The 69,898-nt window shown below is 41.9% G+C and overlaps 5 protein-coding genes and 1 long non-coding RNA gene across 12 annotated transcripts in view; 5 read left to right on the forward strand and 1 right to left on the reverse strand.

Annotated features, from left to right (window-relative positions):
- The first annotated feature begins 300 nt into the window (after positions 1–300).
- On the forward strand, positions 301–9,036 carry pycr1b (pyrroline-5-carboxylate reductase 1b). 2 transcript variants are annotated; one of them, XM_061830810.1, is made up of 9 exons: positions 301–457; positions 920–1,013; positions 2,057–2,127; positions 2,268–2,447; positions 2,544–2,651; positions 2,896–3,009; positions 6,691–6,783; positions 7,194–7,357; positions 8,363–9,036. In XM_061830810.1, the coding sequence occupies exons 2-9, from the start codon at positions 947–949 to the stop codon at positions 8,541–8,543; spliced, it is 978 nt and encodes a 325-aa protein (XP_061686794.1). In that variant the 5' UTR covers positions 301–457; positions 920–946; the 3' UTR covers positions 8,544–9,036. The 2 variants fall into 2 exon arrangements, with proteins under 2 accessions (XP_061686794.1, XP_061686792.1); XM_061830808.1 differs by lacking the exon at positions 301–457 and adding an exon at positions 609–659.
- A 3,463-nt stretch (positions 9,037–12,499) lies between these two features.
- mafgb (v-maf avian musculoaponeurotic fibrosarcoma oncogene homolog Gb) lies at positions 12,500–31,896 on the forward strand. Of its 3 annotated transcripts, none has more exons than XM_061831011.1 (3): positions 12,500–12,706; positions 30,438–30,503; positions 31,055–31,896. In XM_061831011.1, exons 2-3 carry the CDS (start codon positions 30,468–30,470, stop codon positions 31,532–31,534), a joined length of 516 nt encoding a protein of 171 aa, XP_061686995.1. In that variant the 5' UTR covers positions 12,500–12,706; positions 30,438–30,467; the 3' UTR covers positions 31,535–31,896. The 3 variants fall into 3 exon arrangements, with proteins under 3 accessions (XP_061686995.1, XP_061686992.1, XP_061686994.1); XM_061831008.1 differs by lacking the exon at positions 12,500–12,706 and adding an exon at positions 12,828–12,936; XM_061831010.1 differs by lacking the exon at positions 12,500–12,706 and adding an exon at positions 30,236–30,303.
- Positions 31,897–36,901: 5,005 nt separating this feature from the next.
- Positions 36,902–56,855, forward strand: cp110 (centriolar coiled-coil protein 110). Of its 3 annotated transcripts, none has more exons than XM_061830443.1 (11): positions 36,902–37,181; positions 37,378–37,555; positions 39,002–39,127; positions 43,374–45,642; positions 48,227–48,336; positions 50,983–51,084; positions 51,465–51,581; positions 52,679–52,777; positions 52,915–53,031; positions 55,663–55,745; positions 56,140–56,855. In XM_061830443.1, exons 2-11 carry the CDS (start codon positions 37,433–37,435, stop codon positions 56,294–56,296), a joined length of 3,303 nt encoding a protein of 1,100 aa, XP_061686427.1. In that variant the 5' UTR covers positions 36,902–37,181; positions 37,378–37,432; the 3' UTR covers positions 56,297–56,855. The 3 variants fall into 3 exon arrangements, with proteins under 3 accessions (XP_061686427.1, XP_061686428.1, XP_061686429.1); XM_061830444.1 differs by having other exon boundaries at positions 37,416–37,555; XM_061830445.1 differs by lacking the exons at positions 37,378–37,555; positions 39,002–39,127 and having other exon boundaries at positions 36,903–37,181.
- An 835-nt stretch (positions 56,856–57,690) lies between these two features.
- sirt7 (sirtuin 7) lies at positions 57,691–64,335 on the forward strand. Its single transcript, XM_061830448.1, has 10 exons — positions 57,691–57,908; positions 57,979–58,116; positions 58,221–58,325; positions 58,416–58,486; positions 58,586–58,658; positions 58,739–58,837; positions 60,340–60,576; positions 60,903–60,983; positions 61,101–61,207; positions 62,980–64,335. The coding sequence occupies exons 1-10, from the start codon at positions 57,804–57,806 to the stop codon at positions 63,179–63,181; spliced, it is 1,218 nt and encodes a 405-aa protein (XP_061686432.1). The 5' UTR covers positions 57,691–57,803; the 3' UTR covers positions 63,182–64,335.
- Positions 64,336–65,872: 1,537 nt separating this feature from the next.
- Positions 65,873–68,652, reverse strand: LOC133506375 (uncharacterized). The gene is made up of 3 exons (XR_009796486.1): positions 67,754–68,652; positions 66,196–66,517; positions 65,873–66,009 (listed from the first exon to the last, which is right to left on the reverse strand). It is a non-coding gene; the product is annotated as an uncharacterized LOC133506375 (long non-coding RNA).
- Positions 66,501–69,898, forward strand: part of pcyt2 (phosphate cytidylyltransferase 2, ethanolamine) — an 11,052-nt gene continuing 7,654 nt past the window's right edge. Inside the window, exons 1-4 of one of the 2 annotated variants that reach the window (XM_061830450.1) lie at positions 66,501–67,293; positions 68,660–68,748; positions 69,092–69,253; positions 69,333–69,484. In XM_061830450.1, coding sequence (XP_061686434.1) covers positions 67,166–67,293; positions 68,660–68,748; positions 69,092–69,253; positions 69,333–69,484 — 531 coding nt within the window. In that variant the 5' untranslated portion in view covers positions 66,501–67,165. The remainder of the gene's footprint in view (positions 67,294–68,659; positions 68,749–69,091; positions 69,254–69,332; positions 69,485–69,898) is intronic. The other variant, XM_061830449.1, reaches the window with a different exon arrangement.

Below are 69,898 nucleotides of genomic sequence, written 5' to 3' on the forward strand. Positions count from 1 at the left end.
TACATAAACTGCTTCTTCTGCCACTCAGTATGACTAGTTTTTACTGTGAAATGTTGTATGCTACTCTGTGGTGATTGACCAAAAACATATTACTTCTAAATCTTGACTCTTAAGCTACATTTTGTGATCAGTTGTTGATGCAAAGTAAGTTTTTCCAGAAAACAAAGGATGTCATAGCGTAACATAAACCTGACCTGTTGTCAAGTTCAACTCTTCGGTCACGTCACGCATGATGAAACTGGCTGTGACGTCATATGCCCCCGCCCAAATCCTATCAAAACTTTTTTTTATTGGCTGGTGCTCCTAAAGTCCCGAATGTGATTGGTCAGATTTGTCGAAACCCGGTTACCAAGCGGTTAAGCGCTCGGCTGCGCTTGTTGGGCGAGAGCGGCAAGCCACGTTGACAGCAAAGTGCTTCTTTCTTTTGTTTTCCTCCGGCGCGTGAGTAAGGAAGAAGGTACGTGTCACGTCGGCTGTTGCCATTTGTTAGCCGCGGGTCCTCCGTTCGTGTATCCCACCAAAAGTAAACATCCTTGTCGAAGCGCATATTCGTCGTGTTTCCTGTTCATATGAATTTTTGCTAACAGTGGCTCCTTTCTCGCAGAGCTGTTAGCAAGACGTTCTATCAGCATCTTTTCACTTAGGATCAACTAATGAAGGTTGCTAGCAACTGCGCATGTATGATGTATTTTAATGTGTATTGCAAACTGAAACCGATTAATTTTACTCAGTTTCACGAATGTCGAGAGTCTGTGGGCTCGTGAAGTTTTCCAACTTGGTGAACTTCATTTGTTTGAAAGACATTTTGACGGGACATTTTCGACAAAATAACACATCTCAATGAATGAATGGATAAATTAAAACACGTATACATTAATATCCTTTTGTAATTATACAATGGAACTTTGTTTTTCCCCAGAGCACAGAAGCCACATCATCAGTCGGAATGAGTGTGGGATTCATTGGAGCGGGCCAGCTGGCTCATGCACTGGTCAAAGGTTTCACGGCTGCAGGTGAAGCTAGTTGACGTTTGCCTGGAAATGTGTGTTAAATTCATGTTCAAGAAAACAAACAAAAAACAAACAAACAAAAAAACCTCTTGCATTTCAATGCTGTGAAATTTTCCACATTATAGTACCACTGGTACTTTGAAAGTCTACATTCATGCACACATACAGGACCTTACATTGCAAAAATATCATGGCATACTAAAACAAAAAAAGTCTCTAAAAGAATGCATATTGAAATCAGCATTGGCTTTAGTTGGTTGGTTTCAAAGCCAAATTTTTCTGTTGTATGGCTGGCAAAAGATAAGATACAGATTAATTTTGGACCTTCTGCCTACTAGTTGAAGATCATTTACTTGTTCTGCCATCACTGTACATTGCTAAGGCAGGTAGATGGATGAACAACCTTACATTACATGTAAATAAAAAGGTTTAACATCAATTGAGTGAAATTGGACGGTTTTCCGCAGCTCACCCAATGATAACTCACTGTGTTTGGGAATCACTGATCTGTACAGGTGGTGTTTGATCAAAATGCAAAAAGGGTCAACTTAGGAGATTGCTCAAAGTAGCTGCTATACATAGTCACTAGTTATCAGAGGTTCTGTTTTTATCCATTTTATATTTTGCAGCATTGTTAGAAAATTGTTTGAACTGCATCAGTTAACCGCTGATTGTGTCTTGCTCATTTGTTGTCCAAATTTAAATGTTGAAATATTTTCTTTGTAACAATACTATATTCATGGTTAATGTGTACACCTAAATAGCTAAAAAGTACTAAGTCCAAGTTATTCCTGTTAGTAAAAAATAAATAATAGTTGACCTAAACTATTGCCTTTACAGTCCCTAAAGGTTTTATGATGTTGAGTGTTTGACCCCAGACTGGATAAATTGTATTTCTATATTTTCTATTGAAAATAAATAAAATTCTAAGTGAGCTGAAAGTCGAGGTGTCCTATCGTACATGTAGTGAAATAGCTTCTGCTCTTAGTTGTCCATGTTTTGTTTCTTCAATTTATTTCTCCTCCTTTTTCCTTGTCGCTCCTCAGGTGTGATCGCTACACACAGAATCACAGCCAGCTCCCCCGACACTGACCTGCCCACTGTGACTGGCCTCAGGGTGAGAACAACAAAATATATAATCGTGTCATATATCTGGCTTCCCCTGATTCTGATTTACATGCTGTTTGGTTCTATTATTGCGTTTTGGTTTTGGTTTTTTTTGTGCCTCGTTTCAGTTTCCTCTCTTTGTTTCTGTAGAAAATGGGGGTGAGCTTGACAACAAGTAATAAAGAGACCGTCAACAAAAGCGATGTGCTCTTTTTGGCTGTCAAGCCGCACATTATTCCATTTGTGTTGGATGAGATTGGGCCAGACATTGAAGACCGTCATCTGATTGTCTCTTGTGCTGCAGGTGTCACAATCAGCTCCATTGAAAAGGTCAGGCTTCCGTCTTGTTTTTTTGGGACATAACCATACTTAAGCCATCGTGTTATTGGTTTGACCTGTCTTTGACTTATCTGTGTCAATTCTTAGAAACTCCTTCAGTATCGTACAGCGCCTAAAGTCATGAGGTGTATGACCAATACTCCAGTAGTGGTGAGAGAAGGTGCAACAGTGTATGCTACTGGCACTCATGCAGAGGTAATAATGAGAGAATGATGCAGCCACTTTGTGAGCTCAATTGCGCAAATGTTTGTTTGGTCCTATTCATTGTTTTAGCTTTAGTTGAGTTTATTTGAGTTATCCCCCATGAATAGCAAGGGTCTGCTGTATTCTTATTGTTCTGTTACTGCTGTGCTACTTGATCTACTTCAGTGTTTCTCAAATCTAATAACTTCTTGGATTTAGTTGAAAATTATATTAATAGTCTTGTTCCTCCGGTCAGGTGGAAGATGGGAAGTTGCTGGAGCAGCTGATGTCCAGTGTTGGCTTCTGTACTGAGGTGGAGGAGGACCTCATTGACGCCGTCACCGGCCTGAGCGGAAGTGGGCCTGCCTATGTAAGTCACTTGGAATTACTGTTTACTTTATATTTACTGTATTGAGGGATTTTTGATATCATAGTATTTTGTGTGCGTGCGCAAATCAACATTTCATTGGATGAGCTTTTGCCGAACCCTACGTATTCCACAGCTGCCTAAGTGTTGCTGCGTTCCCAGCAGATTTTCGCAGTAGTTTTATTCAGCAGGAAACCGCTAAGTTGATGATAAAGCAACAGGAAATTGGCACATGTTCGACAGGGCCTTTGCTTCATTTCTTACTTCAAGACACCTGGATAAAGTCAAATAAACAGCAGTGTCATTTATTTGTATGTCAACAATTCTAAATATTTGGCCTTTAAACAGGTAGGATGGCAGCACAGCTGTAATGCATTGGACTCAGAGTTCTGAGGACCGTGGTTCAATCCCGGCCCTTCCTGTGTGGAGTTTGCATGGTCTCCCTGTGTCTGGGTGGGTTTTCTCCAGGCACTCCGGTTTCCTCCCAAATCCCAAAAACATGTAACATTAATTGGACACTCTAAATTTCCCACTCGGTGTGATTGTTAGAACGACTTAAAGTTTTTCACATTTTGCCACCTTGTAACCACTTCAATATTTTTACACGAATTTCAGGTGATTGAACAGGAGAGAGTGGCATATAATTGTAAAGTGGAATGGTAATAATACTCTACATCTGCAGAATGTGGTGTCCATTCGTATTCAGCCCTCCTTCTTTAATACTTAGTAGCACCACGTTTCATTACAAGTCTTTTGGGGGTATTTCCCTACCAGTTTTGCACATCTAGAAATGTGCCCTTTTTTTCTTTGGAAAGTAGTTAAAGCTCCACCAGCTCAGATGGAGCATATGTGTGAACAGCAATTTTCTTCTTCCCACAAGTGCTCAGTGGGGATTTAGGGCAGAACTTTGTCTGGGCCATTCAAAAACATGAATATGATTTATGACTTTGATTTAAACCTTTCAATTGTATCTCTGGCTCAGTGTTTATGGTCTTGCTGGAAGATGAATCCACCTTGCCAGTCTCTGGTCTGTTGCTGCCTCCAACACGTCTTCTTCCAGGATTTCCCTGTATTTAGCTCCATCCGGCTTCCCATCAATTCTGACCACTTTCCCTGTCCTTGCTAAAGAAAAGCGTCCCCCACAGCAGAATGTGTCTCCCACCATTTTTCAGAGTGGGGATGGTGTGTTTAGAGAGATAAGCAGTGTTAGTTTTCTGCTACACAGGACTTTACATTTAGGGCCAAAAACTCAACACTGGTCTCATCTGAACAAATATTTGCGGTATCCTCTAGAATGGTTTGACGCAAACTGTAAACGGGACTTCTTATGTCTTTATTTTGACTTTTTTTTTTTCTTGCTACTCTTACAAAAAGGCCAGATTTCAGAGCGTATGATTTATACAATCTGTAGACAGATTCTTTCACCTTAGCTGTGGTTTTCTTCAGTAGATTATATTTTGGGGTATCAGAGTACTAGGAGCTGAATACAAATGCACACCACACTTTTCAGATTTATATTCACTTAAAATTTTGAAAACCGGATATCACTTTTGTTCCAGTTCACAATTACATGCTACTTTATGTTGATCTAGGACAAGGGTGGGCAACCTTAGATACTCAACTAGATCTTTGGACTATGTCAGACAGAGGGGGAAAAAAAACCACAAAAAAAACATCGGGAACCACAAAACCCTTTTGACATCTAACCTGCACATAAGACTGCATGTGTTATTTAGATTTTTACTTGTATGTACAAAAAAATATATTTTACCTTTTTGAAAGTCACCGAACCCTTGTTAGTGTTAGCCATTTACTAATTATGTTGCTTAAGTTGGTGACTTTTAGGATTCCCTCCGACTATTAAAAAAAAAAAAAAAAAGCAGCAATTCCAAAGACTTTTGCATTGTTGTTGTAGACTTTTGAAGTGCCTTTGAAAGATGTTTATCCCGTGTCTAGACCGTAAATCAAAAGCTCATTGGCTGATTTGACTGCACCACCACAAGTGTCAAAATTAAGGCCCAGAGCTATATCAAATACAGTACTTTTCAAAATAATAGCGATCCAGTGTTCTTAAACAGATTAATCCACATTTTCAGTATATTTTTCCATTGCTCCATGTCAAACAAGTTACCAGTAGGTGCATTAGATTTGAAAATCTCTCGTTCCTCTCCATAGCAGGTGCCAATACGTGTTTTTCAATGGCAAATGTCCCAATTTGACATCTGATGATGATGTTGCAGGCAATATGGCGACCACTTGGATGTCTAGTGAGACTTTCGCAACTTGGCGCATTGATGACACGCTCTCCGCTCATTTATTTTTTCGTGTAGACATTGAAGTGAAGAATGTTATATGTATTTTTCATTACAATATTTATTTTAGAATGTTTATAGGCATGTCACTGGGGCTTTAAAGGATGAAGCCAGCACCCGTTGAGTGTGCGTTTTTCCTTGAAAGCCTGTGGATAATGGGTCATTGGACACATTGTTCAGAAGAACAGTGTACTTTGATTAAAAGGTTGATTGAAGAGGGGAGACTTTAGAAAGAGGCGTAAAAAATGATGGTCTCTTCAGCTAAAATGATCTTTAATGCCTTAAAATGGAGAGCAAAACCAAAGACGTGGCAGAAAACTGAAGACAACCATCAAAATGGATCGCAGCGTGACCAGAATGGCAAAGGCTCAGCCAATGATCAGCTCCAGGATGATCAAAGACAGTCTGGACTTACCTTTAAGGGTGTGTCATGAATGCTGGGGCTTGTTTGTTTTCTGAGAATCTACGGCACCTGCTGGTACCCTGTCTGACATATAGAAATAAAAAATGTATTGAAAACGTAGATTAATCTGTTTAGTCACATTGGACGATCCATCAGATGTGGCCTGCTGAACCAACTCGTGCGTTTTTGTTTTTTTGCAAAGATTTGCAACAAATTTGGTAATTCTTCACTTTTCATAATGTTGAGACAATGCAAGCATTTCTGTGACCAAACCTCTTTTTAAGATTACATATCACCATTGTTGAACAAACTATAATTCCTTGACTTCTGATATAAAAACTAGTCATCCATCCATTTGTTGTGTATAATTATTTAATAATGAGGCGATTATACATTCAAATAGTTTGTCATAACTGCTCTGTGAGGGAAAATGACTACAAAGTGGCCTGTGGCAAAAATGAGTAACACCCCTAATTTACACTCAAACACATTTTTAGCAAATAAGAATTTATTTTCATTCACAGTTGGCGTTCAGGCATTCTTGACTGAAGACACTCCTATTAGTGTGCAAGCCATTTAAAGAAAAAAATATTCCCCCATTATATTGTTAATAGTTGTTTAATGAAAAATTGTGTTGATTAGAATTGTTTTTCTGTAACCAATCTATTTTTTTTTTCAAGAAATTTGCCTCCAAAGATCAGTTATGCCATTGTTGCAACAGGTGCAGCCATTTTCAGTGAGAGCAATCATTTCTCCTCACACAACTTCGAGCAAGTGCATATGGAGCATCACAGGTTTATCTGTAACATCTCCGAATGACAAATCCCAAATGCACAAATGTAATGTCGGACACCACCCTGATGCAAATGGAGTACAAATAGCTGTAGAGGAGTTTTTTTTTTTTTTTTTTTTTTTTTAAATGAGCAATAATGCGATCGTATCCTTGAAGGCATTTTTGTGTTTAAACAGGCATTTACAGCGCTGGACGCACTAGCAGATGGAGGAGTGAAGATGGGTCTACCCAGGAGACTCGCTGTGCGACTCGGAGCTCAGGCTCTATTGGTCAGTGCTGTTCTGCCGTCTGTGGATTTTTTTTTTTTTTCCCTTCTTCTTCTTCCCTATACAACATTTAACTCTCTCTGTCCACTAGCAGTCTGCACACAGACGTGGAATACATTATGTCTTGGCTTTCACTTTCGACTATCTCACTACTACTTAATTGTATTTCAAACTTGAGAAAATATTACGCCTGCAGGGCAGTCTGGCTCACGAAACTTTTTCTTTTAATTAAACTAATCGGACATTTGAAGGATGAATGAAGGTGTCAGTCAACATATTGATCACATTTTTTGGCTGCTTCACTGGAGTGTAAATTTATATATTAACTTTCTTTCCAGATTTTTTATTTTTTTTTTAATTCCAGGTTGTGAGATTGTATTTAAAGAAACTCCTTATTACTTACTCTTCTGCAGGGAGCAGCTAAAATGCTGTTGGACTCAGAGCAGCACCCTGGCCAGCTGAAAGATAATGTTTGCTCACCAGGTGGCGCTACCATTCACGCCCTCCATGTGATGGAGAGTGGGGGCTTCCGCAGTCTTCTGATCAACGCAGTGGAGGCCTCTTGTATTAGAACACGGTAATTTGATAGGACCTAGAAAGTCATATCCATTCCAATGTGTATTTTTTTTTTTTTTTTTTTTGGTGGGGGTTAAAATTATTTTTTTAAATCTTTATCTCAGTAAAGGAATTTAGAATTGATTTTCATTTGCAATGCCGACTTGGCTGTAGACCGGTGAGATCTGTGGCTTGCCATCCCTGAGCTCTTCAGGCAATTCCTTTGACCTCATGATTCTCATTTATTTCTGACAAGGTAGCAAGGGTGGACGACTTCAAATATTTCGGCTCAACAATCCAGAGCAATGGTGACTGTGGTAAGGAAGTGAAGAAATGGGTCAAAGCAGGTTTGAACAGCTGGTGGAAGGTTTTCTGGTGTGTTATGTGACAGAAGAGTCTCCGATAGGATGAAGGGCAAAGTTTATAAAGCAGTGGTGATGATGTACGGATTAGAGATGGTGGCACTGAAGAAACAACAGGAAGCAGAACTGGAGGTAGCAGAAATGAAGAGGCTGAGGTTCTCTCTCGGAGTGAACAGGTTGAATAGGATTAGAAACGAGCTCATTAGAGGGACAGCCAAAGTTGGATGTTTTGGAGACAAGGTTAGAGAGAGCAGACTTCAATGGTTTGGACATGTTCAGAAGCGTGAGTGAGAATATTGGTAGAAGGGTGCTGAGGATGGAGCTGCCAGGCAAAAAAGAGCAAGAGAAAGACCAAAGAAAAGGTTGATGGATGTTGTGAGGGAGGACACGAGGACAGTGGGTGTTAGAGAGGAGGATGCACGAGATAGGCTTGGATGGAAAATGATGACTGTGGCGACCCCTAATGGGACAAGCCGAAAGGATAAGAAGAGTCACTGTGAGCTTTAAGGTCCTCCATGGAGAGGTCCATGGCTTTCCTGATCAATCCTGTCAGTCTAATCAAACGCAGCTGGACTTCTCCTTTCACTTTCAACCTTGCGCCTTTAGTAGCAATTTCAGGGTCTGAGTCGAGTTTGACAGTGAGCTTTTCCTCTTTCTTTCCCCAGGGAGCTCCAATTTCTGGCTGATCAAGAACGCATATCTCCAGCAGCCATTAAGAAGACCACGCTGGACAAAGTGCTCCAGCAGCCCGGAGTCACAGTCAGCGGTGTGGCCAATGGAAACGGCAGATCAGGGCTCAGCTTGTTCAACAACAATCGCAACTCCGGAATCAAGAAAAAGAACTGAAAAGAAAGAAAAGCAGAAAGCATTTCAGATTCCCAATTTACGGATGGACATGCGTGTCATACACTTCTCAGTCGTTCAACATGCAGGTCTCGGGAGTTCTGAAAAGACCGGACCAACGATACATACTTCTGTCACCAAATTATTTATTTCAGCCCATTACGTTGAACCTCATACAGGCTTGAGTGCATCTTTGTTGCACCACAACTGTTTCATGTCCACATTCACTTAGATAAGGGGAAAGTGCCTTTTGTCTGCTCAATAGTCAATAGCGTTTTTAAATGTTATCAAGATATTAATCATTCACAACCGGTGAGCATGCATATTTGACACATATAGCTGTAAACAGCAGTGAATTATTAATTGAAACTTGTTTCTCAAAGATTTTTTTTTTTTACCTGGGGTAAAAGCTCTGGTCTAAACCAATTTTCTTTCCCTCATAGAAACATTGTGTGGAATATTATTATTTTTTTATTATAAATATATACAAACACGAGGATGAAGGAATTAGTAACATTTCTTCCTTGCAAGTGTCCTAAATATCATATGGTCCTGTTTGACCGTGGTCTGTCACTTCGGTATAATCCGTCCTTGTGAGTTTTCAAATATTCCACTTGTTTGAGGTTAACCTTGATTTTGTTAAAGTCAACCATTTACCGGCTGGTGTTCCACTTTCAAGCAACATTAAATAAGTTCAAGCAAAGCGTAGGTTGGTTTGCGTTTACTTTGTAATCACAAACAAAACGGAGTACCTTCTCTCCTGATCCACTGTCCCGAAGTGATGATTGAAGATACACCCTGGCCTGCAGATGGCGGCATTTACTGAAGTCTCTCCCTGTGGACATTTCTGTGGCGTTCGGCTTTGTCTTGTCAATGGAAGCTCAACCTAATAGGCTTAGGTTTATGCACAAATAATTGAATAGAATAGTGTTAGTAGCAGTGTCATACAGTACATGTCTCTGCATTGGACAGAACTTTGAACATCGGAAGCTCGCCGTTTTTAGGGTGGCCCAAGATACCACATTCTCCACAAATGATTCTTATAGTCAGTAATATTAACCAATTCTCTTAAAAGAGTGCATGAATGGGGAATATTTTGCTTTTCCAGGTCTGTTGCATCTTTGTCATGAAAGCTACCTGAGTGATGTTTTTCTGTCACTCCAATCCCTTTCACAACCCTCCATCCTGTAAGTAAAAAGTAACACGTTTTTTTTTTGGGGGGGGGTAAGGAGTAGAAAGGATATCCATCCGTTCACTACACCGCTTATCCTATTTAGGGTCAAAGGGCGCTAGAGCCTTATCCAGGTTACTTTGGGTGCAAGGCAAACTGCACCGTGAACTGGTCGCTCGAGGTAATCAGGGAAAGAGATCTTAATCTACTTGAGTATTTGTACTGTTTTTCTTCCCGCCATTGCACATTTTGGTCTTTCCCCTCGTTGATAGAGGTGAAAGTCAAATAGTGTTGTACACACGGGCTGTTACTTCACTGCATTAAAAATGAAGTGTAGTTGTGTGATCATGACTAGAAGTGTGGTTCTGATGACCAAGAAAGTACTTGCTTGAGATGTTTTTGGAAAGCACCTGTAAGGAAGGGTTCTTACTTATTAAATTAACCCTTGTCGATCCGTCCAACAATGCACAGGCACATTATCGTTAGGCAGGAATAACGAGGGGGAAAGTGATCATGTGTGAAGAACCACCTAAGGTATATTTTATGTTCATTATTATATTCCTTGGCTTCAACCAATACACACCTTTGTGCTTACGTTGAGGAGTCTGTCATCTTTTTTTTTTTTTGTTTGTGAAATTTTAGTCTGTGCTTGCCACTGCTGCAAAGATTAGACGTTCCCCCAGAAACATTGATTTACATTCATTTGTAACTTGGCGTACGTCAGGCACCTTTGGAAAGACTTTTTTTTTTAGCAATCATTTCAACACCAAAAAGTAGAACACCAGTAGAGTGGCAGATAACACTTTGTGGATAGTGTTGGCTGTGGAGAAGGGGATTTGGTTTGGGTGTTTATGTACATTCCACGGCCCGGTGTGGGGTTTCTATCCACATGGTAAGCCAGATGCTTCCTGTCATCTGCATCCAATCAATTTCATCGCTGACCTTTACAGGTGCATGCTTGTTTGCATACGAACGAAGTTGCCAAACACCAACATGGCTGAAATCAGTGAAGTGTTTTTTTTTTTTTTTTTTTTTTTTGCATTCATCCAACACTAGGGAACATCTAACACCTTCCACACTGAAATGAACAACTGAGGCAAGTGTGGTCAGAGGTGTTGGTTTTTCATTCAACTCACGTGATAGTGTTTGTTTCGCACTACTGTGAAAGCCGTGTTGTTACAGTATTACGTTGGTGCAGCTGTCAGATGAAACAATAACAGCGGGGAGAAAGAGGAAGGCCCTACAGGTTCTATGTCATGAATGCATGGAGTCGGGAACTTCCAAGACACCCAAACCTTCAGTCTTCATTGAACCTACCTGGAGAGATACCCGAGGAAAACCCATAGAAGCAAGATGGATCATGAAAATGCCGCATAGGAGTGGAGATTTGAACTTGGGATGTCTGGACTGTGAGGCAGATGTGCAAATCACTAGACAACTGTGCTGCCCGCCCTTCATCATTACGATGTAAAAACAAAAACTGCATCATTATGTAAAGATGCGAATGTCATTTGCCATTTTGTATCACTGTAGTTTTAAGCATTGTTGTTGGACAAAGTTTCTTAGGGGCGTGTGATAGTTTTCCACCGCTGTACTGTGTGTGTGTGTGCATAAATAGGTTTTATCTCAGAAATGTATTGTGACAAGAAGGGTTTTTGTTTTTCAATACATCATTATACTTCTCGCCGGCTGTGCGAGTTTGTGCAAACAGAGGCGACTACCTGCGATAACATCTTCCCTTATCTTCTCTGTTGATAAAATGTCTTGGATGAAAAATAGTGCCTCGAGGGGAAAATCCTACAATAGTCCTACAAATGCAACTTTGAATCAAATACTACTCTGTTAAATTCATTTCAGGGCTGTGGTATTTTTCTTTTTTTCTTGTTCTTGTTGTTGTGGTTGTGGTTGTATTAACCATTGTGTTTTTCTTAAATTGATGTGAGCTTTCTTCACGTGATAACTGTTTCTGTCTTGAAATCGCAGCTGAACAAAAATCCTCGAGCACTAAAACAGTTTCTTCCTCCAAATAACCCTGCTAAAAATTTAAAATGAAGAATTTCTAAAGAATTGTAGAACTTTAGGACCCATTTCCTATAGAAATTCTATTGTTCTGTAGAAATTCTATAGAAAATCACAGCCAACGTTCTAAAGAACAAGTTGTTCTGTACAAATTCTATAGAATATATATGATTTATATTTTTTAGCAGGGAAGTCAGCATGTGTGTGTGTGTGTGGGGGGGAGTAAAGTAAATATTATTTTTGGAAAGGTATTTTTAAGTTTAATCGGTTGAGTTGTTAACTATGTTCCACTTGACCTCTATTGATGTATTTTAAAGTCATTTTGTCATCTGCAGAGGACTGTATTGAGTCTGATTGACGAAGTAAAGGGCGGGGAGGGGGGCAGTTAAATAGGCGCTCTCGGTTTTCAAATGTGGGGACTAACAGTGAGCGTGGTCAGGAAATACTGTAATCCCTGAAAAAATGGATGCCGTTCAGTCACAAATGAATCCCGTTTGTTATTTCTCATGATTGATTTCGGTAGTTCCGGCGATTAAAGTCAGCGACTGTGACATGAAACGCGGCATAGTGGCTCGGTAACCGAATTTGCAGCAAGTAAATCCCCCGCTTAATCCTCGGCTGGAGCGACTCTTGAGAGTGTTGTTGTTGTTGTCTGTAGTAGTAGTAGTAGCGGCGCTGTAGTGGGCCGTGTGTCTTTAAATGCGGCTTACGTAGCGCCTTCATGAATGAAACCACGTGACCCAAACATCACTTGACGTCTGTCGCCTGAGCCCAGACCGAAAGAAGCAAGCGAGCGAGGAACGAGAGGGATCCATCCAGCAGACGGTGCCACAAGGCGTCGACTGAAGGGCAAGGACAGCGGCCCTCCCACCAGCTTCGCGACCGCGTCAGCACCACCAACCGTCGGCCGACGCCGTCCATCACAGGTCGGGGGCGGCGGGGCGAACGGACGGCGCCGCTCCGGTTTGCACTTCTGGTGAGTCAGCAGTCCAAAATCTCAACGTGAAATCCCCACAAAGTGCTGAATAAAAGTGGCGTTGTTTGGCTGAGTGCGTCGAGCTGTTGTTTAGAAGCCAGCCCGCCTCCCCCCGGTAGAAGTGCTGAATCATCACCAGCCAGCCCGCGGTCCGGTCGGGAGCGACCGACCGACTACCGAGCGGTGATTCCGCGATTCGGACAAAGGCGGGAGCACCGAGCGGACGGTCGGTAGGCAACCTCGGGGGCGAGGTGGGAGGGTTGGGGGGGGGGGGGGGGGGGGGACCAGAAGCCTGCGTGTGTCGGAATGACAGGGGCGAGGGCGCGTTGACAGCAAAGGTCGCCCGGCCCGGCCGGAGGTGCTGTCTGCTGTCGCAAGGCGGACGACGGGGAGGAACTCGCCTCGCCGCCCGGTGCTGAAAGCGGCCGCCTTGGCAGGTACGCGAGCAGCCGCGCGCGCTCAGCTCTTCGCTGCCCTTCTGTTGTTTGACGTGGCGGCGTATCAGCTTCTCTCCTCCCGCTTTCCCACGAAGAGCGAAATCGGCGGCGTCTGCCAGCCGCTAGCTTGTGGGAGCGCGGCTCGCTGCCTTTTGGGATGTGTGTGTTTGTGTTTTTATTTTATTTAAAAAAAATATTGTTATTATTATTATTATTATTATTGCTTCCATTGTGCCCTCCGACGGGCCTTATTTGCTCCGCCCCGGAGGAATGTTTCACGAAACCCGGTCGAGACACCTCGTCCCGTTCCCGTTCGGGTCGTGCTGATTCGTTCTTATTTGGGAGCATTAGCGGCAAGGTACGAGGGAGCCATGGCAACATGGCACCGGGCGGACAAAGGTCGGAAGCCAGGCAGAAGCCCTCGCTTAATATCGGGGGTTTTACATGACGAGAGACTTCAAGATCAGTGTTTGCCGACCTTTATCGAGCCGAGGCGCAAATATTACATTCGGAATAATCTCACGTCACGCCAGGAAAAGATCGTGGATGTGCGGTGGGAGCGCAAGAATTGTTCTGCCCGTCGCTAAACGTCGCTGGCGTAGAAAGATGGAGAAAGATAGCCTACGTTGTGTGGACGGATACAATTACACTTTTCAAATCATTTAAGCGAGTGATGTTCAAAGTGTGATGGCAGTATGGCGAAGAATTTATGAATTACAAACTGCCCAGTTACATAGGTTCAAAGCACCGTTCACTTGTACTTGACTCATGTACAATTCGTTTGTATTCAGTCTTTATCTAGTGAAAATGTTTCATTCAACTTTTGAGTACATTTCAGTTATTATTGTTATTATTATTTATTTTCTGTCAGTTAAGTGCAGCATTAATCCTCAAACAGTAGATTATGTTACACAACCTCACTTTGTAGGAAATAAAACTTTCCATGTTTTTTTCGATAAACACTTAGCCCAACTATGGTGGCAGATTGGAGGACTGGTGAGAGTGGATGCCTCAGTTCTGAGGACCGGGCCCCCAGAACCCGCCTTTGTCGAGTTTTCATGTTCTCCCCGTGCCCGTGTGGGTTTTCTCCACTTTCCTCCCACATTCCAAAAATATACATTAATTTGTGAGTCTAAACTGCCCTTAAGTGTGATTGTGAGTGCGAATGGTTGTTTGTTTACATTGTCTGCCGACCAGTCCAGGGTTTCCTCCACCTTTCGCCTCCAGGCAGCTGGGCTTCATCACCCCCCCCCCCCACACACACACACACACACAATAGCATAAACGGTTTACAGAATGGAGTGACTGATAAAGAAGTTCATTAATAGCCCACCTTGCCTAGTTCTATATTAATTATTCAAAAAGTCCAAATATAAAGCAATTATCTCTTAGGTGTTGCAACCGAGCGTCTCCTCCTCATTGACTTATTATGATATTATCTGCTGACTGGTTGCAACCTGTGCGCATTGCAACTCAGGAGTAATAGGGAAGCTCTGCGGACCTGGGAAAAGCGAAACTTCACCCCCTAATGATTCCAAATCAGCAGCTTTAGTTCGAGTCAGCACTCTGCAGAGTGTATCAAAAGTATATAGTAAGCAAGTTGGCAAGTACTGTAATAGAGGGTCATAATGATGAAATAGTTGTATCAGTATTGGATAGAAAAGCACCCCCCTTTCTAACTCTCTCTCTCTCTCTCTCTCTCTCTCTCTCTCTCTCTCTCTCTCTTACTTTCTCTTTCTCTCTGTCTCTCTCTGTCTCTCTCTCTCTCTCTCTCTCTCTTCTCTCTCTCTCTCTCTCTCTCTCTCTCACACACACACACACACACACACACCACACACACACACACACACACACAACACACACACACACACACATACAACCTAGGGGCTAAGCTTTTTATACTCTGTATCAGTATTTAATCAGTGCTTGAAGTGCATTTCTCTGTCAAGTACTTTCCCCATCCTTCCCTGGTGTTCGCAGTAATTGAACGCTGACCAATGCTTATGTGTGCAAGTTTGCTGATGGTGGCGGCGCGGCGGCAAAGGCGCGTGGAGCAAGGGGGGGATGAAGGAAGAATGAGAGATGGGATTTGCGCAGAGATTGAGAACAAGGACCTTTTTGTCTTCAAGGCATTCCCCCGAAAATGCTGAGGCGAAGCAAATGCTCCCTCGCTTGACAGATGGCGTTTTCACTTGTTACTTACCACAGCGAGTTTCTTTGACTTGTCCTGTATGTGTGCACGTACGTGCGCGTACGAATGCGAGAGAGTGTGAACAGAGTATGCAGGAAATGCACTCAGATACTAAGATCTAACTGTGTGTGAGTTGTGTGTATGAGAGTCAAGCAAGCTCACGCCTCCGTGGGGCCCTAAGCAAAATCAGATTTTTGGGGTCCTCAATTTCTGCCAATAATATTGATTCTTGATCATTCATATACCTGCTATCAACTTATTTCAGTAGTAGTATCCTACAAGAGAGGACTGGAGTTGATCTACACAACAAATATATCATCTAGATCTAGTTTATACTATTTATTTATTGTAAAAAAAAAAAAAAAAGAATTTGAATTGGGAGGACAAAGGTAAAGTGCAAAAATAAATTCTGCAAAGTGAGGACATAAACCACTTTCACTTTCTCTCCGTACCTGCGTGGGTTTTCTCCGGGCACTCCAGTTTCCTCCCACATTCCCAATATATGCAACATTAATTGCACACTCTAAATTGCCCCTCGGTGTGATTGTGAGTGCGGCTGTTTGTCTCAATGTGCCCTGCGATTGGCTGGCAACCAGTTCAGGGTGTACCCCGCCTCCTGCCCGATGACAGCTGGGCTTGGGTCCAGCACTCCCGCGACCCTCGTGAGGATAAGCGGCAAAGAAAATGGATGGATGGTTATCACTATACTTTCCCTTTGCAATTGCTGGTAGCCATCTGTGGTGATGTTTTTTTTTTTTTACCAAGATGTTGTTTTTTTTTTTTGTACTAAGCATCCCCACTCGACTGGATTTCAGGAAAGAAGAAAGAACTTGAAGGAAATAAATAGAATATATTCCAAACGCGTCTTACTGGATTTCTCCTGATATCATGTCCACCTGGGACAACAGGATATCTAAATTTCTTCTTCTTCTTCTTCTTCTTTTTTTTTGCTTCTCTAAGCTCCATTTCAAAAAATGTCTGCTCTGAGTGAGATGGAAGTAAAAGAAGAAGAATAAAAGACAGAAGCGGAGGGAGTTTGTGAGGGTAAAGCAGTTGGGCAGATCAATAGTTGAGTTTTTTTTCCCTCCCCTCAACGGTAATGATGAAATATGGTGTAAGCAGATCTGGTGCATAATCATCTCGATGCTCCTTAGTCTTTTTGTATCAGTGTCAGCTCCTTCTGCTTGCTATGTGTTAGATCGGCAAGGTGTTTACCTCCCCGAGAAGACAAAAAATTATGAAATAAAAAAAAATCCAACATAAACCAAAAGGGCTTGAGAAATGAAAGTTTAAGCCACTTGTTTCACTGATCCAACCTCCAGTGCTGAAATTGCTGTGGTCAGTTCAAGTACCAAATTGTACAAAACAGCCTGTATTTATCAGTAATTACACTACGATCTGTGCTCATGCCTTTGACTTCTCCTGTTTTTTTTTTCCCCCAAGGCCGCAAAGGTTCATTTTGGAGCCTTTTGCGCACATAGAAGCGAAAGAAACCACATTCGTCTCGTGAGTTTGCCTCCCGCGCCACGTTGAAGTATTAACGATGTCGTGTAGCGTTTGAAATGCAAGGTGCTGGTCACAGGAACATCTGTTGGAGTAGTTTTCTACCAGTTGCATCATCTTGCGCATTTCTGACTGCAGTGTGACGACGCCGGAATTGTGGTTGGGATTTTGTTATTTGGAAACTATTGCAATCATCGCATCAAGATTAGAGAGCGGCGAAAACATAAGCAGGCGGATCAAGTGAAGCATCTCATCATTGTCACCTTCTGTTTACCAACAGCTCCTGGGGGTTTTGTTGAAAACAGATGTGAGCTTGCAGCAGCGGGTTTTCTTAATTGCGCAATTTAATTGTTACGATGGGTATTTGACATCTGCAGTTAGTAAGTTTTGTTACTGTTAAATGTTTAACTACGTCAGTTGTTTACATCAATTTGTGGTGCTCAAAAATGCTTTAGTATAGCAGATCATGCCAAGGTCGAATTGCTAAGAAATGTAACACACACACACACACACACACAAAACTTTTGGAGAGCAATATTTGTGTTTGTTTGGAAATAGTTTAGTTTTGCAGGCAACTTCTGGGTTCATTAAAGATGACCATGGTGGCAGGGTGAACAAGCAGTTGGCACAGCTGCATCAAAGTACTGAATCTGCGGGTTTGAATTCCGGTTCCTGCCTTCCTGTTTAGAGTCTGAATGTTTTCCCGTGGTTGCGTGGTCCGGCTTCCTCCCACTTAATTGAAGACTCTAAATTGCCCATAGCCGTGAATGTTAGTGTGAATGGTTGTTTGTCTATTTGTGGATTGAGTGGCGTCCAGTCCTTGCCGTTCACCCAAATTCAGAAGTAGGTTCCAACTCAACTTTGACCCCAATGAGGATAATTGCTTTGGAAATGGACAGTCAGATGTTTTATATACAGTAGTTGAGGACAAATAAAGATCCATCCATCCATCCATCCATCCATCCATCCATCCATCCATCCAGACTCCGTCGCAAGAGTGCTGGAGCCTATCCCAGCTGTCAGGCAGGAGGCGGGGTACATCCTGAAGTTGTTGCCAGCCAATCACAGGGCACATAGAGACAAACAGCCGCACTCACAGTCACACCTAGGGGCAATTTAGAGTGTCAAATTAATGTTTTGCAAGTTTATGGTATGTGGGAGGAAACCAGAGTGCCTGGAGAAAACCCACGCAGGCACTGGGAGAACATGCAAACTCCACACAGCCAGAGCCTGAATCTGGACCCCGGTCCTCAGGACTGTGAGGCCAATGCTCTAACCAGTTGCTCCACCGTGCCGTCACAAATAAGGATCCAACTCCAAAACATTGTATGCATTATGTGTGGGAATATCTTTGAAAATATACATAGTAAAAACACTAAACCACAAATTGTCTTAATGCAAATAAAAAAAAATGCTTTTCATCTTGTAACATTCTGTGCTTTTTTTGCATTCATGCTCATTATTATGTAATTTAATATAACGGACGAGACACATGCAATGCCGCATGCTTAGTAATTGAAATGACTCAAGTAAAGTTGTTCACATTATAGTATGGTAATTGGTTTGAGTGCACCAGCACAGTGGAATAATGGTCTGTGTGTGCCCTGCATTCGACTGGTGTCCAGTCCAAATTGTCCCCCCAGGGTGCCTGGGAGGGACTCAAGTATATAGCACTATAGAAAATGTATGGATAGATATTTTTTATTGATATTGTTTTTTTTACTCTGCTTATAAGCCTCACTGGGAAAAAAATATAGATGCATCTGTTGCATAGGCAGCACGGTGGACGACCAGTTAGTACATCGGACTCACAGTTCTGAGGAAAGGGTTTAAATCCCGGCTCCACCTGTGGGGACTTTGCATGTTTTGCATGTTCTCCCTGTCCCTGCTTAGGTTTTCTCCGGGTACTCCAGTTTTCTTCCACATCCTAAAGACATCCTTGGTATGTTGATTGAGGTGTGAATGTCTGCGCCAATGGTTGTGTTTATATGCCATGAGCGATAGCTGGGATAGGCTCCAGCACACCCACGACCCTTGTTAGGAGGAGATGGTACTGAAAATGAATGGATGTAGAGCTGTTGCACATGATTAAAATGTGTTTAAAGATAGCTGATGATTTTGGAGGAAAGAGTGACATTTGTTTACAACATTTTAATCATATGCAACCAAAAATGAAGTACCTTTTTCCAGTGAATGTATTGGTAAACCAAAGATATGCAAAAGACTTTACTATCCGCAGACTGTGGGTCAGGACAGCGGCCTCCTGGTGCCAATGAAGCTCAGAGCTAAAGGGGAACTATGCCAGCAATAAGCTCTACGCTCATGTGTGTACTTTCAGAGATGAGCATGTGCTCGATTTCAGATTACTGTGTGGCTGCTTGTTAACAGAGAGCACAGAGTGACAGATGCACTTCAAATCTCTACTGGGAACTCTGTAATACAGCAGTGTAATAATGGGATGTCATTATTGCTCATAAGAGGGCATGCCTAAGCTGATAGTACTAATGCGATCTGAGTAGCCACAGTTTTACGTATGATGTCAAACCTTCTTTCTGTGTGTGTATGCAATAAGAGTAGATATCATAAACCAATATCCAACAAGGAGAAAATCCTAAACTTTTCCATTTGAATGCTATGAGTGACAGCAGATGGTACCCTTTAATTAGGATTTGCAGAATACTGTGTGTTATTGGGGCGGCACGGTGGATCAGCTGGTAAAGCGTTGCCCCACAGTTCTGAGGACCCGGGTTCGATCCCAGCTCTGCCTGTGTAGAGTTTGCATATTCTCCCCGTGCCTGCGTGAGTTTTCTCTGGTCACTCCGGTTTCCTCTCATATCCCAAAAACATATGCAACATTAATTGGACACTCTAAATTACCCCTAGGTTTGATTGTGAGTGCAACTGTTGTTTGTCTCTATGTGCCCTGCGATTGGCTATCAGTTCCAGTTCTACTAGGTCAAGGTGTACCCCACCTCCTGCCCGTTGACAGCTGGGATAGGCTCCAGCACTCCCCGCAACCCTTGTGAGGATAAGCAGCAAAGAAAATGATTGGATACTGTACTGCAGGGGTGTCAAACTCATTTTTAGCGCAGGCCACATTGTAGTTAAGCTTTCAGTCAGAAAGGAAGTTCCTAAATTTCATGTGTGAAAATGATGGTTCAATTCAAGCACTCATTTTGACCGTGAAGCCATCAAAAGCTTGAATTGACCCATCATATTTACACATGAAATTTAGGAACTAGTTTTGGAATCAGAAATCAAGGGTAATCAATGGGGCTTTCAACTTTTATTGACGTTTGGTAACACAAAAATGCTTGCAATCTCTCGTTATAATTTATGACATGTCAATTGGAGATTTTGGTACAGATTTGAACAAAAATCATGGAAGTTGATACACGTGATTTGCCTTCACATAAAATCTTGCGGCGGGCCGGATCTGGCCCACGGGCCTTGAGTTTGACACCTGTGCTGTACAGTATACTTTTTTGTTAGTATTGCAAAATGTTACCGAGAGATTTCTGGTGATCCTCTCAGAATACATATTACCGCATTGCTGTAGTGAATTGTTTGCATCTGGACCCACAGAGTCATAAGAGTGACACTTGATGTGGTTTTACTTCCTACTAATGTTTTCCTTGTCACCCTCTGATTTTACATGCCAAATGAGAACAAGTTTGACAGAGGATTTTTTCCCCCCTCTTATTAAAAAAAAAAAAAAAGCAGAGCCAGGGCTCAACAGTCTGACGATGCAAATTTTTTTGCTTGTGTTGGGAAAATAGTCATCACATTCCGACTTACTACCTGGAATGGGAAAAACGTGTTGACGCCAGGACTTTTCCCTCACTTTTAATAACTCACTTTGCACAAACACAAGCTCGTGCACACTTAACCATCATGCTCGTGCACGTAACCCTATTTAAACTCTCAGGAAAGTCATTATACCTTATTAAAGACTGAATTGTCCAAATGCGTAAATGTGAGTTTGAATGCTTGTTTGTCTACATGACCTGCGATTGCGATAGTGACCACCCAAAGTCGTCTGGGATAAGATGCAGTTCACCTGTGACCCTAATAAGGATAAGGGGCATATCCTCTGGAGCGCCACCCCCACAGGATTCCCTGAGGGACACGGTCGAATGCCTTCTCCAAGTCTACAAAGTACATGTACACTGGTTGGCCGAATTCCCATGAACCCTCCAGGACTCCACTGAAGGTGTTAGAATGCATCCACTGTTGTGCGACCAGGATGAAAACCCCAACAGCTTCTCCTGAATCTGTGATTTGTTTTCAAAACAGACCTTCCTCTACACAACTGCTGAATTGACCTTAGTATTAAGTCTGAGAAGTGTGAGCTCGCTGTAGTTGGAATGCACCATATGGTCCTCCTTGTTCTTGTCTCACAATGTATAGACACTGTCCTTGAGGTCCATGTGATGAGGCTGAGGGTTGTCAACCAATATGGCCCTACAACCTCCAGAGCTCTTAGGAACTCTGTCAAATGTTATCCACCTGTGGGGCTCTGCCATTCAGGAGCTTTTTAACCATCTAGTGGTCCTCAACCCCAGAGATGGAGAAGCCCAACACAGACTCCCCAGACTCTGCTTCCTCTCACGGAGGCATGACAGTGGAATTGAGATCTTTAAGGTATTCTCTCCACTGACTTCCACTGCTCCGAGTCTACGTCATCAGCATCCCATCCTGACTTTACGCTGTTCATAGTGTATTCCATCCCCCTCCGGAGATGCTGGATGGTGGATCAGAATTTCCTTAAACCCGTCTATTTTTTTTGCCTAGGTGACCACCAACGCTCCATTCTTCTTGGCCTGCAAGTTACCCATCAGCTGCTTTCTGAGTTGCACAGGGTAAATAAGGCCCAATAGGAGTCCATCAGCGTAATTGCATTTCTCATTGCCAGTGTCCACTAACTGGTTGGGGATGAGTACCACAACAGGCAGAAACCACCTTAGAGCTCCAGTTGGCTGCCTCAACAATGGAGGCACAGAACATGGCTCACTATCCCCCGGGACACGGTAGGATTTCTGTCTGAGGTGGGATCTGAAGCTCCTTCTGACAGGCAACCCGAGCAGATATTCCCACCAGACTCATGCGTTTGGATCTGCCAGCTCAGACTTGGCATCTTCCCCGTCATCGGAGGCAACACACCACTAGGTGGTCCAAGATGTGCGCCCGGAAGTCAGATGACACAAGAACAAAGTCCTTAATCAGACTGCGGCCTAGAGTGTCCTGGTTTCAACATGGTGTTTGTTATGGACAATTCATATTGACCATAGAAGTCCAATAAGAGAGCACTGCTCGGGTTCTGGTTGGGGGGGGGCTTCCAAATCTCACGGCTATTTCCTACATGAGCATTGGAGTCCCACGGCCCATTTTCTGCCTGGGAGATGATATTTTGTGGCCCCCACCTTAATATAAAAGTTTAATGTTTGCGTGACTCTCGAGATTTATATGAATGGCACTTTTAAGTGTTGAGCGGAGCTGGTGATCCAACCAATCACAGAGGAGTATATGGTTCTCGGCCGTGACATTAACCGGGATTGATGCAAACAGAAACATTTTTCTATGAGTAAAAATTACAACAGCGCTACCATGAAACGTTTTATTAGTAGTTTTACACACAACATGACACCAGCGTCCTTGTTTATCTTATTTTGTTTTGGAAAAACAAAGACATTTGAGAAGATTCATTCATTCATTTTCCGAGCCGCTTATCAACACAAAGGTCACGGGAGCATTGAAGCCTATCCCATGTGTCATCCGGCAGGAGGCATGGTACACCATGAACTGGTTGCCAGCCAATCGCAGGGAACATGGAGACAAACAACAGTTGCACTCACAATCACACCTAGGGGCAATTTAGAGTCTCAAATTCATGCATGTTTTTGGAATGTGGGAGGAAACCGGAATGTCCGGAGAAAACCCACGCAGGGACAGGGAGAACATGCAAATTCCCCATAGGCAGGTCTGGGATTTGTACACTGGTCCTCAGAAATGTGAGGCCAATGCTCTAATCAGTTGTCCCACCGTACCGTTTGAGAAGATTGGGTTTTTCCCAAAAAAAAAAACATTCAAATTGAAATTGACCGCACGTGCATGTGCGCCAAGGCTGCGGCTCAGGCTCAGCTGAATGCTGCCTCAGCTGCCCCAAGGTAAATTGAGTTTGAGACCCCTGCACTTGGCAATCGCCCATGACCATCACCTCTAGAGGAGGGTCCTGGGGACTTGTGTCCTGGAGGGGGAAAATGAGGTCCAATAATTGTATTCATCAGAGCGGATTCCTGAACTGAGCTTTGTCTGGTCCCTCCACAACGACTTCTTTGCCATGGGTGTGAGGAGGATGAAACTCCAGATTCTTTAGCTCCTGGGATCATCTGAACACACAATCCAAGCATATTGTGAAAAAAAATCGTTTTCTGACTGTGTCAATTGATCCAAAATCAAGCTTTAGGCAAATTCTTTGAAACACCATTACTATTGTGTCTCTTTTGGTTATGCATGTGTTCGTAATATTGTAGAAGGTTTATGGGATCAGACTTTTACTTTTTCTTCTTTGCCCCAATATATTCCCCATATCTTCTGCTTCCCTCTCAATGTTATTGTGTTTGTTTCACACACTGCAAACTTCCCATTTAATAGCTTCCGGCTTTGTCTTACACATACCCCCCCCCCACACACACACACACACGCGCACTCATTCAAACACACTTGCAGAGAAATTGCACTCCCTCGTGTTCCCATCTTCGCTCGCTTCATGATCTCTGCTGTGATGCCACTCCCCTGTTCACAGATTTCCATTATCGCTGATCTGATTCCTAAATCTCAATTAGCCTCCCCACAGAACTTGGTGTTAATTATTGACCAACGCTCGCGGCCTACGTAAATCACGGAGACCCTCTTAACATGAGCAAGGTGAGCTCGAGAAGTTTAAATTCTCTTCATTACTCTTTTGTCATGTGACTGTTCTACCCAGTTTAATGTTGTGCCTGTTTTTAGTGATTGCGCTGTCACTCGCGGGCACGGTTAAACTTGTTGTTATGCTCGGATTACTCACTAAATATAGACTTGCCACTGCATGACTTAAACAATCTAGTCTTAATCTTTTTCTTGTTGTTGACTGGTTTGTGCTTGCGTACATCCCCGCTCACAAGGTTTTCATCAGTGTGCACAAGCACCACCTTGATGGAAGTCGCTTTCTAAGAAATTCCTCTCTTGGTGTTGTTATTGGCGCGCCGTAAAAGGTTTTTCCTCAAAGAAGATTAATTAGGCTGCAGTCTAAAGAAGATGTATACACACGCATGCAAACAAACGTACGTACACACCAATGCACACAGTGCTTTTTAGTCCCGTCTCCATGAAGAGTGTCTGCTCCTCTGACGCTCAATCTTTGACGATCACAGTTTCACCTGGTCCACGACTGTTTTCATCTGCGTGTCAGACGGTTCGTAGTACTTTTGATGCACCGGGTCATCTTGAAAACTTTTCTAATTGGAGGTTTTAGCCATGGTCATTGCTGAGCTCAGTTCTTTTCTCACCGACCCCAATCCCCCACCGCTGCCCCTCTCCTCCCTGGAGTTCTCTCTATCCTCCCTCCACCCACCTCCGTGCCCAACAGCTAAGCTTTTACAAATGTGTTGAGGATGCATTTTCACCTAAACACCCAACCATCCCCTCTGCCTCCCTACTTTCCTCCCTTGCCGTCCCATCCCTCCATCCCCACCTATGCCCCCCCCCTCACTCCCCGCTGAAGTTCTTTTCAGTCTCCCTTGTCATTTGCACCCCCCAGCCCATCCTCCCTCCATACTCAGCATTTTCCTCAGCTGTGGGTGTGATGTCTCCGCTGTAGCGCTAATCAGCTCTGGAGACGTCAGCATTCTTTCCGTCCTCCTTCGCCACCTCCTCCAGCATTACCTCCTGTCTTACCTCTTTTCCTCCTTACAGTCTTATCACTGCTTGTGTTTTAACCATCTTCACAGCTTGTCATCTGTTTGGTTGTGTGTGTGTGCGCGCGCGTGCGTGTGCATATTTGTGTTTGTGTGTGCTGTTTTTCCAGCAGTAACCATAAGCAGCTCCGCTCTTGAGTCGTCAGCGTTCTTTGTGGCTACATAAAAATACAGCCTAGCGCAGCAGAAAAGCTGTCTGTTGTAAGCGAGAGTGGCCGTGGCATTGACCACAGGACTGCGACCACCCCGCATGCACTGTGGGAAGGACACCACTGGCGAGCTCAAGATGAATGGCAATGCTTTACTCAGCAGATGATCCCTAACCCGGGTGACTTACACATGACCTGTGCTGTTCAAGAGCACAATTGGGCCAACCATTTATTACACTTTTGTTCTGCAGTACACTTTTTTTTTTGTCTAGGAAAAACAGAGCTTCTCATTATGTGTGTAGTACGTACTAAAAATGATTCAGCAACACGGATGAATTTGAATTAATCTAGAAAAAAAATCTCTGAAATACAGCTGAGAGATGCAGGTTCATTTACTGGTGAATTGCACAATGTTTGTTTCCTCACCTTCTAGACATACTAAATGATAAGATTTCTATCTAGAAGACTGCTATTATTTGCATTTCTGCCCTGATTTTCCATCTATCCATCCATCCAACCATTTTCTTAGCTGCTTATCCTCACAAGGGTCTAACCCAGCTGTCAACGGGCAGGACGTGGGGTACACCCTGAACTGGTTGCCAGACAATCGCAGGGCATATCGAGACAAACAGCCGCACTCACAATCCGACCTAGGGGGCAATTTAGAGTGTCCAATTAATGTTGCATGTTTTTGGGATGTTGGAGGAAGGCGGAGTGCCCGGAGAAAACCCACGCAGACACGGGGAGAACATGCAAACTTCCACACAGGCATGGCCAGGATTGAACCCGGGACCTCATAACTGTGAGGCCAATGCTTTACAAGTGCACCACCGTGCTGCGTGCCCTGAATGTTTTCCTTTATAATTCCCTAATCCTGGAGTGGGTGTGGGGAAAATAAAACACATACTGGTAGATGCAGGAAAAGACACAAATAATATAGTTCCGTGTGTATGAGCACACATGTTCACTTGCAGATATGCTGTAATGAAATATGATATCGATACTGCTATTTTGCAGTATATGGACTGCAGTGTCACCTAAAACAAAAAATCATATTGCAAGGAATGTCACATATGAGAATTATATACAGAATCACCAAAATTTTTACGTTTTTTTTTTTTTTTTTTTTTTACATTGTACAAAATTATTTATAGTGAAATACATCTGGCGGCACGGTGGTTCAGCTGATAAAGCGTTGGCCTCACAGTTCTGAGGTCCTGGGTTCAATCCCGGACCCGCCTGTGTGGAGTTTGCATGTTCTCCCCTGTGCCTGCTTGGGTTTCCTCCGGGCACTCCGGTTTCCTCCCACGTTCCAAAAACATGCACGTTAATTGGACAGTCTAAATTTCCCCTAGGCGTGTTTGTTAGTACAGCTGTTTGTATCTATGTGCCCTGCGATTGACTGGCAACCAGTTCAGGGTGTACCCCGCCTCCTACCCGTTGACAGCTGGGATAGGCTCCAGCACTTCCCACGACCCTCGTGAGGATAAACGTTGAATAAGATGGATGAAATACATCTCCCTTTTATTTATTATATGCATTTTTGTCAATAATATTCTTAAACTCATTGGGCGAAAGTTTTTTTTTCTACTCTCTCGATTGATTGAATTTGGTTCACAGTCTAACTAACTAACAACATGTCAATGAAAAGCTAACCTCTTGGTTAGGAGTTGTATGTTTGCTGAAATACAGAATCGTATTCAACATTGTGGCCCAGTTAAGCGCTAGGTGAGACACACCTCAAATAGCATTGCAGGGTGCTATATTTACCTTTTCAAATATTATTTGATACCACCATGTTCAGCGGCAGATGTCTGCCACAACGTATGCCACCTACAGACCAGAGATGGCATCTGTAAAGCTGGCAATTGTAGGGGAAAGTCATCTTAGGGGAAGGCAAAAAGCTTGAGTGGATTCTTTCAATATGAGACCAACACAGTAATGTCCATAAAATGAAAAGACAATTGAATTGTATATTTTGACAAATGTGTTAGAATGAAATATGTATAATATTGTTAGAAAATGGCCTCATTCCTACAAAAAAAAAACCTTTACCCCCCTAGTAGGTACTCTGTTCAGTTAAGTAAATGGGTTTCCGTGGCCACTATACGAGGAAATGATCCTCGTTACTGTATTGATAGGGACATTGCAGTGCTAATCGCTTCATTATATTGATAATTTTATGACCCTTTTATAATTTTATACGGCTCATTGTAAGACACTGATGTCAAGAGCAAGTATGGATGGTCAGCTTTTTTTTTTTTTGTTTCCTTGAACTTGAAATTTGACTGCATTTGCACGTTCAGGTACTTGCAGTGGAACATGTGGATATTATTCAGCCCCCCTAGCATGGTGGCAGGGGAATGTGTTGGCATGCTTTTTGTTTGTATGTAGATGGGGGTTGGGGAGTTGGGCACGGGGGAAATAAACCTGTTCCTGGCAGTAAGAACGCTTCTTTTTTTTCCTTTTTTTTTTTGCTTCTCTGTTTTCACTTCCCCCACCATCTCTCCCCTCCGCCCCCAAAGGCACCCTTAGTCTTCATGTCTTTGATCCATCTATTGTGTGATGATGCTGCACCTCCAGCTACGGGCGCCAACAATGCGTCCCAGAACACTCCATGCACAATTCAAGAAAGCTTTATCAAAAATTCTGACTTGACAAACATAATCGTTCTCAGTTTTGATTAACCGTGACAGCGAGATGTGGTCTTTATTCTTGTGCTTGTAGTTTGCCGTCTTGCGGAACTGCATTATATGCTGCTGGGTGTTGCCGTTCAAAATGTCGACACTTTTATGTGCTCTAGTTAATGAGGTAACCAAGATATTGGAATCATTCTCCAAGTGGTCATAATGTTAGATACAGTATATTGATGATCGATGCATTGGAGGGAGCAATTCTAACTATGATAGGCGTAATGGTTGCAGTGCAATTGCACTTTTCTCCGTGCCAGCAATATTAAGTATGTGCTTGTAATGTACATTTTCTCTGATCTACTGCTATTTTTAACTGTTGTATCTTCAGCACCCTCACAGACCTATTGAGCTGCACTGTGGGGGAAGGTTGACTACTCAGTGTTGCCAGGCCAAGCTGATGATAATTTGAATAAGAATACTAATGTATGACACCAATAGTGATTTTGAGTATACGCAAAGATCCTTAAAAAAAAAAAAACGCATCTTCAAGATTACCAACCATTTTTCTTCAATGCGTGATGCTGTTCCTGGCAGCCCCACATTTTTAAAGATACACTAAAAAGGGGCCCTTCCTTCAACGTTATATAAAGTTAGAGCAACAAGCCTAAAAAGATTCTCAACGCATGCAAATACTTTAGAACTACCGATTTTTGGTCAGAAAATAGTAGAATTACTCCTGCCAAAGGAAACAAACAAAAAACTCCTTTCAAAAGCACACAAATGAATCTGAATTACTAATTTGGTACACTTACCAGTTACAAAATGGGAAAAAGACCTCTCAGTGTCCACAAACAATGATGACTGGGCACAAATCTGGCGCCAGTGTCCCTCCCTTTGGGAGTGGTCAGGGCACTTTGGCATGGGTCGGAACTTCCCTGGGTTCTGAGGGTCATGCGTATCCTCTTGGTTGGGTCACCTAGTGGACGGGCTCGCCAACCTCGCACTTTATGAGTGGAGGGGGCTGGGCCCACCCGCTCAGCAAGTCCATACACCAGTTGACTAACATGCATGTTATATGGTGTTCATTCACTCATTAGTTTGCCTTTAATTGCGTGTCCTGGGACCGGTAATAACAGCACAGGTTATACTAATATCAATCACAGGTTCTTACAGGTGTTTCAGCACTAAAAAAAGAATCCCACCGCAACACTCGTCAGTCGCACTGCCTTGCTCATTTCCCACATCCTGTTTCTGCCCTTTCCTGTCCCCTCTCGTCTTGTTCACTTGGTTACTTATTGCTTGTCCTCACCGGGTTTTTCCGCCACCCTCGAAAAAAAATGTATAATAAAACAATGCGATTTGACTGTTGTAATGTTACTTCTTTTCAAATATCTAGACTGTCTCGCTATTGTTGTGCTGTGGTTATCACCTGTAGTCCACTTGTCCACGCTGTCCCTCTGTATGGTATCCATTTTCAATAAATCCATCCATTTTCTTTGCCGTTTATTCTCACAAGGGTCGCGGGGAGTGCCTTAGCCTATCTCAGCTGTCAACAGGCAGGAGGGGGTGTACACCCTGAACTAGTTGCCAGCTAATTGCAGGGCACATGGTGACGGACAACAGTCGCACTCACAATCACACCTAGGGGCAATTTAGAGTGTCCAATTAATGTTGCATGTTTTTGGGATGTGGGAGGAAACCGGAGTGCCCGGAGAAAACCCACACAGGCACGGAGAGAACATGCAAACTCCCAACAGGCGGGGCCGGGATCGAACCTGCGTCCTCAGAACTGTTAGGCCGTTTTACCAGCTGTTCCACCGTGCCGCCCATTTTCAATAAATATCAGAAAAAATTCAAAAACAATCAGAGTGAATATTTCAAATATACACATACCCCGTTGCACATTTGGACTGTTCTAGTACAAAGGCATACGTGTCCAGTATTCTGCAAGGCCACGCAGCTGAACAGGACAGGTTTAAAAGGAAAAAAAGTGGCCCAATAGAAAGTGACAGAAGCGAGATAAAATTTGTGCAGCAGGGGATGAGAGAGCGTGTGTTGGGGGGGGGGGAGGCCAGGAATCTGCTGAGTCATCGTGACTGCTCTCATGATGATCGCTTAGGTCAGAGAAGCAACAAGAGACACCCTTTAACGACCAACCACACAAACACACACAAAGACAGAGGCCTGAAACAGACCAGCACCCCCGGACACAAAGCATCCCTTGTGGAGATGTGCACTCTGAGGACTGATGTCATCTTTTGCACTCCTGTGTTGACTTGTCTCTGTCCACCCTTTTGTCTGTTGTTTCTCCATTTGACCAACTACATGTAATATGTGTTTCTGCCCCCGTTACTATTTATATTCCCGTCGGTTGTCGTTCTTTTTTTTTTTTTTCTCCGATGCTGCTTGCAGGTTTGCAGAAGGCGTATGCATGTGTATAAACATGTAAGAGCTGAAACTGTTGGTTTTCCCCTGGAGTCCTTCCCACAAATTCTATCGCTTCCTCTTCTCGCGGTTCACTTCATAGCGATTGGCCTGAAGCGAACCAATAACGCTTCAACTAGACAAAAGCGCTGGGCGCTATCACTGTAACTGTCAAGAAACAGGAAGTCAGGAAATTCTGAGAAATATTGCATGTCACTTTCACTCATACAACCTGATAATGATGTGCAGCATTTGACCTGTTCAAAGGTGCAATTGGATTTGGTTTGTATGTGCTTGACCTGGTGGGTAGTCATCTGCAAGCAGCAATCCTCAATACTACTATGTTGTACTTAATACCCTCTACAATTGCAAATGTCTTTTTGTCAAGCTTTTACTTAGCCTAACTGTGTTATATTTTTGTTGCACATTTGTTTAGGTCTCTTCAGAAGAACACGGCTCCTGTGGCATGACGACGACAAACAAAGGAAATAAAGCCTTAAAGGTGAGGGAGAGCAGCGAGCAAATTGTACAGCTCAGTCAGATTCACCACAGTACATACAGTACACTTTGAATCAAGTAAACCTCAATTAGGATGGAATTTGCGCTACTAGATGTGTGGGTTACATGGTAATACATGTTAGCTAAATGCAGTAAGGCATTCATTTGAAAATGTATTTAACATAAAATGGCTATGCGTGGTGCAGTATGTTGAAAATTGTTTTTCAATGGCCACTTTTTAGTTTCTTCCTATTCAAGACATTCATTGTAACAGGAAAGAAGGTGCACGCTTCTCAGTCAGCACCAAAAACACACTTCACAATCCGAGGGCTGAAACAGAGGAGAAAAGGGGAACAACTGTTCCAGGGCCCCGAGCAGTTAGAGTGCACCTGTCTGTCCCGCAGTGGGCCCCAACGCCCCGTCGCTAAATCATGTTTGACAGAAAAATTCGGACTGATCAACCACGATAGGGTAGCGGTTTGATGTATGCCAGTCAGTTGGTTGTTTTTGATTGACCGAACTGTATTGGATGTGATTCCTTCTTATTCTATGAAGGTGAAGCGAGAGCCAGGAGAGAATGGCACCAGCTTGACAGATGATGAGCTGGTGACCATGTCAGTGCGGGAGCTTAACCAACACCTCCGGGGGCTCACTAAGGAGGAGATCCTGCAACTGAAGCAGCGGCGACGCACCCTGAAGAATCGGGGCTATGCCGCCAGCTGCCGAGTGAAGAGAGTTACCCAGAAGGAAGAGCTGGAAAAGCAGAAGGCCCAACTGCAACAGGAAGTGGACAAACTGGCCAATGAGAATGCTTCCATGCGCCTAGAGCTAGACGCTCTCAGGTCCAAGTATGAGGCCTTACAGACCTTTGCCAGGACTGTGGCGAGGAGCCCCACCGTGGGAGTCGGAGTCAGGGCCGGAGGGGGAGGAGGAGGGGTAGCGTCACCGGTCATTGGTCCACTCATTCCCGGGAAGGCGGCAACGGCGACGAGTGTCATCACAATAGTGAAGTCCAAAACGGATGCACGGTCTTGAGGGAGGTTTAGATTGAGAAAAGGTGTTTCCGGATGGAATTCAGCTACGTCTAAGAAGTTCTTCTCTGCTTGCCACGCCTTCTTCACCTGCTCTCTACACCTGTGTCAAGTCACTCCGCTGACCTGACACAGGTCTCGAGTGAGGTCCAGGACTAGATGGAACCAGAGGACTCGACCCTCGATCCCAACGGACCCGGCAATTTCAAGTCGACCATTGTAATGAAAATGCTGTCGAAGTGAGGACGCTCCAATGTTCCCATTTCATGGCTACACAAACAGATGGTAATGGAGATCATTTCTGTGATGGATTTAGAGAAAGAACAGTTTGATGGTAGATCATCTCATGTGACCCGATAATTTCATTGGCTGCAGATGAGTCCCATCTTTCTCCAACCTTTTCATATCACTCTATATATATATATATATATATATATATATATATATATATAATATATATATATATATGTGAGTGTGTGTGTGGTGTGTGTGTGTGTGTGTGTGTGTGTGTAAAAACACAATTGTGTTATCTGTATTTTTACTGTTTTGTACTGTGTTGTCATTCACATGAGGTTCAATAATGTATTCTCTGTGTGTGAATTATGTATCAGGAATTCTGTGAAATTCGTGATTGTTTTGGTATTGTTATTGTTTGTTAGTTATCTTATTTTATACAGCTTCTTTATTTTTCGCTCACATTTGCCCTTCTCTCTTATCAACTCCGATTAGCTTCTACGACCGCATCGGTAGCCGAATGATGAAGGAATTCAAAACAAAGGAGAATAACATACTGTAACTGCGGAAAAAAAAATCTTGACATCTTTTATATGATTCGCAACAAGTAGTCTTTATGTTTGAAAAATTTGAAAGGGCAAGTTCATTGTGCTGCTAATTGAAATGTTGGGAGAAGTCAAGATCATAATAATAATTTGGTCGTACCTGTGATCAGTGTGATACACGGATTATTCTGGATGTCTATGACAACATTTAACTCGCCATTGTTCCGTGAGCTGTGTAGTAGCCACTAATAATAACGATAATAATACCCATTTATGAGACTTTGCACTTGTACATGTGTTGTATTCTATCCCCTAATTTATTTTAAATATTTCCCCAATTTTTCAAGTTCTTCAAGAAAGTCTCAATATAAAGTCTCCTACTATTGGAGTAGTTTAACCAATAATTGACCGAACAGATTTTTTTTTAACATACATTCACATAGATGGGGAATCATTGACAAAAGCTTTACAATAAAAGTAATCCTACTGTATGTGGTGTTCTCTTGAAAAACCTTGAAAAAAAACAACATTGTCTATGTACGGTAGCATCTCAAATTTTATAAAGACAGTTAGCTTTGCATTGTTTGTATTTACCTGTGCAAAAAAATGAGGTCAACAAAATCACTTTGATATACAGTATGTCTATTTTGCAATTGTACCAAAAGTGGCTTAACTACCGAATAGCTTTGTTCTTTCTGTAGTGACTAGGCACGTACGTGTATGTACCGTGAACTAGAGTGTGGTGTGCTGTGCAACTACGTGATGGGGTAAGTATTACTTTCACTATATTTGATGGCTACAACTTCGATCCTTGTTTGGTTTCAGGGCGCGTGACGACACAGCGGGTAACCGTGCTTGTTCTCTCATCATTAATTCTGAACATGTGAGCTCATTTGCCCATAATCCGCATTTATGGCTTTTATAAAGAAAGCTCTTTTTCTTTGAAGTTGTATGTCGTACAATTCAGATAAAAGTCTGTGCTGTGGTTCTTGTTATGTTCTGGACTCATACCTGCAGACCAAGTGACCAATCTTGGTACGCGAGGTTCACATGAGTTAAAGTAACAATGATGTGAAGCCATTTTAAGTTTATTTTTAATGTTACATTTTTAATTTTATTCACCTCTTTCTTTGATTAAAGTCAGGGAGGTGACAAACAATGTCTTACAGAGTGCATGATCAGCCCTCTGCTATTTAATAGCTCATCTATCAAAGAATGATTTTCAAACTTTGGAAAAATGCTCATTACCCTTTTAAGGAAGAAAAGCTTCTTTTAATTGATTACTTTATTGAAATCGATATAAACTACAGGGATGAAAATAGAGGTTTATGAAGCTGGATACTGACTTGTTTTGCTGAAAATCATTTTTTCAAGTTTTCAAAAACTTGGAAGTCCAGAAAACTAGTAGGTTGTAGCCTCTGAAGATAAAATATAAATGTTTCCCATTTAAGGCAGTGGCTCAGCTGGTAAAGTGTTAGCCTCACAGTTCTGAGGTCCCAGGCTCAATCCCTTACCTGCCTGTGTTGAGTTTGCATGTTCTCCCTGTGGCTGCGTGGGTTTTCTCCAGGCACTCCAGTTTCCTCCCACATCCCAAAAATATGCAACATTAATTGGACACTCTAAATTGCTCCGAGGTGTGACTGTGAGTGTGGCTGTTTGTCTCAATGTGCCCTGTGATTGGCTAGCAACCAGTTCAAGGTGTACCCCGCCTCCTGCCCGTTGACAGCTAGGATAGGCTCCAGCACTCCCCGCGACCCTCATGAGGATAAGCGGTAAAAGAAAATGGATGGATACTATTTAAGGGATGGATCATTTCTCCAGAAAACGTGCGCCAACAACGACACCTCAGATAACATAAATGAAGCAAATGATGGTATTAATTTGCAAAAAAATCATGTCCACCATACCAACAACCTTGTTTTTTTTCTTTATATTTGATATGATATTGTTTGTCTGTAATTGTATGCTTTCCTCCCTGTCGAGCCACTTATTGAATTCCTTCATTGATTTTGCGCACTTGGTTCTGTTTTCAAAAAAAGGAAGAAAAGATTTTGCTTCAATTCTCGACGTCGAACACACCTCGGGGATGAATTCCATATGTTGTGATTGTAACAGTGTCAAGATGGTGTTTAGTTGTCTTTTAATATGCAAACTGTGTCAGGCATAAGTAGAACTCCTGTCACAGAGAAGCCGTACTGCTGTTGTCGCTTGTGTCAAATTGTTCAGGTCCAGTTTGATGTGACAAAGTTGAAGAGTTTATATTCACAATGTTTAGCAATACGTGAAATGGGTATCAAATGTTTTGGCGATTTCTTTGTTTATATATGGAATATGTGTTGTGATTTGCCTGGCTCTACCCCAGCATATTATTGCACTTATTAATGTGCATAGACCAGAAAAATCAAATATTTTTCTAGCTATTTCAGTTTGACAGTTTCTCGCTTCTTGTAGTTGTTGTGTTTTTCCTCCTGTGTGAAGCTTTTGGTCTTGAACGTCGTTTATTCAAACATGAAGTCAGCAAAAATCAGTGACCTTTCTCCATTATCAAACAGGGTTTCTGTAACACATTTTATGAGCTTGACGTGTTTTACTGCTTCTTGCGCTGATATTTTACCTTCCTAATGAAAAAGACGCTACATCACCAGACCGAGCGGCCGCTCCTAAATCATATATTCATAAATCTTTTACGGCACGGGAAAAGAAATGGTGGAGACAAATTTGATAGAAGTGAACAAATTTTTGAATTAGCTGGACCCTTGTTCAAAGCATCTTATGATTGTATGGAAAATGCTCATGATGAACTTCTTATCATGCTGCCGGGCCTATTGGTGTGCAGCCACTCAGTTATTTCCGTGTAGTCAATCACACATTCAGACTCCAAAGCCGATCAATGAGAGCAGATGAACCAAACATTCCTTTGATCGTTTGTTTGACGCGCGGATCAATAACAATGTTTGCTTTGCTTCTGCTGGCCCTGCACTGGCATCAAATCAGTTCGACACATTTTTGCTCTTTTCTTTTCTTTTTCATCCCACTGTTGTCTGTTTGCCCTCCAAACAATGTGCGTGTCTAATGGTGATCATTCTGTCCGATTATGCATTAAAGTTGGGATATTTTTGTCTCTGAAAGTAAATAATAGTGGAATTCAAGTTATAGAGAAGTAGTGAGTTTGTGTGAATATGACGCAGCCTGTTCGGAAAAGGAAATTCTGTGTTTTGTACTATTTCTGTATGAGGTGTAATAAATTATTATACTGTTCTTTCTATGGGAAAATACTGAAAATGTGACAGTCTTTCTAACTATTTATCTTTCAACTAAATTATTGTTGTTGTTTTTTTTTTGTTTTCTTTTGTTTTGTTTTTGTAGCTACATTGGTAATGATGGCAAGGTACTGGTAACTATGGAATTAACTGTTTCATCATCAGTCTCTTTTAATTTATTGATGTATATACTGTATGTTTGTCAATAAACAGTTTATTTTGTATATCACCAATAAACATGGTGTAAAATAAATTGTTTTGTTTACTCATCTGCTATTGTAGCAGGTAACATGGGATTCAATTTTGATAGCCTAATTCTGTTGCCAGCACAAAAAAAAGTGATGAGGCTAAAAAATTACCTATTTTACAACAAAGTGAGATAATGAGAGTTGCATATCAACACAGAATATTGAAAATGAAAAAAAGAATTTTCGTCATGTGATTGAAAAGTGAAATTATATAAAATACGGCACGACACAGTGTAATACTCTACCTATTGATGATTGGTTTCATAGTTCTAATAATAGCTTCCATCTTATGAAACAAAACATTAACCATCTAAAGAAATTAAAATATACTATTACATAAGAAAAACAAAAGCATTATTTTTAAACACTGGAATAGGTAATAGGCCTTCTAAAAAAATATTTACCCAAGTGTTTAATGAATCTAATGAGTTTTACATTTTTAATTGAACCTCTGAAAAAAATATTCCAAGTGAGATAATGAGAGTTGCATATCAACACAGAATATTGAAAATGAAAAAAAGAATTTTTGTCATGTGATTGAAAAGTGAAATTATATAAAATACGGCACTACACAGTGTAATACTGTACCTATTGATGATTGGTTTTAAAGTTGTAATAATAGCTTCCATCTTATGAAACAAAACATTAACCATCTAAAGAAATTAAAAGATACTATTACATAAGAAAAACAAAAGCATTATTTTTAAACACTGGAATAGGTGATAGGCCTTCTAAAGAAATATTTACCCAAGTGTTTAATGAATCTAATGAGTTTTACATTTTTAATTGAACCTCTGAAAAAAATATTCCAATGTATTGCAAATAAAACCAGTAGTACTGAAATATGTATTAAATAGAACAATAGTTAATTTTATTAGTGCGTTCATTTAAAATTAGCTAATTTGTTATTAAGATAGTAAAACGTATTCAGGAAATATTTTTGCGTGATGCTTGGTCGTTGGTGTGTGAGTGTAAGAAAAAAAGTGTCTTCAATTCGTAAAATTGTGTATTTTCCAAGTGAAATGAAATTCCCCCGTTATACCTGTAGGGGGCAATAGCTTGCTTGCATTAGCCGCGCTCTTCTTCGCGCCCTCTCGTCCGAACTGGAATGTATGGAAATGTGGACTTTAAATACAACGTTAAAAAAAATGATCCTGTAAGTTTATAGCGAATTTACGTGGCGGTGAGCGTTAAACGTTTGAAACCAATACACAAACTGGTTATGTTTCTATGCATGTCGCTTTTTTGTGTCATTTTTGTTCGTTTGTGCTCATAAATCCATGAGCGTTGAGAGATCCACGCCTGGTTTTGTGACTCTCCAAACTATCGCCGGTAGTTTCTCCGGGAACAGAGGCGGGTAAAAGGTAAACACTTCATTTGTTAATTGACTTGTGCGGTGAATTGTATTTGACTTTTCCCTTAATTTTAGTTTAGACGTGATAGACCTACTTATCTTCAAGATACTTTTCAAGGAAATAGCGCACCGCTTTACTATTTAGCAAGCCCGCTCAGTCGCAAGCTAGCTAGCTTCGTAACGTCCAAACTACCGTTATAAAAAAGAAAAACTAGCACCGGACCCCAATGTGATCCACGGCCAGCTGTCGGAAAGACCCAAATGGAGGACTACGAAGTATTTGTGGGGAGTCGTTTGTCACATCTGCGCAACAAAGAGGAGGAACTGAAAAAGCCCTCCTCTTCTGCCATTCGATTCTATGGAGCGCCCATCCTGCCTCCGTTGGTAAGAGCATTTGTTTCTACCTAGTTGTCATTCTATTATTCGAAGTCAAATTCTTACAAAGTTACTGTCGTATTTGACGCTCGAGTTTTATAGCTAACTGGTACACTTTTTTGTTGTTGTAAACGATGCACTTCTCACAAAAAGATACGGGTGTTCTGCTCTTGGCTGAGCCTTCAGTATTGACAAAAAAATGTTTTTGCAAGTGAAAGTATCCAAACACACTTATCCCCTGAGCGCTGTGATGGCTGAACATTGGCGTGTGCGAGCAAGGCAACTGACAGGCCTGACTCAGACCACTTCTGCTAGGATTCCAGGGGAGTAACTGTCCGAAGTTTACCTATACCTTTGACCCAACTCATGCAGGGCAAAGGAAAGGCCATTCGGCGCTAAGGAAATGGATGTAAAATCTTGACCTCGAAGAAAATAAAAATAACATTTTTTAAGAAATTCTCTCATTATTGTGGCATTTAAGAAAATTAAATACATTTGGTGGTCCTGATTGACCTGAATGTAAACTTGTGGAAGTGTGGTCTGAGGCTGTTTATGAATTTTGAAACGCATCTCAGGTACGCTCATTCTTCCTTTTTTTTCCTTTCGGCTTGTCCCGTTAGGGGTTGCCACAGCGTCATCTTTTTCCATCTAAGCCTGTCTCGTGCATCCTCCTCTCTAACACCCACTGCCCTCATGTCTTCCCTCACAACATCCATCAACTTTTTCTCTGGTCTTCCTCTCGCTCTTTTGCTTGGCTCCATCCTCAGCACCCTTCTACCAATATACTCACTCGCTCGCCTCTGAACATGTCCAAACCATCGAAGTCTGCTCTCTCTAACCTTGTCTCGAAAACATCGAATTTTGGCTGTCCGTCTAATGAGTTCATTTCTAATCCTATCCAACCTGTTCACTCCAAGCGAGAACCTCAGCATCTTCATTTCTGCTTCCTCCAGTATTGCTTCCTGTTATTTCTTCAGTGTCGTCTCTAATCCATACATCATGGCCGGCCTCACCACTGTTTTATAAACATTGCAGAACCCTAGTATATACGCAATGTTGGGGGAGATCCCCAAGTAATGCCTGTATGGAGAACAAACAGTAGTGTGCGCAAACTTGGCTCTTTGCACAAACATGGTTCTGGCGGATTTTTGACCCAAAGATTTCATGTCAACCAATTTTTGTGATTGACTCAACCAAGTTAGTTGACTTTTTTTTCGCAGCCCTAGTTAAAGGTAAATATTATAATGCATTTTAGGTTTATTCGGAAATTTAACTATAGACCAGAGTATCCTTAATCTTTTGTGAGTAGTGTACAATTGAGAGCATATTTTGGTACCTATTAGCTCATTTACAACACCATCTATGACTAAATTCATACTTCACTTGTGACAATGTCAATAATTGTTTGCCATGGGCATTTTCTTGTCACTTTTGTTTATTTTCTGTTTATAACAGCTCACGGATACGCAGAGAGAAGAAATGCAGCAGCACAGAGACGCAGCTCAAAAAGATGCGATCACCCGAAAGTTGAAGGGCAATGGAAGACTGGCATATGTGCAAACAATTCTACACAGTGTACAGGTTCTTGAAATTCGTTATGTCCCTTCTACTAAACAGTATTGTCCAATTTATATTGTGGCACTTGACACTGTGGCCTTCATTTACTTTATTTATATGATCAGGAGTGCACATAAGCAGGTGTGAATGTATTCTGAAAATATTAGCACCAGTTTGAAGTGAGTTGCTGCTCATTTATGTACCAAGCATTTAACGTTTTCTAAGCTTTTTGTGTGTGTGTGTATAATTTATATAATATATTCACGTACACACAGTGGGTACAGAATGTATTCAGACACCTTAAATTTTTCACTCTGTTATGTTGCAGCCATTTACTAAAATAATTCCCCCCCGCTCCCCCTAATAATGCCAAATGCATCAAATTTGATACAAGCATTTCTAATTCCTAATTGGATCACTTTATGGTAAAACTTCACTCAAAGCCCTGCTGTATCCAGTCTGATGCATGCCTCCCACCCCCTGGTGGATACCTTTATCGCTTCAAGAACTCAGACACAGTACATGGGACAATCCAAGATGGCACCCTTCTGAATGTTCACAACTTCTTGGATCAAGGTAAACAAAATTGCAATTTTTTTTTCTAATTTTGAGTGGCATTTTTCGATTATATTTTTAGTAGTACGTATTCTAACGAGAACTTAATTTCTTGAATTACATCATAATTACTTGTTTTGGGTTTTTTTTTTGCATTTTAGTATTTTGTAAAATTGTGCATTTGTGTTAAAATTTGATGCTACAGGTAAAAAGTGAAGTTTGGTAGTAATTCCCTCAATTGCCTATTTTCTTCTTGGTGCAATATCCTTTATAATTACCATTAGGTACCAAATATATTTTGATTCATACAAATTACAAATTGAAATGTGATTTACAAAATATAATTGCAGCTAAAATTTCTGAAACTTTTTTTTCTGTACTTTAGATGGCTAAATGGTACCCTGATGAAGATGTAGTACGTTTATTTGATAGCAATTTAAGTGACAGAGGAGTTGATGTCTGCAGATGATGAAGTTCTGGACACCTAATGCAGACCATAATGAAGAGAATTCTCGTACTGGTAGTGGCAATGAGGAAGACATGTCTTGATGATAGGCTGTTAAAAGGAAGGAGAATATCTAACAATTTCACAGACAACAAAACAGTGATGGGATCAAAGTGGAAAGAAAATATGAGAGAGGCACATCCATCCGCTGAGTTTGATTAAACTAGTGACCACATGAGTACAGGAGAAGAGAGTCCAACAACATCACAAGCAACCAAGCAGCTTGGAACAAACAAAGAGAAGAGGAGAGAGGCACATACTGGTGCTGCTTGGTCCTTGTACCAAAGAGACCTGAAAGCACTGGATCCAGAGAAAAACACCATACCCCTGAGAAGATTTCAGGTTGCAGTTGGCTTTGGCTGTGAAAGGAAAAGTCAGTTTGGCAGACCACTCTCCTCTCCACCACACTCCTCACCAGCACAATCACCAAAACCACCATAGAGGAGGTGGCGATCTACCAGCATGCCTCCAGATGTGAAGAGGGATACAGTCAACCACTTCCCATCTTGGGAAATGTGACAACGGTGCAAGAAGTGCACAGGACACTTGTGTGCGCTGTGGAAAATGCAACACCCAACTCTGCCTGAACAAGGACACGAACAGTTTCCATGATTACCACTTGGCATAATAAAAGAAAAAGTCACTGCAAACAGTTTTTAAAAATGCAGAGGCAGATGATCTTGTTATATCCTGAACTGTTGTTTTCGTGGTTACTACTGTTCAGAAGATAAGAAAAAGGTACCGGAAAAAGTAACAGCCCAGTGTTCTTGCTGGAACGCCATAACTGTTTTCATGTTTACTCTGCTTCATAATAAAAGACAAATGTAGAAAGAGGCATGTGTAAGATATAAATGAAAAAACATCCATGCAAATATATTTTCGGTTTTTTTTTCCCTTCAAATTTTGTGAAAGGGCCAAATAAAGGTTCCAGATTAAAGATAACAGAATTTTTCTGTCCATTATTTTCGGGGTTTCGTTTACAGGGTTAATGTAATGCACCCTATATTGACAGAAAAAAACAGAATTGTTGAAATGTTTGCAGATGTATTAAAAAAGAGAAGTGAAATATCACACACCCATAAGTATTCAGACCCTTTGCCATGACACTGCTGTCATGATCATCCTTGAGATGGTTCTATACCTTCATTGGTGTCCAGCTGTGTCTGCTTGTACTGATTGGACTTGAAAAGGAAAGTCACACAACTGAGACCTTTCAGCTAACAGTGCATGTCAGAGCAGATGAGACTCATGAGGTCATAGTAACTGGCTCAAGAGCTCTGAGACAGAATTGTGGCGAGGCTCAGATCTGGCCAAGGTTACAAGAAGACTTATGCTATACTTAAGGTTCCTAGGAGCACCGTGCCCTCCGCAATCCTTAATTGGATGATGTTTAGGATGACTAGAACCCTTTCTAGAGCTGTTGTCCAAACTGTTGCAGTCGAAGTAAAGATGGGTGCAGCAAAGTACAGGGAAATCCTGGAGGAAAACTTTCTTTAGAGTGCTCACGACCTCTGACTGGGCCAAAGGTTCACCTTTTAACAAGACAATGACCCGAAGCACACAACTAAAATAATGGTAGCTTCAGAACTACTCTAACTATTCCAGAGTTCTGACTTAAACCCAAAAAAAAAAAAAAACACTCAAGGGTGAATTTGCTTGCTATATCCTTACGGAGCCACTCCTTGGTTTTCCTGGCTGTGTGCTTCGGGTCATCGTTATGTTGAAAGACCCAGCCACGACCCATCTTCAATGCTCTGACTGAGGGAAAGAGGTTGTTCCCCAAAATCTCACAATACATGGCCATGGTCATCCTCTCCTTAATACAGTGTAGTCGTCCTGTCCCATGTGCAGAAAAACACCCCTAAAGCATGATGCTACTACCCCCATGCTTTATAGTAGGATGATGTTCTTGGGATGAAACCATCATTCGTCTTCCTCCAAACATGGTTTGTAGAATTATGACCAAAAAGTTCCATTTTGGTCTCATCTGACCACAAAACCTTCTCCCATGACTCCTCTTCATCATCCTTGATATGTGCTAGTTTAAGCAGGGGAACCTTCCGTGCCTTGCATGATTTCAAACCATGACGTCTGAGTGTATTACAAACAGTCACCTTGGAAACGGTGGTCCCAGCTCTTTTCAGGTCATTGACCAAGTCCTGTCGTGTAGTCCTGGGCTAATTCCTCACCTTTCTATGGATGATTGAGACTCACGAGGCGATATCTTGCATGGGGCTCCACTCCAATTGAGATTGACCGTCATGTTTAGCTTCTTCCATTTTCTCATGATGGCTCCAACAGTGGACATTTTTTCACCAAGCTGTTGGCAATTTCTCCGTAGCCCTTTCCAGCCGTGTGGAGTTGTACAATTTTGTCTCTGGTGTGTTTGGACAGCTCTTTGGTCTTAGCCATGTTACAAGTTTGAGTCTTACTGATTGTATAGTGTGGACAGGTGTCTATATGCAGCTAACGACCCCTCACACAGGTGCATGTGATTCAGGATAATGCATGGAGTGGAGGTGAAGTTTTAAAGGCGGACTAACTGGTCTTTGGGGGTCAGAATTGTAGCTGATAGGTGTTCAAATACTTATTTGCAGCTGTATCACAGAAATAAATCATTAAAAAAATCATACATTGTGATTTCTGGATATTTCTTTTTAGATTATCTCTCTCACAGTGGACATACACCTATGATGAAAATGTTAGACCCCTCTGTGATTTCTAAGTGGGAGAACTTTCAATATATAGGGTGTTCAAATAATTATTTTCTTCACTCTATAAAGAGAGCGCTTACCCATTCGCGGTTCACTGTTATAGCAAAGAATTTGTGAAACACTTTTATATTTCAAGAAACAAATGAACAAAACTGATACACTACATTCTGTTTACAGTTGGTGGTTTGTCTTTGTCTCTCTCCGCTCTCTAGAAATTCTATTCTGTTCGAGTGATTGACCCTGATCCGCAATAAACTTAAATTAAAATCCTGTATAAATCACAGAGGAAGCTTAAAAACTCCACTGTGACACAGTAAAACTGTTCCAGCGTAAAGGGTACGCAGATTCTCCATTCTGCATGATCTTACAGACGAACAGGACACCAAAAAAAGAAAAAAAAAAGAGAACCAGGCTAACATTATGTGCACCCTTGGATATTATACTTTTCATTGGCCATACTTAAAATGTTAAGTTAATTTTTTTTTTTTAATTACAGATGAGGAATTCACCAACATTCGAGGACTTGCTTCAGGAATTGAAAGTTGCCCCAAAATCTTTGGATTCCTCAAACTCCAGTGACTCTAGTCAGCAAAGTGTAAACACAGTGGCAGAAATGAATAGTCCGCTCGTTAGTCCATTATCATCAACATCACACAATGCCTTTTTCACCTCTCCTGTAATGCCTCAACCAAATAACAAGGCAGGGTGCCTTGTTGAGCATCATGAAAACCAACAACCCTCTCAACTGAGCTCCTTTAATAGTGCAAATCCCTGCTCTGTATCCTCCAGCTATGTGACTCATACCATTATAGAAAACACCACTGGTCTTTCAGAAAGTCATGATATAAGGAGTGTTAGCCATTGCCCACAAGGAACTCCTAATACAACTGACTTTTTCCTTCATAAGACCTCAAAGCCAATGGCCAAAATGGCAGATATCATTAGCTACCCTCCCATCGATGGAGAGGAATTGGAGAGAAGTGGACAAGAGTCATCCTTTCCTCATGATTTTCTCCCAAAAAATGACAGTAGTTGTACCGTATTACCAGAGGATTCAATTGAAAGTAATTTCCCTGAATGCGAAAGTCAAAATAGTGAAATGGACATTACTGAGAGTCAAGAACATCGTCCCCCCTCTGCTGTACTTAGCATAAAGGAATGCCACAAAATTAGGCAAACGATTGTCCCTGTCCCCTTTTTGGACAGCTGTCGCTCTCCAAACATTCTCGAGTTACCTAAAACACCAAGTATCGATTGTTCTGGTTCTGATCAGTGTACTGAAATATATCCGGGAAATACAGACTCTGTGAACCCGCAAGTACCCAATATACAGTCAAAGTCTCCCAATCGGCCGAGCCTCCAGGACCTGTTGAGAAAATCTCAGGAGTATCGCCGGCAACAGCGCCTGCTTAGAAACCAGGCAAAAAATGCTAGAATCCAGGAGCAAGCACAAGAACAACCAAAACTGGAGGAGAAGAGCCTCTCTGATAAGGAGAACGAGTCTCAGTGTAAAAGTGCAGAGAGGATAAAAACTAAGGAGAGAGGTTTTCTCAAAACAATGAGTACTACCACCAAAAAATCTGATGACAATAAACCAATGTTTTTGGATGAGTTGGTCAGCAAAAAGGCAAACTGTGATTCTGATGGAATACCTGCTCTGACACTTCCTCACCAACAGCTTTTAAAATCTCAGACTCAAGAAGTGACCAGTGATCAGACAACCACAGACCCATTTACTTCTGTGGAAGAGCGGGGAATCTTTCACTCAATCCCAATGCCTAATTTCTGCCAGAGTCCTGTTTACAGTAATGGCTCCAGTAGTTTACAAGATGTAGCAGATAACTTCAGTGGGAAGGTTTTGCTTGGTTCCAGCCCCAATCAAAGCCACAAGGCTGATGAAAAACTCAACATTGGACTGAAAAGTGATGGACCAAACACGATAGTCGAGAGTTCACAGCACATAAACCAGCTAGAATCCTGCCTCTCCAACTTAAAAGAACTGATCTCTGATCTAGGGTCATCACTTGTTCAGCTTGAAGGAAAATGGGAGGATGGGCCTGATGATGGCAGTGTGGTGAAACAATATCAAAGGAACAATGAGGGTACAAAAGGACAATCACTTGACTCTTGCAGAAGCACGATCGGAAACACAGATGATCAAAATAGCGAAATAGACAATATTCTGTCAATCCTGCAGGATAAAGGAAAAGAATTTAATTCGGCAAAGGTCAGTTTGGTCAACACCTTTACATTTCAGGGCAAAAGCAATGACAAGGCATGCAACATGAGTTCTGGACAGCTCGATGAAAGCAGAAAGCAACAGCCATCAGGTGAATGTGTGCTCACTGTGTCACAGTGGATGCCAATTCCTGATGTTTTCAGAAATGTTCTATCAGAACCCACAGTTCCTCATGATGTTCCAGTACTGTTGGAAAGCAGTTTACCACATCATACAGATAGAAACAGTGAATTGACTGAGGATTGTCATAAATCCACCAACAAGCTCTCTGTCAACCAATCCTATAATGTGGACATGCCCCCTGAGGTGCAGCTTGAAGGTTCAGGATCTGAGCTGGACCCAAGCAACCAGTCGGTTCAAGGGAAGGGATTGACCCCCGTGAGTGAGGCAGGTATCGAGAGCATGTCATCCAAGAAGGTCAAACGGAGACTGCTCATGCATGTGACCGACAATAATCCTGATAGGACTTCAACACCCTGGAGTGAGGACCTGTCAGTGGTCAATCCCGGCTGCAGTACTTCCAAAGGTAAGACCCACGTGTCATGGCATATCAAATATTAAATGTTAGCTATCTCAGTAAGGTACCATGTTTTTTGACCGGGCAAATTATATTGTGGCACAGATATAAACACTTGTCTCCCTCGGGCTTCTGTGACAAAGCCCTCATATGAAGGATTTAAAAAAAAAAAAAAATCTGGCATTTCACAGGTTTGATCATATTGTTTGTGGTGTGCTCCGATAATCTCAACAGAACACACACAAAGAATCGGTGAGCGGCTCCGCTGTGAATTGGTGCCATTCTCTTCTGCACGTACGAGGGGAAAAATGTACTGAACTCTGAGGATTTTCTGACTAGTTTAAGTCTCTTATTTAAAGGTCTCAGGACAAAGATGTTAATTTTTTTGTTTAATTCTAGAATACCTTTACAAACCACATTTGCCATTTCAAAGTGATTCTATAGCAGATATACAGTACTTGAATTGTTATGCAGAATGCACCTTCTGTGTTTTTGCAACTTTTGCGCCTTCCAGTCTTTGGCTCTATCTGCCTTTGTGACATAAATAGCCAAACAGCATGTTTATCCTGCTTTGTGTGCGATGGTTCCATGCTGTTATTGTCGTACTTGTATATTTGTTGTCATATGATATAACGATTTTGCAATGGTGTCTTGTGTGGAATTTGGCTGTACAAATAGTTCAGGCTTTGGCAAGAGCTTCTTTGGCTTTCTAAGTTAGTCATCTAGGCAAAGAAACATGGTCAGGTATGGGAGCCTACCAAACATTCTGAATTCTGTACTGTGCCATCAATGTCGTCATGGCTGTTTCTTACTCTTTGAATGGTGACAGTTTGCGGTAATGGTACTTTTACTCCGTTATAATGATCTAAATGTCGGTTCTCACTTTTTCTTTAGCAATCATTATTTATCAACCATTTCGTGCGCAAGACTATGACTTTGACTTCTGCATTGGGTGCTGTTTGTGCCAATCTAATTTAAGCGCAAGTGACATTTGAGTCTAGTTCACCAATCAAACGACAAAAGAAAGTCACATGACCTCAGACGTCTTTTATTGAGCTTCCCATGCATATGAATTAAGATTAGATAAACCAGCCTGGGTGATTGTCGTGCCTAAATGGCCACCATACTGGGAAGGTGATGGTTACCATGAAGGCAATGGCGGCGTACTGTTGATTTAAACTTGGATGAACAAAAACAACAGCTTTCATGTATCGTAGTATTTGAATGGCAAGGTCTGCCCAAACGGGGATATTTCAGCTCACTTATGACTTTAGAAAACCTTGCAGCCAATTGCAAATGCTCATCAGATCAGCCAGTCTTGTATTTGTTGCACTCGTCTTTTGTAGTTTTGCGTTGAGGTAGTGCGAGTCGTAGCCCTGGTTGTGGTCACACCGGACGCTCGATCCACACCTAGCATTGACAACAAATATGATTCGCTAGTATCGGCTGTCATCTTGTCAGGATACTTGTTAGGAAACCCACCTACCATTAAGTAAATAGTTTGCAGATGTCACAGCACGGAATTAATGAACTTAAAATTCAGAAATGGCTGATAAAAACTGAAAAATATTGAACTTAATATTTTCTTGGACTTTCAAGCTGGTGATAGTGAAAAATGAAGAGAAACAATGATTTTAGTTTGTTCTTTTCCAGAGTGAAAGTAGTATTTTTCTGGCACGGCTTGAAGCAGGCATAAAAAATGAGGCAAATTTAATTTCTCATAAATTTGTACATCAATGTGTGTACTTGAGCGGTATGAATGTTTTTCTGTTTAAAAAAAAAATGTTGATTTTTGCTTAATTGCATGTTTGAGTCTTCCAGATTGCTTAATTTGAGGTTAAAATGAAAATTCTCTGCGGGGTCGCTGGGTATCCTGACCCCTCCTACGTTGTTTTTTTTTTTCTTGTCACGTTTTTATGCCTTAATTGTTTGCATGCTTTAATTATGACTGAAAATAAGTATTAGAATTTGTATTTGATCAATAGCGAAAGTTAATCTCAATACTTTGTTATATACCGTAGAGCAGGGATCATCACGGTTCATGGCATGGTGACCCCCAAGGACCACTTAAGGCATCTGTGATGCATTTTCTAAATGCATGTGTGCTTTGCTTTAAATTTGTGCTTTAAAATTTGAATCTGACTTGCTTACATCCATGAAATGTTTCAAATAATATACAATATAAACTTTTTTTTATATTTGTAAAGTATAAGGAGTTTTGTGATTTTGGAAGTTTGCCGCAATGAGGTCATGTAGCCATTCATACGATTGGTGCTCACGAATTAGCCCTCGACCTCAAAAAGGTTGGTGACCCCTGCTGTAGAGCTAGTTTTATATTGGTCTGCATACATTTCTGCTTAATGACAAAAGTAGAAAAAAAATTGGTTATGGTAGTTTTTAGGGGAGGGGGCGGTTTGTAGAAAAGTATCCAAATCTCTAGTAAATTTTCATTAATTCCCTTCAAAGTTTTGCTGAACTTTTTTGCTCCATTTGCTTACAAGTTTTTGAACAAAGTGGAGTGTTATAGGAAATGGATGGATGATGTTGTTCTAATGATTTTTTTTTCATCCCTTTATCATTTTTGCATGCTCAGTGGCTTCACCGGGCAGTGACAGTCTTGTAGAGGAACTGAAACAGGTCCATGCTGCTCAAGTCAGAGCCCTCCAAGAACAGCACAGGAAGCAGCAGGAAGAACTTTGCCAAGTGAGACTTAAGATATGTAGAGGGATTGATTTTGGTGTGTGTGTGTGTGTGTGTGTGTGTGTGTGTGTGTGTGTGTGTGTGTGTGTGTGTGTGTGTGTGTTGGGGGTGGGACTTCAACTGCATCTGGTTGTGCTAGTTAAAAATGTTGTGACTGTCGGGTTGTATAATCAACAAGCTAGACAGTTCAGAAGGGTAATAATGTTATTTCTCTGTGATAAACCAGCGTTCCCCAACCTTTTTTTCACTGTCGACTGGTTTATAGTATGTATTTGTTCTTACAATTAGGTCTTGAACCCAAATGAGCCAACAACTCACTATAACGCAGAAGCAGTGAGGGGCTTACGTCCTATGTCAATTCTGCTCTGTAATTTTGTCTTCATTACTTTCACTCGTGGAAAGCCCGCTTCAAAGAGATAGGATGTTGGAAATACTAGCAGGGTATTAAGTTGATCTCTTTTTATTTTAAAAGGTCATCTTTTAGTCCAGGCTCTCTGCGTCTCGTTGGCGAGCTTGTCTCCCCATACAGTAGTCGCCACAAGCATTATGGCAGTGAATTCCCTTGGTAAATAAAATGGCCGGCACTTCAAAGCCCATAACTCCAGGAGTGATGAGCAGTGTTGACTAACCAAGACAGTGTCCCCAGCACCAGGCAGCATTGATTTAAACACAGAGCCTGCCGCCATGGGGAATTCGTCCTTCGACGAGAGCTCTGTCCGCTTAGTAGCATGCTTGCCCGGTCGAGATGAATGCCGCCATTTGGAACACTGCTATTAAGCCACGTTTCCACAAATACAGCACTTTCCCGCAGTTATACGGATGGAGCAGAGTAGTTGAAAGTAATCAATTTATTTTTTTGTTCACAGAACGTTTGTTGGTTAACACGATGGTGAGAAAAGCCAGTATGTGTGGTTTTTGCCACTAGTCTTGCTCAGATACCTTGCCATGCTTGTGCTTCCTACTTCGCCTACACTGTGGGCACGATGTAGGAGTGAGAGTCACAGTTGTTGTAGGGAGCTGCAGCAGACAGCAGTTCCGTACCTCCTCAGTGAGAGTACACTTTGAACTCGGAAAAACTAATTCTGCCTGTGTCGAGGAGAACCCTATGGCACAGTCCTTCATTTTAAGTTGGATACATGATATAGTGTTGGTTCATTCGCTAACGTTTCTTTCAAAGGAAGAAATCTTTTCAGTAAACGTAATGAAGTGAATCAATTAATGAAATGATTTTGTTCTTTGAGCTTGGCCGTCCTTACCCAGCCCTTACAGACCAGAACCCAAATGTTTGACTGGGACTGGAATCGAAAGTGTTTCGTGCAGTCTTGACGATGTCAATTGAGACGTGCAGCCGATTCGGTGGCGAAGAGTTTCTTAATTTTCAAAATAAAACCCACTGACGTGAAACGCAATACAACAGAAATTACAAAAATTGACCATTCTTTCTCTGCAGCCTGATAACAATTGCCTCACGAGGTCATCTTTTTTTAACTACCCAACATTTATTACAGTATGATATACAGTCGTCATACAAAGCTCATCCTTCCTAATGTGCCACTTATTGGATTACATCACTTCTTCTCAATTGGTCTAACAGTAATTCTTGTTGGGCCGCCATAATTCACTTAAACTAGTTTTGCGACTTCACCCAAAGTCTCCTATACAAGACATTTGGAGTTAACGTTCGGCTCGTATTTTACAGATTAGATTAGATCAAGAGTTTGCTTTTGAGAGTTTTTTTTCTGCTCTATCACAGTAACACCGAACCTACATTTGAAACATCGCCATGGTTTGATATGTGCCCAGTGACATGCACTCAAAATGTTGCATTAGCCGAAAATCTTTTGGGGAGAAGTGGGTTGTGGGCAGACTGCAGACATCTGCTCATTACAAGAGACCTTCAAACTCACTGTTTCAGTTTTCATTTTATTTTTTTAACTCTGGGATTCTGACATAAATGTTTTATCACCTCACTAATCGTGTGTGTGTGTGTCCGCGTGCACGCACTTGAAGGGCGCCGGCTGTTCTTTGGCATCCACTTTTTCCATCTCCAACTTGCATTAATACATGTTATTGGTCAATCTTTTTGCCCTCTTAATATCTGATTGTTTAATTGATAAATCCTTAACAACAATATAATAAACTCAAGCCATTAAAAATGCTTCTTTTGGTCTCACCACCCTGTGATTTGTGATTAGATGGGAGCCCAAGCTGGCTGCAGCCTTTGCTTAGTGGGAGGAAGGGAGCCAGGGAATTGACAGAAAAGAAAAGGATAATTTGTTTAATTCATGAGTGTCCGTTGTTAAGTGCCAGATCGTCCTGCCATGTGCCACTACTAATGGTCTCTTTTTCTTTTTGTCTCACCCTTGTCTTTGTTTTGTCTCTGTCCTTTTTGCTCTTTGGCTGTATCATTTTTACATTCTCTCCTGTCTCATTATCGCCATTGTCCCTTTCCTATGCTCCACACCTGCTCTTCTGCCTTTCTGCCTACCCTCAATTAATTTCTTCCTCCTGCCTCATTTGCTGTCCTTTCCACCTCAATTTTTGTCAACCTTGTCTGCTCCCAAATGATGCTCGTGCTCATACATTCACACACGCCTGGTCCTGTTTTACTATACTGCCACCTCATGTCTGCCTGACTTCCCTTCTTAGGCACTCACAGTGCGTTACTGCTTGCTCCAGAGCTCGTCCTTCCCGTGCTCTCTGTCAGGCTCTCGTCTTGGGGACACAGTGACATTCTCAAAGCTCTCTCAGGTATTACTATTGTATTTGTCAGTGATATGAAACCTGCTGTTTATCTTTGTTTCTGTTCATCACCAATTGGGCTGCCCTTTCAAGGAAACAAATAGTAAGTTCTCCTAACCTGTCTTATCTCAGCTCTTTATATTATCCTCCCAAAAAATATTAGCCTCTAAGGCTTAACTTATCAACAAGTAAGCGACCACATCCTATCAGTTCTTTATGATTCTGTTATAACAGCACGCCTGCACAGATGCACTAAATGTACGGCAACCAAAAGACCTTGAGAGTCTGTGTGAAATTAATTGGTTGTCACTGATAGAATTAGCATTCTCCTCTCTTCCTCCCTTATTTTCATTATTCACCCGGCTCATCACTCGTTCCCCTTTCATTAGCCCCCCAGCTTTCAACTAGAGCACTGCCGCCCCCTGCTGTTAGCTGCTGTCAAAGGCTATCTGACACGCAGGCTGCTCAGGACTGCGAGAGTGGCACAGCTTGTGGGAACCATCAGGGTGAGTGAAGCGCGTCATTGTGATATCTGCTGTATTTGTTGTAAGAATGGTGCAACGCATTATTTTGTACATCTTAGATGATTTTTACAATGTGAAACACATAATGAGGAAAATACCAGCAAGTGTGTGCTTGCTTCTGTTCCAGTGTGTGCCGTACTAGTGATGTCCGATTCAAGACACCATACACATCACAATGTCTCAACTGACGATTGTCAGTCCCCTTTCCCAATCCAGATGTCTTGTTTGTGTATCAAGACTAGCCTGAGAGAGGCAGCATGTTGCCACATGGTATTCTGTCTGGTGGAAAATATAAATAAGAAAGATTACAATGGTTTAGCATTTCATAAATTCGTCATTTTTATTTGCTTATTTTAAATTTTTAAACCTATCTTGCAAGATTTATTGAAAAACAACATTTGGCTAATATAGAGAATCGTTGATCCACCCCATTTTGTGGTAACTATAAGACTTCTAGCCTCTTTTTTTTTTTTTTCTCTCCCCAACAAGCTTATATCAATTTGTCGTAGATTTTAACTGTTTGACAGGGCAGAGTCCCGATCCTTTGTGGCTAGTGGGGAAGACAAAAAGAAGAAAAGTCTAAATGTCACATTACCTAATAACTACATTATGGTGACAAACTTTTCTCCTTGTCGTTTTTACTTTGGTGAATGACATTCCTGCGACCCTTGTGACAGTAGGCGGCTCAGAAAATGGGTGACTGGATGGAATGACTTGGGAGATGTGTAATAAAAACACTTACCACTGGATGCTGTTATTTTTGTCCAGTGATAGGGTGAGCTAAAGGTTGCTTTCTAATTGGCTACTATCCCGTTATATCATCATGGATATCTTCTTGAATCATGGAGTCCTCTGTGTTGACCACACTAAATTTTACATTGAACTGATAGTTTTATAGTCCTTGGCTGAGTGTTTCTATGTGGTTGAAAATGCTCAAATTCAATCTAGTTATTGGTCTGTGTGTGCTTCTTTAAATATTTGGCCTTCGATTGAATTCCTTTATAATGAATACGGTATTATAATATAAATGTGTTGTAAATGTCTTCTCCCACGTGATTGTGATGGTGTTTTTCTGGCAGGAGACACAACAATTCCTGCAGGCTTTGCAGCTGCCTAGTCCCAGAGGTGAAATCTGTAGCAAAAATGATCGTATATTCCTGCAGCAAGTCTCTCGGCAGGTATTACATCACCCACGTTGAACTCATCTGTTAAGCTGCCTCCATTCAATGTGCATTTTTCCCTTAAATAGTAAATTACCCACACCAGATAACTGAGATTTCACAGTGTCTGAAGTATGATTGTTTTCCTCCTACAGCTGCGAGCGTCTCGTTACGAAATTTACGACATCTTCTTCTGCTTGTCAGTGGCTGAGAGGATGCAGCTGATTAGTTTGGACAGAGAACAGGCAAGAAAGAGAGCGCTCAGACGACAGGTAACTTACAGGTTTCAAACCATGTGTGAAGCATACTGCTAAAGTTACTTTGCGAGCTTCCAAAGAGTGGTACCTTGGCTTACGAGGCCCCCAACTTACAGTGGAAATGGAAAGTACTCTGACGCCGTTAAATTAAACATTGCAGCCATTTACTAAAATCATTTTTCACTTTTTTCCACAATGTACACAAAGCACCCCATATCGACAGGAAAAAAAAACGGAATTCTTGATTTAATTTTTTTTTCATCCATCCATTTTCTACCGCTTTTCTGGGTCAGGTCGCGGTGGAAGTAGCTTCAGCAGGGTTACCCAGGCTTCCCTTTCCCCAGTCACTTCTTCCAGCTCTTCCGGAGGGAGCCCAGGGCGTTCCCAAGCCAGCCGAGAGACATAGTCTCTCCAGCGTGTCCTGGGTCATCCCCGGGGGGGGTCTCTTTCTGGTGGGTAATGCCTGGAACACCTCACCAGGGAGGCGTCTGGGAGGCATCCGAATCAGATGCCCCAGCCACCTCATCTGGCTCCTCTCAATGCGGAGGAGCAGTGGCTCGACACTGAGCCCCTCCCGGATGGATGACCGAGCTTCTCACCCTATCGCTAAGGAAGAGCCCGGACACCCTGCGGAGGAAACTCATTTCGGCATGATGATGAGCACAGAAGTCCAGTAACAGAACACCACTCGGGTTCTGATCAGGGGGGGGCCGTTTTTCCCAATCACGCCCTTCCAGGTCTCACCCTCATTGCCCACGTGGGCATTAAAGTCCCCCAGCAGAATGATGGAGTCCCCAGAGGGCCCCCAGCACTCCCTCTAAAGGACTCCAAAAAGGGTGGTTACTGAACTGCCTTTATGGTGCATAAGCACAAACAACAGTCAGGACCCACCCCCTACCTGAATGCGCAGGGAGGCTACCCTCTCATCAACTGGAGTGAACCCCAGCGTACAGGCCCCGAGCTAGGGGGCAATAAGTATACCCACACCTGTTCGACATCTCTCACCTTGGGCAACACCAGAGTGGAACAGAGTCCAACCCCTCTCAAGAGGAGTGGTGCCAGAGCCCAAGCGGTGCGTATAGGCGAGTCCGACTATTATCTAGTCGGAACTTCTCGATCTCACACACCAACTTGGGTCCTTCCCTGCCAAAGAGTTGACATTCCATGTCCGTAGAGCAAGTTTCTGTAGCTGGGGATCGGATTGCCAAGGTTCCTTTGGCCCCCGCCCAGCTCATATCGCACCCGACCCCAATGGCCTCTCTCAGAGGTGGTGAACCCATGGGAAAGGGGACCCATGGTACCCTCTCGTGCTGTGGCCAGCCGAGCCCCATGGGTGCAGGGCCGACAACCAGGCGCTCGCCTTCAAGCCCAACCTCCAGGCCTGGCTCCAGAGTGGGGCCCCGATGACCCGCGTCCGGGCAAGGGAAACCAAGGTCGAATTTTTGTACTCGTTATTGGCGTTTTGGAGTCTTACTTTGTCTGGTCCCTCACCTAGGACCTTTTTGCCATGGGTGACCAGCCTTTTTTTTTTTTTTTTTGTTCGCTAAATTCGATTATAATATAAATGCGGGATATCCTGGATGAAAACCTTCTCCAGAGTACTCAGGACCTGAATTTTTACCTTCCAATGAGACTGACCCTAAGCACACAGCTAAAATAATGGTGTGGCTTCAGAAGGAGCCTGTGACTGTTTTTGGCCTAGCCAAATCCCTGACTTAAACCCAATTGAGCATCGCTGGAGAGACGTGAAAATGTTAGTCCACCAATGTTCACCACCCAATTTGACAGAACTGGGGATTATCTGCAAGGAGGAATGGCAGAGGATTGATCCCCAAATCCCAGTCTGAAAAACATTGCATCATTCCCAAATAGACTGGCTGTATTAGCTCAAGAGGGTGCTTCCCCTAAATACTGTACAAAGGGTCTGAATATTTATGGCTATGATATTTCAGATTTTCATTTTTAATAAATCAGCAAAAATTAAAGGATAACAATGAACTTAAGTCATTTTGCCCAAGTCATGTTAGCAAATGGCTAAGAGCAATGAGCAGACATTAGTTCAGTCATTGGCAACGGTCTCACACACACACCAATGCACTTTCAGCCATTTATTGAACAGGATAAACTGCAAAATACGCAAACCGATCAGAGAGCAGATATGGAAAATCAGCTCCTGATTGTTACTTAATAGACCATGTTAATTAAAGGCACACTAACAAAAGTGTATGTACGTGTGTCTTTCAGCTGAGTTACACATTATTAAAGTGAGTTATTTATATTTGTATTTTATATTGTACAATAAATTCCAAATGTTGTTTACTAAAAACCTGAAACCAAACTCTTTTTGGGGGAACAAAATGGTGGAATTCAGTTCATTTCAGTCAGGATAACTAATTTGATCAAGTAATTTAGTGTGTAGATATATTTAGATTAATTAGGATTTCAGTATTTGATCCAGTTCTATTGAAACATGACATCGGCTTGTCTGCATCATTATACAATCGAAAAAAGATTTAATGTATTTGTCAGTACAGTTTATGGTTATGTACTGTATTGGGCAAAGATTCAAATGTGAGAGTATGAGCATTTCTGCGCTGCATTTGCGGGAAATACACAGACAAATCTGACGTGTTTTTGCTTCTTTAGATGGGCCACTCAAACTGTCCAAAAGGAAAAACTTTTTTGTCTGCTGGAACACAAAAGTCTCTCCAGACTAAAAGAGGCATCTTGTAAGTATTCAGTTGTTGAGACAGAGCCATCTCATTTCCTGACACCTCTCAGCCTAGCATACAAAAACAATGGCCACATGAAATATGTGGGTACACTATCTCACAAAAGTCTCACATTTATGTAAAAATTTTGTAATAGCTAGAACACCAAATTTAACACCCGAGGGGCCTTGTCACACTAACGAGTCCCATAGCAAAGGACGGAAACTGGCTAACGAGGGCCCAATTTGGTTCAGAAAAGGGAGTAGGCATTCTTGCATTGCTGGGTTTTGGGTCTGCATTTGAAGTGAGTCAAAGTTGCAGATGGCAGGTGGCTTTTATTAAATTCAACATTTTGTTCCACAGATGAAACCTTATGTCAGCAGCTAAACCATTGTCTCGTTTGACCCTCCAGGATCCAGAAAAAGGTGTCAGAAAGACGCACAGGAGTTGTGATGACTAAACATAAGACAGGATTTCCTAACGAGCAGGCGCTAGAAACCAAGCGTGGGCAGTCGAGAACAAAGCCTGCAGCGATCTCTCAGAGATGCTACTCCAGCAGACCCCGATGACACTTGCTCATTTGGCCCGACTAAAAACTTTTTGCTTTATTCACATTTAGCAGATCTGGTCTTGCTTTGAACTACTATAGTGTCCGAATTCTTGTGTAAATTGGCGAATACTTTCAAATGAAAGCACTCAACTAGCCGAAACTGGCTTGTAATGGCCTGCAAATGGACATTTTGTGTGGGGCTCAATACATGTAAACATCATCACTTCAACAACTGCCTTTGGTTTATCAAATATTTGCTCTCGTGAGATAATTTATGAAGCATGTTTTTGTTGTCATTGTTGTTTTTTACTCGCCCAGTGTTTCCTCATTCCTCACTATTGTCTTTGCAGAATGTGTACACCTCACTGATTCAATCATATCTTACAGTATTTCAAGGATCTTATTTGGACTTCTGTCCACCCTCCCTGAATCCTGCCTTAATTATCTGGCCTGTTATTGGTTTGCTTTATATATATATCTACCTAAAATTCCTCTAGTTATATTTTATCCAGAGTTAAGTTTGTGTTATTTATATTTCTACGTTATGTATTATTTGAAAATAAACATTTTTAAATATCTGTGAGTCCTGTGAAATGTACAAGTTCTCCTCAGTAGTGACGCAACATTTTGACATTACGAATGGCATTCAGTGAAATACATTTTGCACAGCGCTGTAAAAATATGGTGTCATGTAACACAAGAAGGCATGCTCAGTTACATGCATATTTTTATTCATTTTTCTTTTTTTGTATTTATGACCAATTTTTTTTTTTTTTTATCAAAGGACCATATTTCCCACCCATGCCTTATTAAAGACATTTTTCAGTAATTGTTTGGTCCAAAAATAATTCGCGGCCATTACCTTCTGGCTTTCAGGAACTCTCTAACTAATATATATATATATATATATATATATATATATATATATAAAATATGGTTTTTTTTTATTTTTATTCTGGTCATCACGTTTTTGTTTTTTTAAACTTAGTTTACAATGTTAGCATCGCTATGGGCAGGTGTCCTTTTGATAGCATAAAACCCTGAAACAAGGCTAGCTAATGTTAACTCACTTCCATATACTGTACAGTACAGTACTGCACTGCAGTAATGGGTAAGTAACCATTTTGTGGCTTTATAAGGCAGTATCGAAGTTTAGGCCAGCTGGTGCCAAGCAAAGCTGTACAACAGCAGCCACCAGAAAATGAAAAAAAAAATTTTTTTTTCTTTTTCAACCCCGAAAAGGTAGTGAATTATAGCTTTAAGAGTATTTCTGAGTCTATCCTTTTTTTAATTGTAGAACTATGCAAGTGCGGCGTGTGAATATCTTTGCCCCCTCTTTTTACTTTAGTACTGCATTAGCGTATGAGTACGTCACCACTGTAAACGGAAGCCTTTATAAAGCAACTTGTCAGCATGTGCGCACTCCGAGCTGCAGGGGGCGCTATCGGCTTTGGCGTCAGTTTACATAAACATCCGTCCGGCTGTCGGTAAAAGAAGCTTTGTTTTGAAAACGCAACCGCATCGTAATGCCAAACGAGACCGACCGCCGTGTCTCTTCCCGGACGGAGAGAAAGGCTTTAGAAAAGGCCAGGATACTCCAACGAGAAAACGAGAGGGAGATCATTAAACTGGTAAGATAAAAGAGAAAAATGAGTCGGCGGTAGTCCAGTTGTAAATGACTGTGGCTTGTGTACACTTCAGGTTGGACGTATCCTGAAAAAAACCGAGTCTGAGAGGTCTGAGGAGGAGATTTCCGTGCTTTTGCTCAACAGAGACACGGTTGAGGAGCTCTGCAAGAGGAAGAGCCGCAGGAATGAACTCAAGAGGAAGCAAGAGGAGGTAAGACTGATTCACACACACGCTTGCCTCAAAGCAAGTAAGAAGCTCGTTACTTGAAGAACCTGAAATTCTCGGTGGGTGTCAAAATAGTGTATTTCTTACAGGTATTTGATACAGCTGATGACCTGCAGAGCAAAGTGTGGCAGCTGGCTGTGGCAGTCAAACAAGCAAACCACTTGGTGGTTTACACTGGAGCTGGAATAAGCACAGTAAGATCAACACAGCTGTTTTTTTTTTTTTGTCTTTTTGCCTCGTTATTTCTGCTTAACTTACTGTTTTGTTTTGTTTTTCAATTCTAGGCAGCGTCCATCCCTGACTACCGAGGGCCCAACGGTGTTTGGACACAACTTCAGAAGGGTCATGCAGTCAGGTGACATGCTCATTCTCAGCTATCATGTGATTTGAATTGTTTGCTCTTATTTGTGCAGTGGGACCAGTCACCATTTTCATTCTTTCTCTTTATACACAGCTCATCCGACCTGAGCAGAGCAGAACCGACGCTCACACACATGTGCATTAGGATGCTTCATAAGGAAATGCTGGTATGTTGGCAGCGTATGTGTAGAAATATACGTTCATATAGGAGTATGTCACCACTGTTCAAATATGTCCGTTTATAAAGGTCAAGCATGTGGTGTCTCAAAACTGTGATGGACTTCATCTACGTAGTGGTCTTCCCAGACACGCCTTGTCTGAACTTCATGGAAACATGTTCATTGAGGTGATGCGTACAAACACATACACTAGGGCTTAACCAATCTACTCACTTTCAACCTTGGGGTGTCACAATGACGTGTCTAATGTGAGACTGCCTCATTCTTTCATTAAGTTACACGACAATGCAGGACATAATTATCGTCACAGTCAACTAAAGGTGCAGCTGTTATTTGATTAGCCAACAAATTGGAATGTGATTGGGGAAAAAGTCTATTATTAAGAATAATAGTAATTTCCTGTCTACAGAGCGCACCGGATTATAAACCTTACCCGGTACATTTGTAAAGGAAATACGATTTGGTTCATACATAAGCCACACCTGTGTAAAAGCCGCAAGTGCCCACATTGAAACACGAGATATTTACAAAGAAAGCTGGCACACAGAGTTTTCAGTTTTAATACCTTAGCTTAGCTTAACATAGCAACAACACGGTAGCACGAACAGGGCTGGAAAAAAAATAAACCAGCCACGGCAGCTACACAGTAGCAACATGTTAGCACAACACTAACAGCTGGTTAAAAAAAATACCTCAATCACTGAGACACGGCAGTAAAACACACTAGCGCGGTGCTAATGCTAGGGCGGTGGTGACACGGCCGGTTAAAAAAAAAAAAACATACCGGTAAAAATCACTGAGATGCGGCAGCAACATGCTAGCACAGTGCTAACAAGGCTGGTTTAAAAAAAACAAAAACATTCCAGTAAAAATCACAGACACAGCAGCAACACACGAGCGCGGCGGTAACAGGGTTGGGGAAAAAAAAAAACATCCTGGTAAAAATCACTTCCTCGTCACATATATTCCAGCGGTCTCACTCTTACCATTTCTGCTCGAGTGCCCTCTTGCGGCCGTTAGAAAAAATGCACAAATTAGCCGCATCACCACATAGGCCGCAGGGTTGAAAGCGTATGAAAAAAGTTGTGCTTTATTGGCCGGAAATTACGGAATATCACAACTTGGAGTCAAAAAAATTCCTACAAAGATTTACTGAGTTGAGACGATGTGGGAGGTTAGAGAGTTTGTGCTTCCTTCAGGGTGGAGTGTTGGATGTCGGTGCCGTTAGTTTGTTTCTGGTTGTTTAGAAAATAAATCTCGACGAGTTGGCCTGTAGTCCTTTTCTTGATGGCAGGTTACTGCCTCCCTGAGCGAAGCCTGCTGAAGAGGCGTTACCCACGATGGGAGGGATCAACAGCGATTTTCTTATTGCTCTTCTTTCCCCTGGTTTCATACAGGTGAAACTGATTGAAAGCTGCCGTTCTGTAGTCACTTTCTGACCTGCATGTAATGCCCTGGAAAGGGCAGATGATGAGGCAAACCACACAGCTCTGCACTGTCAATTTAAAATAATGTCCCGTTTTATGTTATCGTTGTATTTTGTTATTGTTCTGCTTTTTTTGTGTGTTCATTTTTCTTACAATTGCAATAAAAAGTGACATGTTCTTGAAAAGGACATACTTTCATTATTCTGCCCTTTTTACATGCTACTTTTGCCTCCCTCTTTCAGGTGTGTACGTCCTGTTCTCCAGTCAGGGAATATGTGCGTTTGTTCGATGTGACAGAGCGAACATCCCTCCATCACCACGGCACGGGCCGCAGGTGCTGCCACTGCGCCAGCGAACTCAGGGACACAATCGTGCACTTTGGGGAAAGAGGAACCCTGGAGCGACCTCTAAACTGGAAGGGAGCTGCTGAGGCGGCCAAGGCGGCTGATGTTATCCTCTGCTTGGGTTCCAGTTTGAAGGTAGCACATCCCATCAACCTGTTTGGGCCATGTTTTTCTTAATTTTAATTTCTGGGCCTTATTATTATTATTACGTTGTACCATTAGTTAGCTAAAGGTTCACTATACATGTAGTCTTCCATGGAATCAAAGTTTCCAATGAGGATCAAGTCCAAAACCCAATTGTTTCTTCTTTGGCCCACTAAAGATATAATTATCTTTGCTATTTAAAATCATTTTTAATTATACGTTTTTCATATATAATGAGAGGAGGTCCTCTATGGCCGTTGTAGTTTTGCTATGTATTTCCCATATCTGTGTTTAAGCGTCTGTGTCTTTCTGTTCAGGTGCTGAAGAAATATGCTTGTCTGTGGTGCATGAACAGACCACCAAGCAAAAGACCCAAATTGTACATCATTAACCTCCAGGTAGAGTATTGTGAATACTGTAATTAGTATGAGCTGACTAAAGATGCTGTGTTAGTCTATTGACCAGTATCTAATAGCACAAATGAGCTCTTGTTTTTGTTTTTTTTTTTTCTTTAGTGGACCCCAAAAGATGACTTTGCCGCACTAAAAATCAACGCCAAGTGTGATGATGTCATGAGGCTTCTCATGGAAGAGCTTAATATCCAGATTCCCGTTTATGACAGGTATCCCGATACGTGTTAAAGTGCTTCCGTTATATTGTTCAACCAAAATCCATGGGAGGTCACATTGTGTCAGCTCAGCCAGCATCAGAGGATTGTTTGTTTGTTTGTTTGGATAAGGGTGTAGTTTTTGCAACACTTGAAAAAAAAAAACTACCTCAATACCAAGGACCTCATTTATCAAAGAGTGCGTACAGCAGGTTCTACATTTGTTTGTAGGGCTGAAATTTAGAATGTGTGTACGTACACAACAAATCATTGACGACAGGAGTGGTTTTGGTGACTGTTCTATGTGTAGTTTCAATATTCTACCTCAAGGTGTTGTGTGTACACTACTCCCAGTGAGAGCTATGTGTAAATGTACGCCTTCCAACATGAGAAAACTTTGTCATGGGCAGATAAGGCCTCATGAAGGGTTGTGGCTTATTGGGAAAACTATTAATGCTGTGCTGGTATTTGGTCCTGCTGGATCTCAAATATCATACCTCTACAATATTATTTAGGTTAGTAACTAACTTTCTTTCGGCTTGTCCCATAAGGGGTCGCCACAGCGTAACATCTCAGATGAACGTTCATATTTGTTTGGCACAGTTTTTACGCTGGATGCCCCACCTGACACAACCCCTCTTGGGGAGTGGAGGCCCCAGTGAGATACAAACTCACGACCCCTGGTTGACCAAACCAATGCTCTAACCACTGAGGTAAGGGGTTATTCTGTCATATTGTCTTGCCTCTAAACTTAAAATATCTTTAAAATGTACAGTAAAATGGTGGTGTGATAACATGAAAAGCTCAAAGAGAAAGTGTAATACTAAGTATCATGTTACTCATCCCGTTGTGTCAGAGGCAGAAAGTTTTAAAATTGTTTTTCCACACGTTTAAAATAAAAAATGATTGCAAGTTACGGTTGAATATGTAGACTTGACATTCAAAGCAGTGAGACTATTCCAACACTTCTGATCAGTTTGACCCAGAGACTTGGTCAATCGAGTTGTTATCGAAATGAAGTATTTTGTTTTTATCATTTTAACTGCATGGCATGGTGGAACAGCTTAGAGCGTTGGCCTCACAGTTCTGAGGACTGGGGTTCAAATCCCAGCCCTGCCTGTGTGGATCTTGCATGTTCTCCCCATGCTTGTGTGGGTTTTCTCCGGGCACTCTGGTTTGCTCCCACACCCCAAAAACATGCAACGTTAATTGGACACTCTAAATTGCCCCCTAGGTGTGATTATGAGTGCGACTGTTGTCTGTTTCCATGTGCCCGACGATTGACTGGCAACCAGTTCAGGGTGTACGCCGCCTCCTGCCCGATGACAGCTGGGATAGACTCCGGCACTCCCACGACCCTCCTGAGGATAAGCGGCTCAGAAAATGGATGGCTGGATATATTTTACAGTCGTTAACTTAATTAAACCTCACGTAACAGCTTTGCCTTTGAAATTAAGATGTTAGTATTTTGTTTTTAACATATTACAGTAGTGTCCTCATTTTTATACGAGTATGACAATTAAATGTTGCTTCAAACCTTTCATAATACAGTTTTTATTTTACGGCAGTGACCGTTTGAGTCCAGAAGAGATTTATCCATAGCGTTATTTCCCATGATAATAATTGTTTGGAAATGCAGACAAATCTGAGGACATTTTAGCGTGTGTGAGACCGAGTAATGTCTGCGTAGATAGAAATTGGCTTATTATTGTTATCCTTATAGTGCTTAAGTCCCAAGAAGTCAGAAAGAAAAGGCCCCTATGAAATGAAATGTTTTGTCTCTTCAGGGCGGAAGACCCTATCTTCAGCCTTGCTGCACCTCTGCAGCCCGAGGACGAGAACAGCCACACCCGCACCGTCATCGTTCCCCAGGCTGGTCCCGGGGACTCCTTGAATGAACCTGACAACACTGCAAAACCCACGACGGTGCAGGGCGGGTGGTTTGGAAGAGGCTATGGCAAAGGAAGGAAAAAGAAAAAAGCAGCCTAGAGGTGAATCGTGGACAAAAACATTGCAGACTGCCGTTGGTTTATCGATCAGTGTACAAGCTCGTATTGAGGTGGTCGTGTCTTTCTCCTTCATTAATGATTGACAACGTGTGTGATGCAATATTTTAGGATTTGGGGTCTGAACATATAACTGCCTTGACATGGTTATTTATTTATGAAACAAAACAACGGTTTCATTTTTGTCGTCTTTGGATCAAAGAACGGGGTAACTGAATAATATGTGTCAAAAGCTGCTTCCAGCATGTTTACACAGCAGGTCGGTAAGTTTTTGTTAGCCCAGTGGGACCTCTAGTGGGACCAAATGTTTAAATGGTGCCATGAACTGCTTTGTTGAAATATGATTGGGACTTTCCAGGTGTTGTCATGGGGTGTTGCACAATATCGTATTATTGCCACGGTCAGTGGGTGTTAATGGGGTTGGTTGTACGCGCATACAACCGTTCTGCAAACGTACAAGTAAATGACTCCTTGAAAAGTTGACTTTTTCCTGAAATTGAATATTGGAGTGTTAGTATGTTACTAAATGATAATGGCTTCATTACAGTAAGCATAATTCATACACATTAGCCATCTCAGTGGTTCTTTGTACCGGTAAGGCAGGTTGTTTCCATGCCGTAAATTACTGCAACAAGTTTTGGCAGCTAGTCTAATGATGTGTTTTCCAACTATTGTATTGTGTAAATTCCATTTTTTTTTCTCCATTCCTGAATGTACCAACTTCCATTTAACTTTATACTGATGTACCTGATGTCAATTGATTTTGTTTACTTATTGCCTGACCTCACAGACCTTCCTGAAGGTCTGGGTCTGTACTGTTTACAAAGTATTTTTAATGTAAATCACACGATGAGTAAGGCGGTGGTATTTTTTTTTTATTATTATTATGATAATTACAGTTTACAGTGTTTGGGTCGAGGTCCATTATGCCCTTTCCTTCGTCTCAGGAAGTGGACATGATGCATAGTTTGTCTCAAAGGTTTGAAGGGACCAAAGGAACCATATCAAGTGATGGACCACAGTTGCTAACACTCATGCCAGAGTTATATATGAAGTCGAATAAATTCCCTCTCCATATTGCAAAAAAAAAAGAATGGAAATGTTCTTTGGGTGAGTAAATAAACCATTTTATTTTGACAGGACTTTGTATGATTCGTTACAAATTGATCGTTTCTCATGTTCAAGAAACATCCCAACTTGATGAACTTGTTTTGTAAGCAACCTTGTTGATTAAGTAAATGTTTTTCCTTGCCAAAGAGTCATTCATTCAAGATTTAAATTTTTATTTCGCAGGACAGGTAATCGTAGCACCCATCCATCCTTTTTCTTTGTCCTCATTTCGGGAGGTGGGTGAGCTTGCGAGAGCGAGTGAGTGCATCCTCGACTGGTCACTGGTCAATCGCAGTCCGCATATAGACAAACAGCCCCTCCTTTTCACAAGTGTGAACTACATAAAGTCAATTAACTTGATACTGAATGCATATTTTGGGAAAGTGGGAGAAATCTGGACAAAAATCAAACCAGTAACTAATCACTAAACCATTGTGAAGTGGTGCCATATACAGGTACTATCATAATGGACATTGTATGTGATTGTTCTTTTTTCAGAATTTAAACTTTTATTATTATTAGTTTTTCTCTGGGCACTCCAGTTTCCTCCCACATTCCAAAAACATGCAACAGTAATTGGACACTCTAAGTTGCCCCTAGGTGTGATTGTGAGTGCGACTGTCTCCATGTGCCCTGTGATTAGCTGGCAATCTATTCAGAGTGAACTCCACCTCCTGCCCCTTGACAGCTGGGATAGGCTCCAACACTCCCCGTGACCCTTGTGAGGATAAGCGGCTAAGAAAATGGATGGATGTATAAACTTTTCTTACATGGCATTTACACCTGGATGTGTGAAACATCTTAAGATAGAACACCTTTTGTGAGCAAAAGTATTAGCACAGGCATGAAATTAACTTCCAGTGAATAATGTAATATTTGGTGGCATAACCCTTACTTGGAACATCAAGCCTGCGACTCATTGAATTCACAAGACTCGTGTATTCTTCATTTGAAATGCTTTTCCAGGCTTTTACTGCAACCTCTATCAGCTCTTTGTTTCTGTCGATTCCACGCTTCAGTCTCTTCAGGAAGTAAAATGTATGCTTTAATGGATTAAGGTCCGGCAATTGGCCATTTGAAGACCTTCCACTTTTTTTCACGCCGCCCATGAAGCCCATTGTTGTGTTGGCAGTGTGTTTTGGATCATTGCCTTGTTACATGAGCAAGCATCCTTCGACTACTTTGGATGCATTTTTTTTTAGCCTGTAAACAGCCAGACAAAATGGTTTTATTGACTTCATAATTCATTTTACTTCTAATATTATGAATTACATCAATAAAGATTAGTGAGGTCGTTCCTGGAGCAGCCATGCAAGCCCAAATGATGACATCACCCTAACCATGCTTTACACATGAGCTTGTGTTTTTCAACTCGTTTTCTGCACTGCTTATCCTCACTAGAGTCACGATCATGCCTGAACCTATCCCAGCTATCTTTGGGTGAGAGCCAGGGTACACCCAGACCTGGTTGACAGATAATCGCAGGACACTTACATAAAAAACAGTTTGCAGTCAGATACACGCCCATGGGAAATTTAGTCTTCAGTCAACTTACCTGCCGGCACGGTGGTTCACCTGGTAAAGCGTTGGCCTCAGAGTTCTGAGGTCCCGGGTTCAGACCAGGACCTGCCTGTGTGGAGTTTGCATGTTCTCCCCGTGCCTGTGTGGGTTTTCTCCGGCCACTCCGGTTTCCTCCCACATCTCAAAAACATGCAACATTAATTGGACACTCTAATTTTCCCCTAAGTGTGATTGTGAGCGCAACTGCTATTTGTCTCTATGTGCCATGCGATTTGCTGGCAACCAGTTCTGTCCCGTTGACAGCTGGGATAGATTCCGGCACTGAGGATAAGTGGCAAAGAAAATGGATGGATGACATCAACTTACCTTGCATGTTTTGGAAAAAACCCATGCAGGCACAGGGCGAATATGGTAACTTCACACAGGCGGTACTTGGACTTGAACTCCTGGTCCACGGAACTGTGAGGCAGATGTGCTAATCAGTCTTCCACTCACTTTCCCACCTCAATCTAGCGTCCCCTTAGTCTTGGCAGATGAGTGTTTTTCATCTTCAAAAATGGTAATACCTTTACCCCTGGATTCCAGAAGGAAGCATCCCAGATGTAAATGCGATGAAATTAAAAGGTGGCATTAGGAACCTTTGTCTCATATTCATCTTTAGAGCTGAAGCTCAAATGTATTCAGTAATCTGTACAACAAAAATAAAGGCATTAACCTTGGCGTTCCAATGCTTTTGGAGGGGACTGTTTACAGTGTGGACACCTAAACAACCATTCACATTTGTGGACAGTTTGGTCTTCAATAAACCTAACGGGAATATTTTCAAACTTCAGAGGACCCAACGAAAACCCACAGAAGAAAGGGAGAACACGCCAACCTCACACAAGGAGTTCGGAACCTGGATTCAAACCCCCAACCTCAGAAAAGCGATGCCGATTTGCTAACCGCTCTTTCACCGTGCCGCCGCGACAGAATTCTTAAATAATTTGGTACAACAGATTAAAAAAAAAAAAAAGTAAATCGTGTGTTTGTCCGAGAAAATTAAACGTGTTAAAACAAATCTAAAAAATAAACACCACTGTCGTTCTTGTCATGTGAGTCGACGCGGGGTGCGCGACATTCCTGTAAGCTACTTTGGTCACGTGCTCCGTGTGGCGTGGTTGGAGGCGTCGGCCTGTTCAGTAACGTTACGTCACTCCGTCAGTGTTGACGGGCGGAGGGCGTACCGTACGTTGCATAATCTTTCGTTTAAAGAAACCCTACCGTGGGTGACCGGACTAGCTGCTTTCATTTGTACTCCAGTCTTGTTGTGTGTGTGTATAAAGACGGACTAAAAATGATTAAAAACGGCCACCACGACACGAAGGAGCAACTTGGGGAAGGCGGTCGTAGTAGCGAAGCGGCTGCTTCAGGGTGCAGCCCGGAGAAAAGGAAGCGCGTTGTTCGCCTTTGGTGTGACGGCTGGTAAGGCTGCATTTCACCTTACCGCTGTGTTTTACTGTGTTGAATTAGCACACCGGGTATTGCGGGGTCGTCACGACACAGGGTCACACTATTCTATCATGCTATGAATGTATACACGAGCTTGTTAGCATGCTAAACCTAGCCGCTTGGGTATGTTACCTGTTTTGAAGATGAAGCCAATAATCGTGTTTTGGGAATGTGGGAGGAAGACAGACTACCAATGTGCAAACTTCACACTGCGTCTCTGCAGAGATTCGAACCTTGAACCTCTCGACTGTGATAATGACTTTTCACTGTCCATCCATCCATCCATTCGATTCCATAGGAGCTCCATGCATTTGACCTAACCCGTGTCCTTATTGGCTTGGTCATTTTTTTCGGTAAGATGACATTAAAAAAAAATCACTACAGTACAAGCATAGTAAGCAAGCAAGCAAGCAAACAAATAAAATCAACCTACCACTCATTTTATCAAAGGGCAACCCTTCATTGTTGGATTTGAAAAGATCGGTATTCCTAACGAAGTGGCTCGTGAGGGGTTTTCATGAGTCCTGAAAAATGCATAATCTTTACATTTGTTCGTTCTTTGCCAAGTGACAGGACAAACATGTCATTAGTCGTAACCTTTCTCCCATTAAACTTTGTCATCCATGTGTACTCATTTATGGGGCTTATGTAAATCTTTTAGCAAAGTCAATCTACAGACGAATCTGTTGTGTAATGTTACAGTAAAATGAAGTGCAAAAAGTAATACAAAGAGCTGAGCAGTACAATAAAAATGGAATCTGTCAGGTTCACATAGCCTGTGGCAGCTTAAGTGATGGCATCAGTGATAATGGCATCCAGTGAGAGCCAGGCTCACGTGACCCAAGACATTTAAAGTACAATTTCTCAAGGAAGGAAGACAAGGGGAACTTTAACTCGCCAGGAGAATGCAGGCTGTGTCTCTCTCACCAATCTCCAGCTCGTTCTGGCCACATCTCCGCGAATCCTTTTTATTTCGTGAGGGCGGTCCACAAAGTACCAAAGGAAACATGACAAACAAAGCGTTAATCGAAAAACAAAGCCAATGTGAGGTTTTATGATGCCTTCACCATCCTCTCGAGATCATCAGTCTTTATGTCGTCTGCTGCACCGCTGTCTGGTGTTTCCATGGCACATTGTTTAAGGTCCTAGGGTTGAATCTCTGTTTCAGACAAGTGCTAAAAAGGATGATTGTCTCCCACCATCAACAGAATTATTAACAATCAGTGTTCTGTGTTCAATGATTCTGTCCTTCCCCTGCAAGTAAATTCCCAAGTTGTAAAGGCCCGTATTTTCCGTCTCATTTGTTGTGTTCAAGCTTACTGTGTTACTTTTTGTGTAGTTATGATATGGTCCACTACGGTCACTCAAATCAACTGCGGCAAGCTAAAGGCATGGGGGATTACCTCATCGTTGGAGTGCACACTGATGGTAATTTACAGATTGTTTGCATCTTTGACTTGATGGGCTGTGTTGTGCTGTCTTAGTATTTACGCCTGACGTTTATTAAAGCACTCACGATGAGCAAATGCTCCTTTATATTTGAAACTACTTTGTGTTAAATGGCTTTGCAATTCGAACTACGCTAAAAAAATGGGCACTATTTGAATAGAACCTGCTTTTAGTCTGGTTTTGCAGAGTAAAGTGTTGTGCATCTGTCTGTGTTGTAGTAATAGTACTTTCAGTTAGGATTTTGCCATATGTATCCATCAGGTCAAGCCACTTTGTGGTGGTGATATCAATAATTATTATCATTGTGACATGTCATCAAAAGCGGAAATCTCCAAGCACAAGGGCCCGCCGGTCTTCACTCAGGAGGAGCGCTATAAAATGGTGCAGGCCATCAAGTGGGTGGATGAGATTGTTGAAGGAGCACCTTACGTTACCACCCTGGAGACTCTGGACAGGTTTAACTGTGACTTCTGTGTACACGGAGGTATAAAGCTGAAGACACGATCTTCCCCCATGATGCGAGCAAGGACTTTGGCCTGAATTTTTTTTATTTATCTATACAGATGACATCACGCTGACTGTGGATGGCAAGGACACATATGACGAGGTGAAGAAAGCAGGACGTTATCGGGAATGTAAACGCACTCAAGGAGTCTCCACCACAGACCTGGTGGGACGTATGCTTCTCATGACCAAATCACATCACAGCAACATGGTGAGTTTATTGTGCTCTGACGCCACCTAGGGTGATGTTTCTCATTGTGGCTTTGTTTTCAATGGGATGTGGGTCTGTTTTTATTTTATTTTTTAACATGCCTCTGAAAAATTGCCTGATTCTTTACATTTACATTTTTGGGAGTGTGATTTAAATATTTCTTTGGCTGTGTTGACGTGACCTGGAAGTTTGGTAACCAGCCGCTCAACTCAAGTATATAATTTTTGGAGTTGGGCTAAACCGAAAATCAATCTACTGCAATAAAATGCCTCCCTCAACCTGGCCTCACAAACCTAAAAAACACTTCTCAAGATATTCATATTCATATAGTTTACGTCTATTATTAACACAGTAATTAAAAGGAATAGTAATTAATCCTAGAATTGCCACTGCCAAAGAGGTCAGTGGGTCAGG

Source organism: Syngnathoides biaculeatus, chromosome 9, assembly GCF_019802595.1.
Source record: "Syngnathoides biaculeatus isolate LvHL_M chromosome 9, ASM1980259v1, whole genome shotgun sequence".
Lineage (NCBI taxonomy): Eukaryota > Metazoa > Chordata > Actinopteri > Syngnathiformes > Syngnathidae > Syngnathoides > Syngnathoides biaculeatus.

Excerpts from the sequence above, each read along its gene's own strand:
- cp110 (XM_061830443.1), top strand. The coding sequence starts at position 37,433 with ATGGAGGACTACGAAGTATTTGTGGGGAGTCGTTTGTCACATCTGCGC. Across the intron at positions 48,337-50,982 it reads AGCAGGAAGAACTTTGCCAA|GCACTCACAGTGCGTTACTG; the intron begins GTGAGACTTAAG and ends TTCCCTTCTTAG. Across the intron at positions 52,778-52,914 it reads TGCAGCAAGTCTCTCGGCAG|CTGCGAGCGTCTCGTTACGA; the intron begins GTATTACATCAC and ends TTCCTCCTACAG.
- pycr1b (XM_061830808.1), top strand. Across the intron at positions 6,784-7,193 it reads TCGGAGCTCAGGCTCTATTG|GGAGCAGCTAAAATGCTGTT; the intron begins GTCAGTGCTGTT and ends ACTCTTCTGCAG. Across the intron at positions 7,358-8,362 it reads GCCTCTTGTATTAGAACACG|GGAGCTCCAATTTCTGGCTG; the intron begins GTAATTTGATAG and ends TTCTTTCCCCAG.
- mafgb (XM_061831011.1), top strand. The coding sequence starts at position 30,468 with ATGACGACGACAAACAAAGGAAATAAAGCCTTAAAG. Across the intron at positions 30,504-31,054 it reads AAGGAAATAAAGCCTTAAAG|GTGAAGCGAGAGCCAGGAGA; the intron begins GTGAGGGAGAGC and ends TATTCTATGAAG.
- sirt7 (XM_061830448.1), top strand. The coding sequence starts at position 57,804 with ATGCCAAACGAGACCGACCGCCGTGTCTCTTCCCGGACGGAGAGAAAG. Across the intron at positions 58,326-58,415 it reads CTGGAGCTGGAATAAGCACA|GCAGCGTCCATCCCTGACTA; the intron begins GTAAGATCAACA and ends TTTCAATTCTAG. Across the intron at positions 60,577-60,902 it reads GCTTGGGTTCCAGTTTGAAG|GTGCTGAAGAAATATGCTTG; the intron begins GTAGCACATCCC and ends CTTTCTGTTCAG.